This window comes from Chanodichthys erythropterus, chromosome 20 (genome assembly GCF_024489055.1).
Source record: "Chanodichthys erythropterus isolate Z2021 chromosome 20, ASM2448905v1, whole genome shotgun sequence".
NCBI classification, from domain to species: domain Eukaryota; kingdom Metazoa; phylum Chordata; class Actinopteri; order Cypriniformes; family Xenocyprididae; genus Chanodichthys; species Chanodichthys erythropterus.
The window spans coordinates 4,552,639-4,624,727 of record NC_090240.1 but is presented as its reverse complement, the minus strand read 5'-3'; the positions used below and the strand labels follow the sequence as shown (position 1 = coordinate 4,624,727).

At 37.4% G+C, this 72,089-nt stretch overlaps 2 protein-coding genes across 4 annotated transcripts in view; both read left to right on the top strand.

Moving 5' to 3' along the window:
• The window catches only part of bltp3a (bridge-like lipid transfer protein family member 3A), a 54,427-nt gene extending 43,669 nt beyond the window's left edge, over positions 1-10,758 (top strand). For all 3 annotated transcript variants that reach the window (XM_067371887.1, XM_067371886.1, XM_067371888.1), the window contains 4 exons: positions 1,290-1,564; positions 3,507-3,615; positions 3,714-3,799; positions 4,874-10,758. In XM_067371887.1, the coding sequence (XP_067227988.1) occupies positions 1,290-1,564; positions 3,507-3,615; positions 3,714-3,799; positions 4,874-4,984 (581 nt within the window). In that variant the 3' untranslated portion in view covers positions 4,985-10,758. The remainder of the gene's footprint in view (positions 1-1,289; positions 1,565-3,506; positions 3,616-3,713; positions 3,800-4,873) is intronic.
• Positions 10,759-43,288: 32,530 nt separating this feature from the next.
• On the top strand, positions 43,289-61,750 carry LOC137009565 (ribonuclease inhibitor-like). Its single transcript, XM_067371891.1, has 9 exons — positions 43,289-44,220; positions 51,313-51,486; positions 51,957-52,130; positions 53,438-53,608; positions 54,444-54,617; positions 56,922-57,095; positions 59,133-59,303; positions 61,101-61,274; positions 61,474-61,750. The coding sequence occupies exons 1-9, from the start codon at positions 43,304-43,306 to the stop codon at positions 61,484-61,486; spliced, it is 2,142 nt and encodes a 713-aa protein (XP_067227992.1). The 5' UTR covers positions 43,289-43,303; the 3' UTR covers positions 61,487-61,750.
• The last annotated feature ends 10,339 nt before the right edge of the window (positions 61,751-72,089 follow it).

Sequence of the window (72,089 nt, the reverse complement as noted above, 5' to 3'; positions counted from 1 at the left end):
TTAAACACTTGCAGTCTGTATAATTCATAAACACAACTTCATTCTTTATAAATCTCTCCAACAGTGTAGCATTAGCCCATTAACCATGGAGCATAGCCTCAAACTCATTCAGAATCAAATGTAAACATCCAAATAAATACGATATTTACATAATCGGGTATGCTGCATGATGAACACTTTGTAAAGATCCATTTTGAGGGTTATATTAGCTGTGTGAACTTTGTTTATGCAGTGTATAATAGAGTTGCGAGCTTGGGGGCGGGGAGCGTGAGCATTTAAAGGGGAAGCACATTGAATCAGCGCATATTTAATGACCCCCAAAATAGGCAATTAAAATAATGAATAAAAAAAAAATCAATGTGGTATTTTGAGCTGAAACTTCACAGACACATTCAGGGGACACCTTAGACTTATATTACATCTTGTGAAAAAGTGTTCTACGGCACCTTTAAAGCATATTAAAATCACCACATCGACATATAAACAACATTTAAAAAACGTGATTTTCCCCACAGGGGGACTTTACGACGACTCAGTGTTTCCCTTTAGCTCAAACGTTTCCAATATTCCTTTGGTAATCACTTTCACTACGAGCACCATGATTGACCCTCGGTTTTTTGAATGACCTTGTGCTAATTAAGCTTTTCAGAAGTCAACAAAAGTACATGAGATTGCAGTTACGAAATAAGTGAAATCGACGAACAAAATAAGCATTTTTGTTTACATTTGTATGGTGTGTTTTATTTTTTATTATTTTTTTTTTTTTTTAAAGAAACAATTTTTAGAATAAAAGCATGAAGGTCCACCCCTAAATCGAATCATCAGTGGGACGTAAGCAGATCGCAAGGAAACGTATTAATGAGTTTGTACAAATTTCTTACAAAATGAAGCCACTAATTTGCCAAAATGAAAAATAGTTTTGAATTGCCATTAGAGTATGTTGGACATTAAGAAAAGAAAAAGTTAAGTAAAGCTATCCCTGTTCGCAAATGTGTTGCTCAAGCTATTACGCACTGCTTAGGCACAGATCATGCTACTCTTTTCACTTTCTGGTTATGAAGTCAGTATTCCAAACCACTAATTATTCACAACTCGCAGGATACAATCTGCTTCTCCAACCATATATTTATCTTGGCAACAACTCCACATAATTGCCTCTCTTGCTTTTTATTTCTATGGTAACTGATTCTCAATCTGCTGTTAACATCATGTCTTTGCAGATATGCAGACTCATTCCAGATCTACCAAAACATTCTCTTTGAACATCTTTACTTTCTTTCTTGCCACAGCTGCTGCTTCCTCTCCAAGTGCTCCACTGTCTCCTGGCCCCCGCTCCCTCTCCAGTCCCCCAGCAGCGGCCCTCAGGTTGGAGATGGGGCCACGTGCGAGCAGACACTCTCCTCTGTCCGAGAGCGTGGGGTTCATGGAGATGTGCTTGACAGGGTGCAGAGCAGAGCTCCTGGCTTCTACCTTAAACACACTGGGACCCTTCCTAGAGGATGAGCTCAGTGCAGACCCCCAGCCAATGAGACTGTGGTTACGGGACACTGCTATTACACTAAAGGTGAGAATGAGGGTCAAATAATGGCCACATCTCTCATCTCTTCCAGCTAATGGAAGACTAGTCATTCCCTTGGAGAGAAATTTATGTGCTTAGTTATAGTGGCAGTGAAATGCTTTAAAGGTGCCCTAGAACTTTTTTTAAAAAGATGTAATATAAGTCTAAGGTGTCTCCTGAATGTGTCTGTGAAGTTTCACCTCAAAATACCCCATAGATTTTTTTTATTTCATTTTTTTTTTAACTGCATATTTTGGGGCATAATTAGAAATGAGCCGATTCAGGGTGTGTGCCCTTTAAATCTGGTGCTCCACGTTCCAAGAGCTCGCGCTTGCCTTAAACAATATAAAAAAAGTTCAAACAGCTAATATAACCCTCAAAATGGATCTTTACAAAGTGTTCGTTATGCAGCATGTCTAATCGCGTAAGTACAGTGTTTATTTTGATGTTTACATTGATTCTGAATGAGTTTGATGCTATGCTCCATGGCTAACGGCTAATGCTACACTGTTGGAGATGATTTATAAAGAATGAAGTTGTGTTTATGAATTATACAGACTGCAAGTGTTTAATAATGAACATAGCGACGGCTCTTGTCTCTGTGAATACAGTAAGAAAAGATGGTAACTTTAACCACATTTAACAGTACATTAGCAACACGCTAACAAAACATTTAGAAAGACAGTTTACAAGTTTTCTGTTCTCTTTTTATGAGTCCAGCGTCTCTTAAACATGTTCTACTAAATTGTGCTAGTTTAAAGACAGCATGTAACAGAAGTTCTTCCCTATTTTGACGTCTATCCAAGTGAAACAGCTTATAAAACAAGAACAAATGTAGGGCGGGACTTGATTTTGTTTATGGGGAATTTATTGGAAGGTTGTGGTTTGCTGTTGGTGGATCTCATGTGAGTGACAGGTTGTCCTGCCCTCGCATGGATTAAAAAAGAACATTTATAATAAATATTGCAATATTTAAACCTTAATAACCTTTAGTTTAGGTTTTTAATTTGCTCTTTTAAGGCCAGTTCACACTGCACAGACAGATGGCAACAAACAGACAATCAAGTTGGCTGTTGAATTTAGAATTTTTATAAAAAATGTCATGTTCACACTGCCCCAATAGACACCGACAAACTTCGAGTCAGAATGACTTTACGTGTCTTTTTTTTTTTTGCCTGAAAAGAGGGTGTACAAAGAGGTTGTGGGTGAAGCCTTGGTTGCTGCTACAGGAAAAACGGGGCACGTACTTGAATTTATGCAGAGGACTGAAGTTGATCTGGACAAACTCTTTCATTTGAAAAGTTAAACACTTCACCTTCGATATTTGTTCACTGTTTATGATAAAATTCGGTTGCAGTGACAGTAATTTCTTATGTCAGGAGTGCAAAATAATGAATTGGTAACTTACTGTATGATATTTTGAAACACATTCATATTCAGGCGCATCTGCTGTGGTTTATTTGTGTTCACACAGCTGCACTGAACAGCATCCATTAGGGTTTTTAGTCCAAAAGTGCGCATACTTGGAGAAATATTAATATATTTACACAAGCTACTTGAATATTTATTAGACATAATAATATTGTCTATTTATTATCCACTGATTTATGCAATCTGATGACCATTGGCGGCTTCCTGCACTAATTGTGTTTTCACTTCCAAGAGAATTGTTCCTATGCATGAAACATGAAGCTAATAAACACATGATTATGATAGTTTATGGTTTGTATGTGATTTTCATGAGGTTTGGGGTATTTTCATATCAATAAAGGATGTTTACATTAGTGTACGTCAAAATAAAGTGATCCAACAAACTCTAACAGATGTGTTTGTTGGCTTTTTTCTGTGAAGTGTGAATTGGCCTTTATAGTATATAAAGTATGTATATAATTTTACTCTAAAACACCAACCAACCAATTGTTCTTTGTTTTCTCTCTTTTTCTGCCAGGATGATGGTCCTCGTGTCTACCCAACTGCTCCTCAGCCAGTTCCTGTGTTCTTTTCTCTGGACGGCATTATGCTGGAGCGTTTGGATGATGGGATCCTCTGCTTGAGATGTGAGTCTTTTGGTTTTGGGTTACGGTAGCTGCTCAGATGTTGATGACGTACATGTTGAACTAATGTTTGCCTCCTCAACTTCACTCTCACGCAATAGCTGCACAGAGCCAATCAGGGATTGAGACAGAAGGGAACAGAGAGAGGGATGACCAATCCTGCATTAGAGTTGAGGAGAAGAACAAGGTATGATATATTAGGAAATTAATATGCACAGTGTAACATTGTATTATTTCCTGTATTTGGCCTGTTTGAATTCTGTTTAAGATGTTAAACTGAACATATGCTCATTCATTGTAGCTTTCAAATATCATTTATGGAAGAGGTGTTAGTGAGGCCAGCAGAGGGTGCTCACCCTGTGGTCTGTGTGGGTCCTAACGCCCCAATATAGTGACGGGGACACTATACTGTCAAAAAGCACCATCCTTCAGATGAGACGTTAAACCTAGGTCCTGATTCTATGTGGTCGTTAAAAATCCCAGGATGTCCTTTGAAAAGTGTAGGGGCATAACCCTGACACCCTGGCCAAATTTGCCCATTGGCCTCTGTCCATCATGGCCTTCTAATCACTCTGTCTCCTCTCCACCAATAAGCTGGTGTGTGGTGGGTGTTCTGGTATAAATATGTAAAGCGCTTTGAGTGCCCAGAAAAGCACTATATAAATGTAAGGAATTATTATTTGTGCTTAGATTCAATTCACATGTGGCATGTCAAGATGCATAAGGTTAGACATGGAAGAATGAAGGACATCAAGCCTAGTGTAATGCATCTTGATGCACCATATTTGAAATAAACAGTGCAAATGAAGTTTGTATGTAAGCCCATTTCTGCCACATAAGAAAAAAACATGCTTTAGTAAATCATAATTGTGAGAAAGTCAAAATTGAGATAAAACGTTGAAATTGAGATACTGAGTCATAAAGTGACAATTATGAAAAAATTATTAGTGGATGCAGTTTTTAGATGTTTTAGTGGATGCAGTTTCAGATATCCAGTGCTTGACTATAATTCCTTCCGAGAACGAAAAGACTCTCGAATGTCGACAGTGGCATTTGATATCTTAATTACATGTTTGAAGTCTAAACGTTATTTTTTATTCATGGATGAGGATGTATTGCTGAAACTGCTCTCTAAAATTGTCTTTTTCCCATTAGTATCTATGTGCTTCATTTGATCATGATTTATATAATTTGTTATTTAATATTTTAGTTCATGATAGATCTAAGAATACTATATGTATGTGTTTCTCTATTTGTGCAGTCTCTGGAGTCCAAACTCACAGATGTCCAGTCAGCTCTAGAGAAAGCTCTGTCTGACCGAGAGCGCCTGCTACAGGAAGTCAGGAAACACAACCCCTCCTTCACCTTATGATGTACAAAGGGAAAGAAACCAGACTTCAGTCCATATGAGGCACAAGATAACATGTCTTGTAGATAAACCAGAAGAACAAGACCTTTGCCTTTTCCGACTCAAAGTTCTCATCCATCCCTTTCTGTTCCTTTTAATCCCTTACATCTGAGTGTAAGATCAGACGCCGTTTCTTCAGTCTCTGTGAGCGTCCTCCACCGAGTCTTCCTATATAGTGACGTTTCTCTGTTTGTGACTGCACTACATTCGCTCACCAAGTTTCCAGTTGGAGGAGGACTGAAGTCAACAGTGAAATGGATAACACATGCAATCTTTCACTGCCGCAGACCCTCTTTACAGCACAATGGATCATCTCTTCACTTCTGGTCAGCATGCTTCTTGCACATTAGTAATTTTTGAATTCATGACTGGACTATGTAAAGCTTTTGGATTTTATAGACATGTCCAAGTGTTGTTTGGTACCAAGGCTATGTATTGCTGGTAGACATAAGCTCTGTTCCAAAACCTAGTGAGCAGCCTACATAGACAGTCGGGCTGAGCTGACATTATCGATTTTAATTGGTCTTCGTTTTGATGAACAGATATTGGCTACATTCACTTTGACCCTGTTTACACCTGGTATTAAGATACTTTTTGGTCGATCGGATCTAGGGCTGGGACAATAAATTGATTCTCTATACAATGATTCTGGATCGATTCTGATATTTTCCGAATTTATTGCGTTTCTCTCTCGAATTTTTTTTAATCGCATTCTCAAATGCTCATGAAGAAGAGTGCTGGAGAGCGCCCGTGCATTCGGCCAAAGAATATACACTAACAAGAAGCGACAGTCCAGCAGCGGCTCTGAGTTTCCGCCATTTTGTGGTGAAAGCGAGCCGGCAGTCTACTAATTTCTATGGCAATATCAACTGCTTTGTAAAAAAAAAAAAAAAAAAAACTTACATTAAAGCTGAAATCCAACTTTAATGATGACAACACAGAATAAAATACTATCAGTAGCGATCATCAAATCCTTTTAACAGTTTATTTTACAGACTTTGTGTTTAAGTCTTCCACTTTTTTCACAAAACCTTTGCTCTCTAGAAACCCAGTCAGTTTGGGTTAAAATTCTTTGAAGTTCAAGTATAAGCATTATAAACACTTAATTAATACCAACATGTGAAATTAAATTAAGGACATGCATCAGAAAAAATGGGAATGTTGGACAATAAATATATGAATATAACAGCTTGATTATCCAGTGTTGTCTAATGTCTGTTAAAGCAAAAGTGTCCAAAAGTGGGAATTATGCGATAACAGACACAGCAATGAATCATGTATTATAAGATCATTATGTTTGTAGCATGATCCATTAAAATGTACTATATATATATATATATATAATGTATATCAGTTTCAATATTAAATGTGTAAAGTTGCATAAAATTGAAAAACTCAAAGTATGCTAACTACTTTACCTCAGATGGTTGAATGGTTGGATTCCACAACTGGTAAAATAAAACATATATAAGACAGTACAACATTTACCGTAGGTGCCATAAAATTATGATTTCATTTGAAAAAAAAATGTTCTTTTGCACTTCTGATTTAGCAGTGAAATTCGCTGATTTTGGGTGCGTAAGATGTGAAGGACTCATTCTATGGTAGCGCCATCTAGTGGCTGTTACCCAAAAAGTATCAAAGTTTCGCCTTGGTGTGTGTAAAGGAATTGGAAGCAGCAGAGTATGGGTGTTTCTAAAGCATGTAGTGACATCTGCTGTTAAAAACTAAGCTCAGAATCAATTTAAATGCATTGAATACAAATCACGATACATGGGAAAATATCAGAATCGATCCAGAATCGTATCACAAATCGATTTGTCACAGCCCACATCGGATCACAAGTAGAATGGTGAGAGAACATTGTGCTTGATACATTTTTCATCTTCAAACCAAACTTGGGTGTTCAGCCGACAAAGTAGAAATCTAGCTAGCGCGCTTCCCATTATGTTTACTCATTAGGTCAGTAGGCGGTCTTTTATGTCTGTTCAAACACAATTGCCCATATGAGCATATACACTACAAAAGCAATCCAGTCGTTTTTACCTGTATTTAGCGTTGTCCACTTGTGATCCAATCGACCAAATCATCTTAATGCCAGGTGTAAACGGGGCCACTGTCAGTTTTTGGGATTGACAACCACATTTACTTACAGGTGTCTTGAAATGTCCTGTTCACAGAGCAACTTACAGTAGCATCTAATTAAAAAGTTGATCTAAAAATAAAATAAAATTATAAAATCAGCACTCAAATGAAATATATATATATATATATATATATATATATATATATATATATATATATGAATTGAGATAGAATTTAATTAAATTGATTCATGGAATCTGTCAATACCCAGCCCTAATAGACAAATATCAAGATATGGTAGACATTTTTTTAATACAAAATGTACTCCGCAAATTATGCTGCTATCTATTTTCATATGGACTGTTTTAGCCAATATTTATGTGCAATTTGTGTTTTTGTGCTTATTAGAGTATCAAGCTGTTAGCTTAACATTTCAAATCAGTCACTAACATCAGGTTCCATGATTGTTAGGATGCTATCTTTGAAGGTACAGTAACTAGTAAAAGTCTTCAACAAAGCAGCGTACTAGGTTTAGGAACAGAGCTGTGGATTTGACTAGTGTAAGTTTCTTATTGGCTGCTATTCAGCTGCATCAGTGCAGTGTGTAGAGTAGAGCTGATGTGTGTATTATTCATGAAAGGAGCTGAAACAAAAGCACTTTGACTTTAATGCACTGTGTCACTGCTATATATCACCCTTTGTCTGAGGTTTACTGTACAACAGATGGTACTTCTATTAACCAACACATCCTCAGAGTCATTGAATCAGTCACTGTATTGAGATTGTCCATTTCCTCTAGCGTAATATCTCACATCTCATACTGTACAGCTGAAATGTAACAAAAGTCACATTGGTGCCAATGCTAGTGTTCATTCAAGTTGCTCCACAGGTACTTTTGTGAAGTTGTCAAGTCACTTTTATTCAGTATTATGGTCACTTGTGTGTAAACTGGGTTATTTAAAGTGTGTTCACGCCATGTAGGAATTACCGTAATGACAAGATTCTGACTTGTAAAATGCGTTCACATCCTCATAGAACTCATAGTACTTACAACTTGTAGACTCATAATTTTCTAAGAGCTTCGACTTGTACCACGTGACTGCTGTACCACCTGAACGCTGTAGATTCATATTGCCTTTGATAGTGTTGATAATTCTGAGTCTGAGGACATGAACAGCTCTGAGTAGAATGTCACATGTCACGTCACGGTAATTGGCCCTTCGCAAAGACCCGCCCCCCTTAGTTACTGTTGCTTTGTCCGACAAGCCCAGGCACTCTCACGCCACACAGAGTGAAAAATACATCGTGGAGCAAATAGGACACTGACAACACGTCGACAGACAAGACAGAACAGGTTACTTATGATATTAAACAAAGTCCCAGCTTTCAAATTGTGTCATTTTTTTAGAAATTCAAACAATAAAAAACGTTTTGTGGCTCTTTGATGTGTTGTGACAGATTGCTGTAGTGCCTCAGCTCAAGCAGCTCATAAACCGATCATCTCTTCATACTAGTTAATTTAAAGCATCAAATAAACATGAATGAACATTAGAAGCAATGTTGTTTCAAACATGGAAAGATGTCAGTACGCACCATTTTTCAAGTTCAAGTCCACCGAGGTTAATCTTCTAACTCCTGACTGCTTTGTCGGACAAAATGGAGGATTCGGCGTTATGATTGGTTAGATCACCTGTCAATCAAACTCCAGGCGAAGGGTCAATTACGACATGGTGTGAACGCAGCATTAATTAAAAAAAAGTTTTTATGTTCATAGTCTGTTACACTTGAGACATTCAAGTTAATTTGAGACATTTCACTAATCTGTAGAGTTCAGAAAAAATATTAATGTGTTTATGCATTCTTACTTGAACTTTATTTGTATGAGGAGATGGTTTCTTGTGACTGAATAAGTACAAAGTACAGCAATGAAACTGGCAACTTTTTGTTGTATGTAAAAATAATGGAAAGAGTTTCTCTTTTTTAGTGTTAGCTTTAGTTTTAAACTACTTTTCAGTTGTTTAACTAGGAGTTGTGATGAAAGAATGATGTGAAAAGTGTTTGTTTGATGCCCTGTACAAAAATGTATTTACTTTATAACTACAGCTTTTTGACACATTTAAGTTGTGTACTGTAAAGTTTAGGACTATCAGAAGGCTTATTTTCTTGGTAAATCAGTATTATGAGGCTGATAAATCTTGCCTCTATGATGATTTGTAAGTAAAGAGTGGGTTTATAGGAAACAGCTGGATGAATGTGGCTCTTCCAGGCCTGTATATCCTATCAATGTCTATCTCTCCTCAAACGTGTGGATTGTTTAGCAAGTGTCTGGGTGTTTCAAATGTGACACAATTTTTGACTTGCATTTCTGTTTCTATAAGATGCTTATCAACCTGCGATGGTTCCAGTGTCTCTGTGCTTTAGCTTTCAGTGAAATGTGTAGCATTTATATACACTAAACATTCTGTTAGTGTATTAAGATATTTCTGTCTTCCAAAAACCTTTGAAAAACTAACGGTTACAATTGTCTAAACTGTAAAGACATTTCCTGTAGATGGTAGTAATGGAAATATTATTCTTACGAACAAAAAAAACTTTAAGTGCATGGAAGAAAAAAAAAAAAAGTTTGTTTTATGCATGACTTTACTTGAAATCTTTCACAAGTGCAACATCATCAAGGTCACAGACTGTTGAGTGAGGGTTTTAATTTATATATTTTATTTAAGGGTCATTGTTTTACTGTTGTAGATGAGTATTGCATATGTGATCAGAGCATATGAGGATATGTTAAATATTGACCTGATTTTACTAATTGTATTGATTGTTTTTAGTTGTGTAGTTGGTACTAAATTTCTATTTCTATGTGTGCAGTTAAATCAAATTATTTGTCCAGTAAGACAAATGTTTTGTTTTTATGTTCAAAGGTGTCAGACAGTAGATGATCTTTTCTCAAGAACATAATGATTAATCTCTTTGGTGAGCTGAGTGAAAGTCGTCAGTTAATGATTTCTGATATATTTGTAAGAAACAAAAATGCCCTTTCTATACAAACTAATTTTACGTTTCTCCTCCAGAGTTTTAGGAAAGATCTCAACAATGTCTCAGACTGTGCTCAGATTTGCCAAGATACCAAATTCTGTAAATCAAATGTTCAGAAAATAGAGATTTCAATATGAATTTAAACATTTCTCATCAAATTCACAAAATGATTTGAGCTGCTATCCATATATTGTAACTATTTCTCCAAAGCCAGTTTTAGAGAAACATCCAAGTTGTTTTTTTTTTTTTTTTTCTGTAACAGTAAATATATGTTCTTCTGTCCCAGAAGAAGGCATGATATGTGTTTTTTTCTCTAAGCAGAATGTTTTGGGCAGCAGATACAGTGTTAGATTGTAGGATTGGGAAGTTTTAAATGGTTGAATTGAGTCGTCAAACTGATCATCTTGTTTTGGTTAATTGAATGGCACGTGTTCATCCCAGTTCATGTCCTGCTGACCTGCTGTGGATAAAATGTTTAGTTTGACCTCTGATCTTTTCATTACAGTATGCTAATGTCATTTCACATTTTATATCACCACCATTAAAGTCCTGGAACAAAACATTAAAACAAAACTGATATTTTGTTGGTTCTGTGAACCATAACTGTGTGAAAATGTCACCAATGATGATCAATAAAATGTTTCTTAAAGTTGAACTTTTTGTATCTTCTGTCAGTTACTCTCTATAATGATATACTTATTCAACTGAGAACTGCATGACCAACATAGTAACATTGTATTAGATACTGTTGCTTTTGTTCAGAAGTGTGTGATATTGCTTTTATAAATAAATGAGACGTTAATGTTGAGTAACTTACATTTTTATATACACTATTGTTAAATATATTGCCACAATATTGCCAGTCACTTTGTCGATTTCTGCTCCGCCAACTAAACTTGGCGCAATGAACGCAAAACAGAATCCTGCATTCGCAATCGCATACCAGCATATTATTACGCCATTTACTATTTCTGCCATATAATAATTTATGTTAAAAAATAGTAAGAGTAGTATGCTAGTACACTGTTCCGAATTCAGAAATGGTTATATTCCTAAAATGAGTCAGTGTTGTTGAACAAATCAGTTCAACTCACTTGTCACGACCTACAGTGACTTTGTAAGAGTCACTTAAAAATCCATTAGTACAGTGCTGATACAGGACCGATAAGGGTGGTACTTCTTGAAAGACTGTCTGTGCATTGGTGTTGAATGGTGAAGATTTTTCACTGACTCTTTCAGCATGTTACATTGTTACAACTGATTGTTTGTATGAATGAATCATTGAATCATTCATTTAACCAATTCTTGATTAATTAAAGGGATAGTTCATCCAAAAATTAAAATTCTTCCATTAATTACCCTTATATCGTTCCAAACCTGCAAGACTTTCATTCATCTTCGGAACACATATGAAGATCTTTTTGATGAATTCTGAGAGGTTTCTGTCCCTCTATATACAGCTACGCAACTGACACTTTGACGCTTCAAAAAGTTCATAAAGAGATCATTAAAAATAATCTATATAAATCAAGAGGTTTAGTTTAATTTTTCTGAAGAGACACGATTGCTTTATATGAACAGATTGAATTTAGGCTTTTATTCACATATAAACACTGATCAGAGAACATAAACAAAAGCTCAACCGAACCTGACCAAACCTTACTGGTTCTTGTTGAAGCTCAAACATGCTGCGCAACAGGAGAATAAACCTCATTGGTTGTGGCGGAAACTAAAACGTGCTGTGCAACACACAAGAATGAACCTCATTGGTTCTTGCGGAAGCTCAAACCTGCTGCGTAACACCTCATTGGTTCTCGCACATCAAGCAAACATGTTTGAGCTTCTGTTTACCACATCTGATGTGTGCGCTAATGAATGTTTATATGTAAAAAAAGCCTAAATTCAATCTGTTCATCATATAAAGCGATCCAGTCTCTTCAGAAAATTTGGACTAAACTGAAAAAAAAACAAAGTGTCAGTTGCATAGCTGTATATGGAGGGACAAAAAGCTGTCAGATTTCATCAAAAGGATCTTAATTTGTGTTCTGAAGATGAATAAAAGTCTTACGGGTTTGGAATGAATGAATAATTAATGACAGAGTATTATGAGGTTTCTCTGTGTTTTGTGTTTGTTCTTTTTTTCCCTCTTGATTAGTCTCCCAGGTGTATCTTGTTAGTTCCCATGTTTACCCTCATGTGTTCCCTTGACTACTAACCACAACCCCTTTGTTCAGATTTCTTCGTGTTTGCATTTCTTCATGTTTCCCTATAATAAACAACTGTATGCACTTAGATCCAGCCTCATTCCATTCCTGTGTCACTCGTTAAAAAAAAACAGCTGACCAAAAACAAATGAAACACCAGGCCTATAAATACACTGGGTGAAACAAGCTTAACAAGTTAACAAGAGGGAGTGGTGAATAGGAAACACCTGGGGAGAGCTAATCAACAAGAAAGACTACAAACTGACAACAATTAAAACACAGGAAACATTTCAAAATAAAGTCAGAGGACAGACACAGAGCACATGTGACAATTACAAGAAAGTTTCTCATTACAAGATAAGCCATAATTAGTTCACTGTGAATTTAATTTTAACCACAGAAATGTTCATGACTTCCAGACAAAATGTCAAAACTGTCAATAATTTTCCTGTGATTCATTCATTCAGTATTGGACATTGTTAGTAGACAAGTTAAATAAACTAGTGATAAGTGTGTTGATTAAGAGTTTATTTTCTAAAGGTGCACTGTAAAATATTTCCAGGATTTAACAAAATGTCACAGTAACTTCTGTGCATTATGTATTTACTTTTTCAATCCTTTTCTGCCAGTCAGTGTAAGTTAGCGAACACAATATGTTGCACTGTGATATTGAGAAAACCTGATAAACTGGTGATTGACAAGTGATCTGAGTACATAGTGGTCTTAAATACAGCATGTTGTACTGTTTTTACAGAACAGTAATATATTCTGAACAGGGATGTTTGAGGTTATTTCCACTGGTGAACATTTAATATACGAGATGCTAAACAGCCGCACACTCAAAAAAAAAAAAAAAACACAGAAGCAACTTTAATTTTAAAAATTTATTTTGCATATTACTAATTATTTTTCATTTGTCAAAGGTATTAATTCACCCATTATTATTAATAAAATGTATAATTATTATTATATTTGCATTATTATTTATTATCATTTTTAGTTGTAATTTTTCTATTTCCTATATTATTTTGTATTCATTTTTCAACTTGTTCCTCTTATTCTTTGTCTCCTTTCTTTCACTGTATCAGGCAGCGGATCATCTTCTTTACTCCCACTAGTAATCTCTGCATCGCTTCTTTTCTTATTTGCATATATTATTAAAAATACTATTATTATTGTTGTTGTTGTCTCTCATTTGTCACTCATCACAGCACGGGCAGATGTTGGCCTCCTTCCAGCTCCACCAAGTGGCCTGGAAAGCCTTTGGTCCTCATCCTCTATGAGGTCGAACCCCAAGAGAACCAGAACCGAACACCAACCAGACAACCGGTTCACACTGGCTCTCAGCACAACAGCTCCCGAACACGAGTCAGCAATCCCGCGAGAAGCTGCACTGAACCCCATCCGTCACCCACCGAGCGAAGCTTTCACTATTGATCTTCACTGCTGTGAGAGATATAAAGCAGGGTTTCGCTATGGTAAGAGTGCTTCACTTGGGAGAAGAGCGAGTGCGAGTGTCGCACCACCTGACGCCGCGGGTCATTCCCATACATATGGTGTGGAGGGACAAACACAACACCCAACACCATCCAACACAGCCATCCCGCAAGAAGCTGAACACAGAGGCCCGTCCGTCACCTGCCGCTGAGGTGCTTCATCCAGCTCTGTGAAGAGTGAAGCTGCCATATATTATTATTATTAGTTTCTTTATTACTATTTGATAGATCTGAACTTATTATTATTATTATTTTTTAATTATAAATATTATATATTTATATTATCTATGTTACTGTTGTTTATTTTATATTATTTTTTATTATTTTTATTATTATTATTTTATATAATTTTAGTTGATTTTTTTTTGTCATTTTATATTATTATAAATATACTATTACATTTATTATTACTGTTGTTGTTGTTGTTTCACATCTTCCACTCACCACACACACCACGAGAGGAGCTGACCTCCTTCCAACAATCCCGTGAGAAGCTGAACACAGAGGCCCATCGATCACCCACTGCACTGAAAGCGATTAAATCGCAAATATCTGAGTTGATGCTTCTAGTAGTCGGTCCTATTTGGCCGCAGGATCCAATTGAATTAGGCAGCTGAATGCCTTCTTTAATCCCATTAGTAGTTGTTTCATCGCTTCTCTTCTTATCTGCATATATATTATAATCAGTATTACTGTTGTTGTTGTTGTTGTCTCTCATTTGTCACTCATCACAGCACGGGCAGATGTTGGCCTCCTTCCAGCTCCACCAAGTGGCCTGGGAAGCCTTTGGTCCTCATCCTCTATGAGGTCGAACCCCAAGAGAACCAGAACCGAACACCAACCAGACAACCGGTTCACACTGTATCTCAGCACAACAGCTCCCAAACGCGAGTCAGCAATCCCACGAGAAGCTGCACTGAACCCCATCAGTCACCCACCGAGCGAAGCTTTCACTATTGATCTTCACTGCTGTGAGAGATATAAAGCAGGGTTTCGCTATGGTAAGAGTGCTTCACTTGGGCGTAGAGCGAGTGCGAGTGTCGCACCACCTGACGCCGCGGGTCATTCCCATACGTATGGTGTGGAGGGACAAACACAACACCCAACACCATCCAACACAGCCATCCCGCAAGAAGCTGAACACAGAGGCCCGTCCGTCACCTGTCGCTGAGGTGCTTCATCCAGCTCTGTGAAGAGTGAAGCTGCCATATATTATTCTTAGTAGTAGTAAGAGTATTAGAGGCCCATACATAATCATCTATCTAGTATCTCCCAGCAATGTGCTAAATAATGTTAGAGACATGCTAACAATGTGCTAAATAATGTTAGAAACATGCTAGGAATGTGCTAAATCATGCTAGAAACATGTTAAAATGTGCTAAGGGCTGGTTCACACAGAACACATTTTGCAATTATAAAAAGATGCGGGTCAGTGGAGCGAAAAACAACAACAAAAGGTCTAAAGACCTTTCACTCATTAAGCTATAAATTGTTATATATTGTTATTTTATTTTTTGTTATTCAATATTATTAAATAATCTGTTTTTTAATTGGTACTCTGTATTAATTACTATTATTTATATATTATTATTTTATTATATTATTGTTTGATATTTTTATAATTTTACATATTTTTGTATATTTTGTATTATTATCTGTCACTCTGTATTATTGTTAATATCATATTTTATTGTTGTTTATATTTTAATTATTTTATATTATATCATTTTTATTATCATTTCTTTTCATTATCATTTTGTTTGTTTTTTTATTTTTATATTATATTATATAATGTATATAATTGTTGTTGTTATTACTGTAGCTATTATTTGCTAATCTATTTCAGAGGTCTTCAACCTTGCTCCTGGGGATCCACTGTCCTGCAAAGTTTTATTTCCAACCTGCTTCGGCACAACTGCTTTCAATTAAAAGTAGCTAAAACTGGTAGCTAAATGTCACTTTATGACATTATAATGGCAAATTCATTGATCTATATAAATATGAATAGAGATCAGTGGGCAAAATAATAATCTAGATCAGGTTTGTCCAAGAAGTTGCAAAATTGTCTCTAAAGTTTTAGGTGTGTTAATCAGATTTGATTAGGGTTGGGTAACAGTGGGTCCCCATGGGAGCATATTACTTTTTTTTTTTACTTTGTTTTTGTATACTTATTGTATTATATATATTTTATTATTATAAGCATGTTATATTAATGCAGATTTAATCATTTTCCACTCACCACACACATCACGAAAGGAGTTGACCTCCTCCAACAATACCGCGAGAATACGAAGAAATCACTGAACACCCCCGAATTTTTGAGTTTGTTGGCTTGTAATAGGCGGTCATACTCGCCCGCGAGATCGCTTTCCGTGCTCTCGTCGATAGTTGCCGCGGCGCTCGGTCATTAATCTTTCTTAATAATCCTCGTGGACTGTGTGGTTGAGAGGAAAAACTCACTAATAAGAGCGAGCGAGAATTACACGGATTATAAAGGAGTTCAGCGAGTGACGTCACAGTGGATTTTAGAACGCGTTACATCTCATTTAATATTCAAACGTACACCTCCCTCTCGCGATGCTGATTGGTTGATGAGAGTCGCGTCTTTTAAACAGTTGGCGCGAGCAGCAGAGAGAGCTGTGCTGATTGAAGATGAAAACCTGCTGATTCTTGCGAGTTAATCGGAAAAGCTTGAGACGTCGTGTTTTTTTTGTGTTTATGTGGTGGCTGTTGTTGTCACGGAAACTGTCTGAAATGTAAACACCGAATAATGATTCAGTTAAAATCGATTGGTTACAAGTAGGCCTACATCTCGGCATTTATTGTACAGGTAGGCCATATAGTTATCTGTATATATGCATAATGCTGTGAGCTTACAAAACTGACTGGATCAAAACGGTGTCACTCTCAATACACACATACTTTATTCACATTATCAAACCTGTGAACCTGCATATCATAACTAACACGTTTTAATTTCAAGTTAAATGCAAAAATATATGTAACCATATGTAAATATGAAAAATAGGAAATATGTTTCTAATATGTACAATGTAAACAGTAATCTGTAATATGAAATTTACATAAACACGAGGGTCATAGTGGATTATAAATGTTCTTATGTGTTTTCAATTAAGCTCATTAATACTTTGAATTTATCAAGAGTTCTGTAAGCCTTTTGACAAATTATATCCTTCAAAAGTGTAGCCTATAAAACATGGTAAGGGTGTCAGTCCTTCTGTCAAGGCAGTTCACAGACATTTATCTCTGACTAGAAGTTTTCCTTGTGCCTTATCAAGATCCATTGACTTATACATCATCCGATAATAAACATAATACACATTTATTTATTATGTCTATGATCCCGATGCTGTTCTGGATGGTAACAGGAGTCTTCTCATACACATCAGTCAAAGAGGACATCTGCTGGTCAGAACCTGGTAACGCAGGGCATTTCCAGTGACAAACCAACAGAACAAAAGTTGACATGAATGTGATAGGAGACAGATTGTTATGATTGAGAAAACATGTTGATGTTCAGTGTGATCATAGTCTCACCAGTGCAAACTAGAGCTTGACAGATCTTTCTGACACAGGCAGTGCAGCACAGCATCATGGATAAATGGGAAAAGCCGACCTTTTGAGACAGACTCTGAGAAGAATCCTCATCGCTTCAACTGCTGCTCTACACACACTGCAGCCACAGGTTTTAGTGCCAAGTAAGTTTCAGTTGATGAGGGGTAAATATATTATGCATAGTTTTAATTAGATTTCTGATTTAAAGGTGCCATTGAACATTTCTTCACAAGATGTAATATAAGTCTAAGGTGTCCCCTGAATGTGTCTGTGAAGTTTCAGCTCAAAATACCCCATAGATTTTTTTAACTGCCTATTTTGGGGCATCATTAACTATGCATCGATTCAGGGGCTGCTGGCCCTTTAAATCTAATGCTCCCTGCCCATCGAGCTCGTGACTAAAATACAGTGCATTTACAAAGTTCACACAGCTAATATAACCCTCAAATGGATCTTGATAAGATGTTCATCATGTATACTGCATGCATGCTTCGGGTCATTTATTTGGGTGTTTATATTTGATTCTGAACGAGTTTGATAGTACTCCCTGGCTAAAGCTAACATTACACACTGTTGGAGAGATTTATAAAGAATGAAGTTGTGTTTATGAATTATACAGACTGCAAGTGTTTAAAAATGAAAATAGCAACGGCTCTTGTCTCCGTGAATACAGTAATAAACAATAAAGTATAAATCATAAATTTAAATATTCTTTAGTGTGTGGACAGTACTGATATGAAAAGTTAATTATTTAAACATGATTGTATGATTTTTTTTTTTTCATAGTGTGATTTTTGGGTAATTGTATTAAATCCAATAAGGGTAAATTTGACCCGGACCATATGGCAGTCGCCAGAAATTGAACAGTGCATGAGGGTTAATCTGTCACAATCATTTTTACATCAGCAGGGCCTAAAATGAACACTCACCAAGTGCCAAATGTGAGTAAAAATCTTTGTTGGTGAGTATATGAAACTGTCAGTTTTCAGATGGCCAGTAACATTTTTATGAATTCTAACGATGCAGTGTTATGAGAATATGAATGTTAACAAACGTGAATGACGCTCTACAGCTGACGGTCAGTGCTGCATCATCATGAAAGTTTAACCCTTTCCAACATAAGTATTCAAGTGCTAGAACATGCGAAAGGGAGCGCTATGTGGGAAGTTCAATATTCAAAGCATCTGAATTCCAGGGTGCCCTCCTTGGAGGATTGTAGAATAGAGCAGGGGTCTCCAAACTTGTTCCTGGAGAGCCACTGTTTAGCTCCAACTTGCCTCAACACACCTGCCTGGAACTTTGTAGTTTGCCTAATTACACCTTGATTAGTAGGTTCAGGTGTGTTTAATTGGGGTTGGAGCTAAGCTCTGCAGGACAGTGGCCCTCCAGGATTGAGTTTGGAGACCTCTGGAAAACAGGATTTAGAATTTTCACTGGTATCTAAAATACTGGTGTCATAACTACCTGTTTTTGTTTCATGGCTGGTAAGTCTCTAGTTTTGGCAGGTACATTTTCTTAAGTCACCGGCCATCAGCGGGTGTGGAAAAAGTTAGTTTAAGGCCCTGGACATTAGGCTTGTTTGAGATGCACTGGCGCTGCACAGTCCGATCGGCATATGACATCCAAGTACCAAGAGAGCGATTCAAAAGCTCTCAGATGCTCTCCAAACACTCTTACGGTACTTTGATGTCATACGCCGATCGGTCTGCGCAGCGCCGATGCATCTTGAAAAAGCCTATTCAGGAGCTCTTTGTTAGACCACTGAACTTTAAGTAATTGGCCGTTGCATTCAAGTGACATGTCTGTGATTGGCTACAATGCTCAACACTGCAAAAGAATGTTGTAAGTAAATTTGATGCAAAGGGAGAAAATATAAATACGATGCTGTAATATGTACCTTTCATGATTGGGTAATCATGGCAGCTGCAATTTACAATTGTATTTCTGATTAATTGTTTAGCTCTATAAGAAAGACTAGGTAACAAAACATTCAGGGCTTTACTAGAAACATTCAGGGCTTAAAGGAGCACTCCACTTTTTTTGAAAATAAGCTCATTTTCCAACTCCCCTAGACTTAAACAGTTGAGTTTTACAGTTTTTGAATCCATTCAGCCAATCTCCTGGGGCCTCATGTATCAACTTTGCGTACGCACAAAAACTTTGCGTACGCCAGCTTTCACGCTCACGGTCGGATGTACTAACACTGAAATTAACGCGAGAATGTGCGTTTCTCCACGCCAATTTCATGTCTGGCGTACGTACATTTCTCATTGTTTTTGTCCGTTGGCGACTCTTACAGGCAATGAAGGGAAGTTGCAAACATTACACAATGAATTGTTCTACAAGTCTATCGCACCGACCACCTGTGGGAAGCATTGCTATTAATTTGCAATTTATAAAATAATTGACATATATTGTCACACAAGCCTTATGGGAATATTCTATCAATTATGCAATTAAGTAAGAACATATAAAAGCATGTGCAAATTGATACAACCCTTAGTCAATGGCAATGGCAGCTTTGGCCTTATTAGAGGATATTGCTAATGGCAGAATCCGAAGACCGAGTTTTTAGGGACCACAATGATTTTCAGGACAGGATGATGACTGGCTTATCAGCCGTTTCAGATTTCCAAGGGCTATCCTCTTGGAACTCTGTGCTGAGTTGGGTCCGAATCTAGAGAGAGAGACAGCGAGGAGCCACGCAATACCCGTTCCCTTACAGGTGCTGACAACACTTGGTTTCCTTGCAACTGGTTCTTTCCAAAGGGAACTGGCAGACCGCTCAGGAATAAACCAGTCGTCTTTGAGCAGCGCAATGCCAGCTGTATGGGACGGGATCATCGGCATGTCTACCAGGTATATAAGGTTCCCATATGATGCAGTTGACCAGCCAAACATTAAAACGCAATTTGCAGCGATAGCCGGTTTCCCTAATGTAATCGGAGCGATCGACTGCACACACATTGCTATAAAGGCGCCATCTGAAGATGAATTTGCATATGTGAATCGGAAACATTTCCATTCAATAAATGTGCAGATAATATGTGATGCACAAATGCGCCTAACAAATATTGTGGCAAGATGGCCTGGGTCAACCCATGATTCATACATCCTAACCAACAGCATGGTTGGGATGAGGCTCCAAGCTGGCAGGGTGCGCGATGGGTGGCTTCTTGGTGAGTGATGCATTTAAAGTTATGGTTCTATCTAATAGTACTTTTTTATTTTTATTTATTTGCATTTAATTATTCAACAACCCTTCAGGAGACCGCGGTTATCCACTAAAGACGTGGCTGTTAACGATGCCCATTCTCGCACTCGGTCAGTTGTAGAGCGGGCGATTGGGCAGCTGAAATGTCGGTGGCGCTGCCTTGACAGGACTGGGGGGATGCTGTTATACCGCCCTGACAAGGTATGCCACATTGTGCTGGCCTGTGGTGTGCTGCACAATGTTGCGCACAGGCATGGCATACCACTTGGTGAGGTGGCAGCACCGCCAGATGACCCTGACCCAGGACCAATGTATGTGCAGCCCAACCAACAAGCCATTCAGGCCCGTCAACATGTGATTGCGACAATATAAATGGTAACTGGAGACGAAGTTCATTTTTTGACCAATTCCTTTAATGAGTGGCTTATGTCTGTGAGTGCGTCAGTGATATTTTTCAGGTGACTGTTAATTTCTCCAATGGCCATAACGATTTGCTGTTGTGACTCCAGAACTGCATGCGTCAAGACGCGGCCAGACGGACGGGCCTCAGCACTGGGGGAGCACCGGAAACTCCAGAAACACTGGAGACGCTGGCCACAGTGGGCGCTGGCTGCTCAGGAGGGGCGGATTCCGAGTGCGTGCCAGTGGATGTTCCGGCTGTTGCACCATATGAGTCTAAATAAACACAGGCACATGTTAACGGTGATTTGAGTCTGTTCCTTATTAATGGGTACACGCATTTGCCATAAATGCAATGGATACGTAAAATCTCTGGTGTACTTTTGGTCCGCTACATTGCATGCATTTGAAAATTAAATTGTTAAGGTATTTGTACCAAAGTAAAAACAAATGGAAATTGGTTACCTTCGTGGCAGTCCTGCAGTAAATCCGAGTCTCCCACAGCAGCAGATACTACTCCAGAGAGTAAAGTGTCACCTATAATAGAGGCAACTCTCTGCTCAAAGGGTGTAAGTTCATCGACCCCTTTACCACCCCCTGTTCTGCCCACACTTTGTCGGTGCGCAGCAGTTCTCCGTTTAACGTCCACGTTTATATCAGACCATTTCTTTTTAAGATCATTTACAGTGCGACTTTCAGATCCCACCGCATTGACGGCATCAGCCAAACTCTCCCACTCATATTTTTTCCTTTTGTTATTAATTCCGGAGGACAAAGTTCCAAATAAAATATTTTTTCTCGTTTCTACCTCTGATAGTAGCACCTCCAATTCACTTTCTGTAAAGTTTCGTTTCTTGCCGCTTGCTTTAGCCATTTTCTTACTACTTTCTTTTGCCCAAGTGGACTCATTAACATATTTAAATAGATTTAATTAAGGGAGGAGACTGGGTGGGGTGTTGTGCTCGTGCATGTGCGCTCAATTTTACGTTAATTGGGATGTACAAAGAGAATATGCGTGGGATTTTTCGTACGCAGAGATTCATACATCTGGGTTTTTTTGTGCGTATGCACATTTTCAGCTTTGTCCGTACGCAATGTTTTAGAATGAATTCAACGCAAGTCTTTGTACATGAGGCCCCTGGTCTGGCAGTACCACTTTTAGCATAGCTTAGCATAGTTCATTGAATCTGATTGTACAATTAGCATCTCGCTCAAAAATAACCAAAGAGTTTGAATATTTTTCCTATTTAAAACTTGACTCTTCTGTAGTTACATCGTGTACTAAGACCGACAGAAAATTAAAAGTTGCGATTATCTAGGCTGATATGACTACAAACTATACTCTCATTCCGGGATAATAATCAAGGAACTTTGCTGCCGTACCATGGGTGCAGCAGGCGCAATGATATTCATCAATGATATTCATATCATTCATTGTCCAGCTCAGTTCAGTTTACATACAATGGTGTCAATGCAGGCAGATCAAAAACTGTTGAATATCAAGTGTCCCCAACTAAGCAAGCCAAAAGGTGACAGCAGCAACGAACCCAAAATCCAACAACGGACAGTGCATGATTATGGTTCAGGCAGCGTTACGGGTCAAAAATGCTGCCTGAATCATAATCATGCACTGTCCGGGAATATAATTGTATTTAAAACTTTATAGATTCAAATAACTTACTTCCAGCAGACAACTGTACGCAGAATGTGCAAGTCGACTTGCGCCAAAAGAGTAATCCTCTGACGCGATGTATTACGCAGGATGTAGGAGTATTGTAAGCTTAGATGCCTCTCACGGTTCAAACAAATAGGGCAGTGCAACAAATTTAAGCTACTCTTCTCTTATATTAAAATCATCTGACATTTCTCTTTAAAAATTATCGTTTTAGACCACAGACCGGTGATTTGTTTTGCTCTATCCTCTGCACCTCTGCACTCTTCATTACATTGAGCGTCAGGTCAGAGGATACTCTTGTGCAAATTTGTTCCCAATATCCTTATCCTGTTTTCTTTTACAAAGAACTACTGCTGTCCTCATGGAAATGTATAACTATTCCAAAAAAGTATTGTCTGGACCTCCGCTGGGAAGGAAATACAGAGACTGGAGCTCTTGGAAATTTAACTGAACACCCTTGGCTTATAGACTCCTCCTCCACAAGTGAAAGTAAAATTCACACATTGATCCACACATAGGCAGCAATGTCATTGCACCTTTGATGTCCAGAAAACTGTTGAATAAAGTTTTTGTTTTGTTTTTGCGTACAAAATGTATTCTCTTTGCTTCTTAAATTAAGGTTGAACCACTGCAGTCACGTTGACTATTTTAACGATGTCTTTAAATCCTTTCTGGACCTCAAAAGGTGCAACTACGTTGTTGCCTATTTGTGGTTCAGAAACCCTTGGATTTCATCAAAAATTTCTTAATTTGTGTTCCGAAGATGAAAGAAGGTTTTACGGGTTTGGGATGACATGAGGGTGAGTAATTAATGACAGATATTAAATGTTTGGGTGAACTAACCCTTTAAAGGTGCAGTAAGCGATTTTTGAAAAACACTGTTGAAACACTAATGGTGTGTCCACTCATGATGAGGAGGAGAGAGAGCTCAGTACATAAAACAGACAAACAGAATGACTATAGAGGGATGGCAGAGAGAATACAAAAGAGGAAAAGACCAGGGGAATATAATTTTAAAAAGAAAGGTTACGATCAGGCAAGAGGTAGGACCCACATCAAAATGGGAGAAGCTTTCCAGCGTTGGGGAGACCTTAAGGAGCAGGAAGACCTAAAAACCGACACAGAGATTGTTTTTTTTTCTTCTCAATGCGGTAGTAACATTGGTTTTGCTGTTTCTCAGAACTAAGGCATGTTGTCTTTTGCTTAAATATACTTGTGTGTCATCTTCGCTTGTTTACTCTTGCAATATTATTATTATAAGCCTGGAACTTCTAAACCTCCTCCACCGCCCATTTTAAGCATTGGCTCCCAGAGTGTCCGAAAATTTAGCACACATACTCCTATTATACGAATTTTATTATATGAACTTTTAGTGATCGCTATAACCCCTTAATAGGGTGATCCCGAAATTGGAAGCTTTGTCCCGCGTCCCGCAGACATAAATAGTGTCCCACATTTCATTTATGTCTGTAGATTTTTTTTCATCCCTTTAATTACAATACCACAATAAGAAATATAATAAAAACTGTGACTGGCATTTAAAAATCTGTTTGTACAGCCATCATATTCTAGCTGTGAAAATAACCAACGCAACCATAAAGAGAGGTTTTCCTGTTGATGACAACTGAGTGGACAGCGTAAAGGAATATCTAAGTGCGGGCCTCATCAAAGTCGGTAGACACAACTCCACCAGTAGGAATTTCATCTCACATACTGGATAAGAATATCAAGAGCTGCTCAAGGCTGCCCAAACTGATGATTTAAGCATGTAACCATCCATCCTGATGTTAAATATTTCCAACGAACATGCGCTGATTCTCGAGCGCCACCCACGGAAATGGTCAAGCACCTACAGAAAAACATTAGATATTTTCCATTCGTTTTAACCACTAAAAAAATTATTGTGACTTTCAGACACAACTTGCTTTTCATGTTAAAAGTTCATTTAATGTGGGTTCTTTGGCTTTATTATAATGAAAAATGTCGAGGGTGCATTATTGTAACAGGAGAACATAAAATGCGTGAGCAGGAATCTCTCAGCTCACAGGCGGATTCTGGACGTGCGCGTGCTCTCGCTAAGATATTTGTGCGTGCTCAAACTTTTTCCTCCATGAATCTAGCCAGAAGTGCAACATTATGTGGGAACCCACCGCCAGAAACATTAATTGGCACATATAAGTTTGCCAACAAATGTAAATCAATATTTACATAGCGTGGTAAATGTATCTGTCTCACACGTGTCCCGCATTGTCCCACAAAATCACACATCTACTGTCCTGCAACAGATCAATAGCCAGGTGGTCACCCTACCCCTTAATCTTGACACATTTTTAATATATAGTAGTTACTTGGAGCTGTTCAGGTTAGTTTTTTGGGCTGGAAGGGATTTTGAGTTTGCCATCGAATAGGCAGCTAAATAACAATTAGATGTTCAACCTGAATAAGTAACACAAATAGCTTTCCCTCATTGATGTCATCATACCTTCGGGTGGCAGGTACAGCAGATTTTGCTATAGTCATTGTTTGTGTTGCATAGTGTGCATGTGAATGTGGGGGCGGAGGCATTAAGATGCGATCCTTTGGGTATGGGCGTGTTTGTTTCGGTGGTTTCAAATATCAACAGCGTTTACCAGAAATCGCTTACTGCACCTTTATCCGACAGAAGAATCAAGGAAGCAGAAGAGGGGAATTACACAAGGAAAGACAAAGTGAGTATCACAGCTTGTGCTTCACACATTGAATATATAAACTAAAACAAAATCTTAGAAAATTAAGGATTGTTTGTAACATATTTTTAAGTCTTATTCTATGTAACATGTAAAACTGTAATGTAATATATATGAATGAAGAACTGAATGTCACCAAATTTCAACAGCTAAGTAATGAGCAAATAACAACACTTGACAAATTCAAAAACAAATTCTAAACCTCACAAAAGAATATTAACATTCAAAACTAACAGCTACAGTGAGACATCGCAGATTCCTTTGGATTGATTGGAACAGTAACTTAAGGCAGAATACTTAAGTTTTGACGTTTGATGTTTTGAAGTTTCTGAATTGCCAATATGTGCTCAATTTAGATATAAAATCAACATTTTGAATGGTGCCATGGCCTCCAGAAAGAGTCTCTCTGGAGAAACTGATGCAAAGGCAAAGGAATGTGAGTCAGTCCATTATCTCATTTAGGTCTGTTTTACTGTGCAGTGGCAAATTTCAGCATTTGATTTTTATTTTTTATATGTTATTTGATCACTCTGCTGTGCATAATAGAAAGAAACAGATTAATGAAAATAAAACAATGTTGAATTGCTGTTTTGTTTCAGTCAAAGTGAATCTCCTAAACTCCGCTGTCAGTCAATGGATTACCCTGTAAACATCAGTTCAGGAAACACTTCTTCTCATGTGAGGTAAGGACAGTCTGATGACAGCTAGAGGAACAGGTCTGACTGCGTCACAAGTCCCAGACACTGAAAAAATATAAAACTGTAAATACTTCCTTTAGCTTAAAATGATTTTAAAAGTTCCTTAAGCATAGTGGTTTTGAAACTTTGACTTCAAGGCAAAATGTGTGGCAAAATATAGAACTGAACTGAGCCATAATTAATTACAAAAATAAATTCCAGAGGTTTCAAGAACTGAATGTTCTTCATTTTCACACTTTTTGACCAATAAATTTACATAAATTGTCAGTTATTTGTGATTACAGGATATAACTTTTAAATTTCTACTCCCAAAAAATATTTTTTACACTTACAAAAACAAACCCAGACTCACTTCATAATATAAATGTCTCTATTCATATGAAATATGGACAAAAAGTTTAGAGCTCTTTCAAAAATTATTATTGTTTAATAAAAAAAAAAAAACAGCTTTATTGGGCATACATACAATAGCAGTGATACTAGTCACTGAAAAAGTAATTATAATTTAATTGTTGAAATCTGAAAGCAATAGAAAGAATACATTTATTAAAATCTTTATATTTTGTTTACCTTTATTAATTAAAAAGCGGTATATCATTATTAGGCATAAACAATCACATCATAAATCATTACAACTCAAGTCTAATTTATTTGTTGAAACCTGGAAGCCACAGATAGAACACAACATTAATTTATTTTTGCATTAAAAACAATATAATACAATATTTATATTGTATATTTATAAGTAAATTATTTGTATTTGTTTGTTCATTAAAATGTATTATATCAGCATCATAGTGAATGGGAGTCATAATCATTCAAGTCTTATTATAATTGGCAAAAACTGAAAGCCAAAGAACAAAAGCATCAATATTGTTTATTTTCTTCAGACAATATATTAATCAGTGTTACACAACGTCTATTATTAAATACTACACTTTTGTTGATGGTGGTAAATGCCGTAAATGAGTCCTACCTGTCTTGACATTTCCTACTCTGCCTTCTCTTAAAAAAAAAAACATTTTTATCAAGATAAAATCTACATATAGTTTCTAATGAAAATATTGTTTAGTGTAAAACATGATGAACATTAGTGAACAATGATAAGCTATTTCCTCACAAAAGTGGTTTATTCAGCGTAGTGAACTTTTTTGGCTAAAGGTTGCAGATTTGCCTTCCAGTGGCTTTGACTAGAAACTTCCTGGCAGGTGTGTTGAGGCAAGTTGGAGCTAAAATCTGGAGGACAGTGGGCCTCCCTCCCCAAACAGAAATATATTAGCCTATATCTCCATAATGATTAAATGAATCAATAGGCTTTTGGCATCTTATTACCTGGAATATCTTGGGAAGATGCATACCCAATTTTGTGCAAATCAGAAAGACAGCAATATGCAAGTACTGCTTGATGCAAGGATTCAAGGGAAGAGTTTTCATGGCAAGGATTTTGATGCTAGCATGCATAGATGCAGAGTTAGTTATTAGCAAAAATCCAAATTTGCTTTTTATAGCAACACGTTCTTACTCCCAACTCATCACATATGAATGCTTTGTCGGGGCCCCTTTGGCATCACTTTTTAAGGGTACCCCTTTAACATCATTTTCGACATGCAGGGTACTATCAGAGCCAGTAACCGAGAAAGAACCCAATGGCAGGTGAATAATAAAGGTTTATTTGCAAATGCAAAACTCAGCAAAATCTGGCCCAAGAGGTTCAGAACCAAAACAATCCTTAGCCAGGATTGTTTTGGGCTGAGTAGCAGGCAAAAACCCAGAAGGGGCAGGCTGACACTGATGTCAGGGCAGGCAAGGGTCTGAGCCAGCAAGGCAGGCAGAACCAGTGAAGGGACAGATTGGAGGGCAGGTTGCTCACAGCCCACAGAGAGACAAACTTTGACTACTGGAGAATCCAGGAAACAGGTAGGTGTGTGACAGGGTACAGGGCAGGCTAACAAAACCAGGTCAGGAGAGGAGAACCTCAGGATTCCAGGCAGTCCAAAGACTAAGCCAGGCAGAGGTAGACCCCAATAATAATAATAATAATAATAAAAATGAATGAATGAATGAATTATTTATTTATTAATAAAATGATGGGGATATTGGGATATAATTTTGCCATTATGACATATATGTTGGGGTATGATTTTCAATTTAAAATGAATGTGTAAAAAGATGGGAGAGAGAATCTGTTGATAATAATGGCATTATAGCAAAGTTAAAAACTGTTTTACCTCTTTGTCATGGGTCTCAAATCACGAGTGTTCACACAATAGCATATAGTCCCCAAACTGGCCATATTGATTGCATATATGATTATGAAAAGCATATTCATATTATGAATAATTGTCACTGTTGTGAATCTTCTTTGCATGGACAAAAGAGTTGAAACCTTCTTCCTTTTGAGTTCTTCAGAAGAAATACAGTTTGGAACAGCATGAGGGATTAATTTTTGTTGTTTTTCAGTTTGATTCAATGTGAATCTACCAAACCCCGCACTGTATCCCTGAATCGGTCAATGATTGAACCATATGACTTCAGTTCAGGAGACTCTTCTGCTGATGTGAGGTGGGAACAGTCTTATGGTTTACAGGTGTAGGAGTCTGTAGTTCTTGGGACAGAACAGTAATCTGAAGATTAAAGATGACAAATACTCACATTTATTTGTTCTTGAATTTGTGAATTAAATAAATATTTACAAGAAATCTTCCCACAACCACAGTATGAATCAGGATGAATCAAAGTCTTCCACGAGAAGGCATTTGGGCTCCAATTTTAAGGTACGTGTTTTTCCATATATAAATACAACTGAAAATGACATCACTCCAAAGACATGGCTATGGGCGGTCTTTCATACCTTTTTTCAAGGTTTCAAATATCTTTTGGTGTGAAAAAGTTGCTGCCCTCTCAAAATGTTGCAAACATATTAGAGTTAAAATTAACAAACATGCATTCTGTGGCCTCTCTCAAAAACTTCATCATCTTTGGTGAGCCACCAGACATCATCCTTTCAGTTTAGCTTAGCGTGAACTGAGAGAGGAGAGAATGCGCTCAAAGTTGAGTGTCTCTTAAAGGGGCAGTATGCGTCATTACGAATCATATACAGACTCCAAAAATATACATACCAGCATAATTAAATCAAAAGACAAAAGCTGATTTTACACTCATTACAATTGCTTCCATAACCAAATCTGAATGCAGCAAACATTGCTTGCGGATCAGTGTTTACATGTGAATAAGCCTAAATTAAATCTGTGATCATGTCTCTTCAGAAGACGTGGATGCTTGATTTGTGATTCTTAATGAATGTTTTTAAGCATCAGAGTTGTGGGTGAATAGACTTTTAAAGGAGGGACAGACTGGGACAGTCATTAAAATAGTCTATCTTCATGTTGTGTCCTGAAGATGCACTAAAGTCATATGGGTTTGGAAGGACATGAGGTTGAGTAAATGATGACATTTAGAGATGTGCTGGTCATAGGCTCAAATATATATATATATATATATATATATATATATATATATATATATATATATATATATATATATATATATATATATATATTGAGTGAAAATAATAATGCTGATTTTACACTTGTTACAATTGCTTCCATAACCAAATTTGAATGCAGAACACAAATTAAGATATTTTTGTTGAAATCTGATGGCTCAGTGAGGCCTGCATAGCCAGCAATGACATTTCCTTTCTCAAGATCCATTAATGTACTAAAAACATATTTAAAACAGTTCATGTGAGTTCAGTGGTTCAATATTAATATTGTAAAGTGATGAGAATATTTTTGGTGTGCCAAAAAAAATAAAAATAACGACTTATATAGTGATGGGCGATTTCATATTATATATATATATATATATATATATATATATATATATATATATATATATATATATATATATATATATATATATAATAGGACTGTCAAGAGATTAAAATGTTTAATCTAATTAATCACAATTTAATCACATGTCAAATTTGGCTGAGAAATTACCCCCAAAAGATCATCAAAGAGACCTTAAAAAAGTAGCTTTAGAGAGAAATATTTTATTTGATTCAACAGTAAAATGATGATGGAATTTTCATTTTTGGGTAAATTATCCCTTTTAATGTTATTATTATTATTATTGTGGAAATATGATTTTTTTTTTTTATGAAGTGATACTATAAAAAAGAATCTAAAACTGCCAGTAGGTGGCGTATAAATGTGAGTCATTGAATCATTCATTCAATTAATTCAAAGGGCTGATTCATTTCAGGAATGAAGTAAATGGCATTCTATTGCCCTGTCCAAATACAAACACATCCTGTCTTTGCCACTTGAGAGTACGTGCACGTGACAGGAAGTAAGCGCGCAAGACTGTCCCATGTCTTAAAACTGCCCAAGTGCAGTGCCCTTAATGCACAATAAACCCACACTATCTTGAATACCACTTCGGAGCGGTATTTGGGGCTAAGCATAAACTCACATGCACCAAAATCGGGAGATGCCAAGGAAAACATTCAACTGTACATTAAATTCATATAATTTGGTAGTAAAATATAAAGTGTTGCACATTTTATTGATGAGTAGGCTGTGTATTTTGTACATCATTTGCAACTGCTTTTTATCACAATTGTGTTTTCTTTTAGTTACATAGCAACCACTGAACAGACATTTAGAAGTGTATTTAAAATACAAAGTATAGAAAATTTATTATTTTTTTTAAAAAGCTGTAAACGCTTTTTTTTGCAAGACTATAAGTGTGTCCACTTGGGTAATCAAAAGTTCTATACACACTTGCAGTCTTCACGCCTACTTGAACACTTGAGCCAAATACAGGAAATACGTCATGTAAGTAGACAAGTGGTCAAGTGCAAAGACTGCAAATGTGGGTATTTGGACAGGGCATTTATCAATGGGCAGTTGAATCATTGATTCCCACAAATGATTCACTCAAAATGCAGATTCATTCAGATAAGAAGTGTGTCTCGGAGATGCACAACCGTTCTGCTTTGGCTTTATAGGTAATATTTTCATTGGCAAAACTGAGCAAAAGCAGACAATATGTCTAAAATATAATACAATATTAACTTCTGATTTATTGAACTGTTGTATAAAATCAATATTACATTGGCCTATGCACTCATGCTATTCGGGACAAAAACAGAATTTGTGTGATATTGCGCTCGTTGCTGGTGTGATATTGCTTAACCTATCATATGACATAAATATGAGACGACAACTCATACAGGGGCATTTTTGACCAGATATCTTGAATTTTAGGATCATTCTAACTGCGTTCTATAGGGTCCTCAAGCAGTGAGTTGTTGCCCTGCTTCATATTCGTCATCAATCAACTGTATGAAATTATTATTATATGTTATACAGCTTGTATAGCAGTGTAAATTTACTGTCCCCTCAAAATAACTCATCACACAGCCATTAATGTCTAAACCACTGGCCACAAAAGTGAGTACACCCCGTCCAAAATGTGGGCCCAATTGGGCCCAATTAGCCATTTTCTCTCCCCGGTGTCATGTGACTCGTTTGTGTTACAAGGTCTCAGGTGTGAATGGGAAGCAGGTGTGTTAAATTTGGTGTTATCACTCTCACTCTCTCATACTGGTCACTGGAAGTTCAACATGGCACCTCATGGCAAAGAACTCTCTGAGAATCTGAAAAAAAAGAATTGTTGCTCTACATAAAGATGGCATAGGCAATAAGAAGATTGCCAAGACCCTGAAACTGAGCTGCAGCACGGTGGCCTAGCCCATACAGTGGTTTAACAGGACAGGTTCCACTCAGAACAGGCCTCGCCATGGTCGACCAAAGAAGTTAAGTGCACATGCTCAGTGTCATATCCAGAGGTTGTGTTTGGGAAATGGACGTATGAGTGCTGCCAGCATTGCTGCAGAGGTTGTAGGGGTGGGGGGTTCAGCCTGTCAGTGCTCAGACCATACGCCGCACAATGCATCAAATTGGTCTGCTCTTCTGAAGATGATGCACAAGAAAGCCCGCAAACAGTTTGCTGAAGACAAGCAGACTAAGGACATGGATTACTGGAACCATGTCCTGTGGTCTGATGAGACCAAGATAAACTTATTCAGTTCAGTTGGTGTCAAGCGTGTGTGGCAGCAACCAGGTGAGGAGTACAAAGACAACTGTGTCTTGCCAACAGTCAAGCATAGTGGTGGGAGTGTCATGGTTTGGGGCTGCATGAGTGCTGCTGGTACTGGGGAGCTACAGTTCATTGAGGGAACCATGAATGCCAACATGTACTGTGACATACTGAAGAAGAGCATGATCCCCTCCCATCGGAGACTGGGCCGCAGGACAGTATTCCAACATAATAACAACCCCAAACACACCTCCAAGATGATCACTGCCTTGCTAAAGAATGTCTCCAGACCTAAACCCTATTGAGCATCTGTGGGGCATCCTCAAAAGGCAGGTGGAGGAGCACAAGTTCTCTAACATCCACCAGCTCCGTGGGCAGCTTGTATGGTGAATTTCCTGTGGGAGTTAAAAGAGAAAACGAAAGGGCTTCTGCAGGAACAGAGAGAGAAATCACTGCTGGGGCAGTGATGGGATACTTTTCTGTTGATTAGATGGAGAACTGCTTCGAGAGTGGAGGCTGAAATCACTGCTGCGGCAGTGAGAAATAAGTTTAGTCTGGAGCAGTGGGAGAGATATCATTGCTGTGGTACATAGAAATAAAATTTTAGTCTAAAAGCTGATGTGAGAGCAGTGGCCGAAATTGCTGCTGCAGTGGGGAATAAAGTTTTGGTCTGAAGGGTGTTGCGAGAGCAGTGGCCAAACTCACTGCTGTGGCAGTGGGGAATAAAGTTTAGTCTGAAGGCTGTTCCGAGAGCGATGGCCGAAATCACTGCTGCAGCAGTGGGGAATAAGATTTTGGTCTGAAACCTGATGCGGAAGTGGTGGCTAAAAGATCAAATTTAGGACAGTTTCTGTGCAATGTTTTAGTGCTGCTGGAGTTCGCTCGTCAGGTTGAGACATGGGGTTCAAAGGACGGGGTGGGGTCAAATGCTGGAAGAATTGTCACTGGGATGACATAGTGAATGCTGGTTATATACGCTCGTAATGATGATTGACAGGACTGAATGTTTAGGCTCCCCCCGGACCTACATTTGGAACTACATTTCATTCAATAGCAAACAATACAAGATACATGTTTCAAATCACCCTTGTTGCTGAAATAATTACAGTTAATAGGGCTACAGATGCCATATTAGAAAATACACTTGCATTACATAATTGGCATAAAATCCATAAAGTTTTGTAATAGTATCTATTCAGTGTGTTATCATACACACAAACAAACACACACACACACAGGTTTGTTTTGCTATCTTAGTGAGGACATTTCATAGGCGTATTGGTTTTTATACTGTACAAACTGTACATTCTATCCCCCTACACTACCCCTACTCCTATACCTACCTAAAATGCAGTCCGCAACTTTTTTTGGTTAAAAATGATCCAAAATTAACTTTTGAACAAGTACATAACCAGCCAGTGTTCAAAACTATCTCATTATCTTGTCTAGATTCACAACAGTAAGCTTGTAATTTAATGTTTTATAATAAGAGCGACATGGCGGATTTCTGCGGGAAATTCAAGCATGCAGCAGTTCGTCTGTGTGTCATTACATCACGTCCGTAAACAAAGGAAGGATTCTCATCGAGAGGCTAGTCATTTTATCACTTGAGGACGCTTCCGGTAGCGGCACATTTATAGCCGTTTCTCACAGCAGCTGAAATAATTAAACTAATAATTGTGATTTAATCATTATTGGCAGCACGATTTATTGTAGGCCTAGGTCAGAACAAAAGTGGCAGACATGTTACTTGCTTGTTCAGATGATATTTTCCAGTGAAAATATTCTTATATTGGTCATACTTTCAAGATGTAGAATCTGTGATTTCTGAAGTTCAGTATCCACACCGGTGGACTGACAAGCATTAGATTCATCCGTGCTGACGAGCTGTGCCGAGGCACAACACACATACAGATAACTGTTCCGCATATGACTGCAATCGCATGTTTCAAACAGAGAAGGCGACAAAGAGGAAAAGTTGTGGACAGCAGCTTTAATAAAACATTGTTTAGTATGTTTTCAAAGCTATTTTAAATATGAAGTGTCCTCATAAAACATTTTTACATCGTAATACCAGTGTAATACCTATGTCATTATACCTCATATTCCTTGTGTCCTCATAAATCATCAAAACAAGCACGCACACACACACACACACACACACACACATGTTCTGTTTCTGTGAATTGTGGGGACTTTCCATAGGTGTAATGCATTTTATACTATACAAACTGTACATTCTATCCCCCTACATTACCCCTAACCCTAAACCTAACCATCACAGGAAACTGTGCACACCTTTACTTTCTCACAAAAACATCATTTAGTATGTTTATTAATCCATTTACATTGTGGGGAACGCTGGTCCCCACAATGTAGTTGAACTCATGTTTATATTACATCGTGGGGACATTTGGTCACACACACACACACACACACACACACACACTGTAAAACCCGATAAGTTGCGGTAACTCAAACCATTTGAGGAAACTAATTGCTTCAAACCATTTAAGTTTTAAAACTAATATGTATAAGTACTCTAAACTCATATGCATTGAGTTAAGTTTACTTAAATTTTAGAGTTGGTTTAGTCAATCATAAGAGTAAAGTCAACTTAAAGATTTTAAGTTTATTCCACTCATTCAGTTTGAGTTCAGGTAACAAATCTAACAAAGTCTTAACAACTATCGTTACTTAAATGGTTTTAGGAAACAGATTGCGGCAAATGGTTTAAGTTAATCCAACTCAAAGTAATTAAGTTACGTAAGACTAAGCAAAACTTCACATTGGCACAAAATTATGACAGAACAAGAGGGTATTCTTAAATATTTATTAAAAAACAACAGTTACTTCACAAAATGTTCAAGCATAAAATAATTGGGCTGTCAAGTCAAAAATATAACTTTAAAACAATCTTAGATTTTTTTCCCTCCAAGTATAAGACCGCACAAACAAGGAAATATGTTTGTTTAAAAATTTTAATTTTAAAATTGTAAAAGTTTGTAAAATTAAAATAATAATATAAAATAACTATGTTCTAGCACCACCAGAAACAGAATAGATCATTTTTATGTAAGAAAGGTAATTCAACAGTACTTTCTGTATGAACTAAGTGTACTCCAAAGGCAGTGCACTGACTTGGCAGACATCACCTCATCTTCAAAGACAATCAAAATATCCAATGGGTTAAAAGGTAAAATGTTCCCTCTTCCTCCTCAACAGCAATGATGGAGAGTGTTGCCTTCTGCACCTGGTCAAGCTCCTTTTTCTAAAAAAAAATAAAAAAAATAAAAATAAAAATTGTGTTAGTGTATGTCACCACACATAAAAACATCCCTTGTCAGAGCAGACACCATATTTAAATTTTCATAAATGAAAATAACATTGTGAAGGTTTTGGAGTATTGTTTACTCAATAGGGTGTGCTTATTTAAAATCCTGTAGTACTTTAATTTTCACAACATGTCTTCCAGAGTTGTTTGAATGTTCATTTTTATTAATAAAAATTTAATTTGGCATCAACCTAAAGTTATTAATTTATTACACTAACTAAAGAAAAGTGGTGCTTAAAAGGTTAGTTCACCCAAAAATGAAATTTCTGTCATTTATTACTCACCCTCATGCCGTTCCACACCCGTAAGACCTTCTTCCATCTTCAGAACATAAATTAAGGTATTTTTCATAAAATCTGATGGCTCAGTGAGGCCTGCATCACCAGCAAGATATTGAACACTTTCAGATGTCTAAAAAGCTACTAAAAACATATTTAAAACAGTTCATGACTACAGTGGTTAAACCTTAATATTATAAAGCGATGAGAATACTTTTTGTAAGCCAAAAAACAAAATGACTTTCTTCAACAATATCTATTGATGGTCGATTTCAAAACACTGCTTAGTGAAGCTTTACGAATCTTGTTTCGTATCAGTGGTTTGGAGCGGCTATCAAACTGCCAAAGTCACATGAACCATTGACATTTCAAAACACTTGATGTAACAAAGCCTCGTTTACTGAAATCAGTGACTTCGGTGCTCTGAACCACTGATTCGAAACAAAAGATTCGTAAAACTTTGAAGATTCATGAAGCAGTGTTTTGAAATCGGCAATCATTAGATATTGTTGAAAAGTCGTTATTTAGTTTTTTTGGTGCACAAAGTATTCTAGCCACTTTATAATATTAAGGTTGAACCACTGTAGTCACATGAACTGTTTTAAATGTTTTTAGTAGCTTTCTGGGCATTAAAAGTGTTCAATATCTTGCTGGCGATGCAGGCCTTACTAACATCTGATTTCATCAAAAACATCTTAATTTGTGTTCTGAAGATGAACGAAGGTCTTACAGGTGTGGAACAACATGAGGGAGAGTAATTAATGGTAGAATTTTCATTTTTGGGTGAACTAACCCTTTAAAAGGATAGTTCAGCTTCAAGAGGAACATAAAAACACAGTTACCCACACCATGCATTTATGCTCATGTCAGCAAAAGCTTAAAATGTTGCTAAGTAAATATAATGTTGTTTTGACCTACCTTGTGTCTTAAAAACATTGGTAGACTCTTCTTTACAGATAGTATGACCCGCCAGATCATAGTTCGAATGACATCAAAGCCAAAAAATGCAGCCCTTAAAAACAAAACAAAAAATTAGTTTAACTCACAATTAAACAACATTTATGGTCAGTTTATTTTTATGATTCATGATAAGACAATTTTCAATCACTGCAACCTAGGATTAGCAATTGACACCTTTATACAAACCCAAGTCAACTTCAGGATAAGTGCCAGTGGAAAATAACACAGAAGATAATTTTTCTATCCATATTAATAAAGTCAGCTATAACCAGAACTTAAGACATAACCAGTATTCTTCTGAAGCAATACAACATGACAAGACAGACTGAAATTTAAGTTGTTATTCACTCTGCCAGTACAGAAAATGGTGACAATACATTATCAAACATCATTGGTCCTTGGAGGTCATGATGCCATTCATGTGGTGTGCAAGAACCAATATAGCTTGATGTTAGTTGAGGTTTGTATTATTTTTTGTGTGGGCTGTGTATGCATTGATCAATATGTTTAGATTTAAATTTCATTTTTAAGTTGCAAAAACAAATATTGTATTGCTTCAGTATACTTACCATTTGTGCTGCAATAAATTTCTGGTCATCATTACATACATTTGCAAAAATTGCAATTTAAAAAATTAAATTGAAGAAAGGTGTATTTAACATGTTCATAACGTGACAATTTGCATTTCGTACAATACTAAAGCCCATCGATTTGTTCAATGTGAATTATACTTACTCATATTATTGTAGCCATGTTGATATCACACCACCTTTCAACGTCTTTGCTCTGAAAAGATTAATTTCAAAAGCATGACAACAAATTGTTATTATGAGTTTCACATTAGAAAACGTGAAGAGCAAATAACAGTCTTAAATGTTAACTAACGTTAGCAAAACAGCCATCATAAACGACCCTCGAGCCTCTGTTCACAGGGGCTTCGGCTTGCTTTAGTAAACTGAATTAGCATTTCAAGGATATATTATATGAAACTTACGAAGCGGGTCATAAATAAATATTAACAATAAGTTTAAAGGTTGTAATATATGGAATGGGTGGGTTTACATTACCTGTTGCTGTAGTTTCTGTGGCGCCGCGCGCGCGAGGGATGTGGGAGAAGGTCTGCCAACCGTCTCAAAATATAAAAGTCGCGTTATCTGAGTCCGACTGTGAAAAAGCACAAAAAATATTTCTTAATTTACCACAGACAACCTGTGGGGTACAAAAACACAGCATTTCACCTGCGTTGATAACTTGGATAGCTTGTTGGCTGGCGGCCTGGCGCCTCGACTGTTAGCTAGCAAACGTTAAACAAATTGGTATTACTGAGCTGGTTAATCTTCAATTAAATAGGTACGATAATAAAACCGAAAACGTTCAAAAAGTGCCACAAATATGAATAAAGTAGTTAGAAATGCTTACCTGTTCTTTTTCTTGACCGTTGCGTCAGCCCGTCCTCCTGCTGCGACTGAAGGAGGGAAAATGGCGCGGGCGCGATTTTTGTTGCCTAGAAACGCACTTGGATAATACTTTGACATGAATAAATGTAATTACTTTAAGGCTTAATGTATGTGTGTAGGCTTAATATTAAACAGATCAATGTATTTATTATTGTTTGTGTGTTTATTTGATAGCTTTTAGTTATTTATTTATAGACGACGTAAGATACTAGATTAAATTAATTTCTGTAACTTAAACCATTAAAGTTAAAATAACATAGTGACTTATTTAGTTTGAGTTCTACTTAATATAATACGTTTTTGAGTTCACATCACAAAATTTGTTAAGTTGAATTAACTTTTTAAGTAAAATTAACTTATTTCATTTAGTGAATTCCACAGTTAGGTTTTACAGTGCACGCATGCAAAAACACTTTGAACACTTCATAATCTAAGATAAATTGCTTATAATAATGTAAAAAGAATTAATTACTTTTGGTTATCCATATTGGAAATTGCAAACAAAGTAGAAACTATATCTATAGAATCTGTATCTATAAAAATTTATAGGTGTACCAAATGATTCATTGATTAACCATTAAGATCATTTGGATTAAATAATAGACAAATGTAATAAACTGAACGAAAAGAGATGCAAATGAAAAGTTTGATAGTAATAGAATTGTGAAAGGTTGTCACTGTGAATGAAACATTTATATAGATGAAACACTTGTGTTGTGAAAATGATACTTTGTGATTTTGTGTATTGTACTAAAACAATTGAAAATATGCTTAAATATTTGAAAAAAGTGCACTTTTGATGATCTGTTGTGATATTAGTACTAAGAGTTTTGAAAAATGACCAATTACTTGTGAAAACTGCAAAGCAATTAAAAAAAACACACAAAACCAAAAAACTGTAAACAGATTAACAAAAATCTGCTTTCTAGCCCTAGACTGAGTCTAGTCTGGAATTTAAAAAGCTGATTTTTTGGAGAAAGACTAGAGCTACTCCAGAACTAAATTGTGGCTTAAATCAAACCTACCAGGAGGCAAGGTTTTTTTGTTTTGTTTTGTTTTTTTCTTTCTCCAATTTTAAACCATCAATCTTACTAATCATTTATGTAATCATTTATAGGTCATATGTAATTGCTGGTGAGGGTGGATGTGGCTTCTGACAGACTTCTTGTATTCAGATATGCCTAAGCATAATTATTAAGATTTTAACTACAGGTAAAATGGGCCAAAAGCAAAAGCTAACTGACCTTCCTGTCTTTAAAGGCAGGGTAAAAAATTATGTTCCATATTTGTTTAAACTTTCTATATATATATATCCATGCATAATTAAAATGTAAGAACTCTGATAAAAAGAGTACAAAAATCGAGTGACTCTAGACCGTTTAATCTGTATTAAACACAGCTCATTATTTCCATCCGGGACGAAACATAGAATTGGCTTAGGCGACTGTCACTCTCTCGCAACCATGGCAACCATCCTTTTGACACACATGACCTGCCCACTTGCGCGCGCACGTTTGATTTGGGGAATTCAAGAGGCATGGATCCTAGGAATACCAAAACAACGGCAGAGAAACAGCAAGCAAAATTCACAGTACCGGCCTATGCAGTTAGTGAAGGCAAACCAGGCAAAAAAAGGAAGACACAGTACACGAAAAGGCAATGAACAAAAAGTCTTTGGATAAACAAAGAAATAAAACGCGAGTTAATATCGGCGTGGCTTTCCAGCGATGGCGAGAACTGAGTGCAGGATTGTGCACAGTTTGCACGCATGCATCAATCAGCATTTATCATATATGCATCATATAACAGTGGCAGGTCCCAAGGCAGGCGCATATAACCACGGAAGGTCCAGTGGCAGCTCCCCCTGCCACGCAAAGAATTTACTCCCTCTCAACTGAGGGAACTCAAGGGGCTGAAAAGTGACTCCTTGATGGCTTTATTTCTGCTGGACAGGTAAATCTTTCTTTTTGTATTTTGATCATACATATTTTTTTGTTTATTTTTTCATGAAGCATGTGTCATTAGCACACGTAGCTGCGTAATATAGCTAACATAACATTACTTAGCGAGCCGTAGAAGAGACGATAAATAATCTATAGGCCTAGCTCAAGATGATAGCTATAGTGTTGAATTGTGCATAATTTTGCTTTAGATAACTAAATACATGTTTAACAGATAGTAGGCCTAACGTTACTCCGCATCTAGGAACTTTTCTTAGAACTATATTTACCCTCTGTCTAACTCTTTTACCATGTTCACCTGTAAGTTTACCTGCACGTTTTTTTTCGCCTTTGTTTTGTTTTTATATTCTCTACCTATGTTTACTGATGTCTTTATCTTGTATCTGTGTGTGTCGTACACACTTTGTTGTATGTGTGCGTTATTATTTTGTGTCTGCAATGCAGTTGTGAGTTGATATTTGAGTGTATGTTACTCTGTTTATCTGTAGAACAACGTATATGTTATGAATCTTACACGAAATTCATCTTCATCACAGTGTAAATGATGGTAATGGAAAAACGTGTATCATGCAACCTGTTTTTAGCTTTGCCTTATAGATAACTAGCTCGTTAGCAAATCAAAAAATATATATTTTAAACTTTACCAATATCAATATGCTAGCTTGATAGTGAGTACTAAAATACATCTTGTTTGTTTATCTTCATAATTATAAAGTTATTTTTATTACATGTGATTCTGACATGATGTCACTACATGCACTGTGCTCCTTCCTTTCCGCTCGTCTCAGGTAAATAATGCGTCTTCCAGCTCAGTGGTCGGAGTCGCGCGTTCATGCGTTTTGGGGGCGTGGCTTTGGAAGGAGCCCAGAAGGGAGGGGGTGGAGTGAATGGAAATAATGAGCTGTCTTTAAAACAGTCGTGAGAGGTCTACAGACACTCGATTTTTATACTTTCTTTTTCAGAGTACTTACATTTTAATTATGTATTGATATATAAATAAAGTTTAAACAAATTTTGAAAAAAAGTTTTTTTATATATTTTTTACCTACCCTGCCTTTAAGGATAAGCTAGTGGTTTTCAGGTTGCAGATTAACTAAAAATAAACACCAAAAACTACTGCCAGTATCTGAAAGATACTTTCTTTAATCAGATGTACAGTAGGAAGTCAGCAGCATTCTAGAAGACAATGATCTTTATATGCAGGGCAATAAACTACTCTACTACTTGGATAGATAGAAAAGGCTTCATGCTGTAGGTGACTGAATGATGATCTGATACCCTTCCTCACATGATTTACTAAGAAATTTTGGACTGTTCTCAAGTGTGAGATTTACATGGAAAACAATACACATCTAAACTGCATCTGGGGGGGCTTTGGTTGGCTGTTCTGAGTGGCTACTAAATACCAATAAAGGCCAAAAAAATTGTTGTTGTTTTTAAATTATTTATTTTATTTTTAGTTATTTGTTGAAACATACTATTTTAGTATTACATTGTGGTGGAATAGATGATTTATTGTAATTCCCCTGCAAAAGACAAATGTCCTTCACTGAACAATTTAAGAAAAAAAAATGGCACACAGTGTATTTTTGTATCTGTGTTGACATACTTGATATCAAGGAAAAATGCCTAATTTGTGAAAATCACCTTCTCTCTGAAGAAGAAAGAGCTGAAGAGGTCCAAGAGACTGCTGAGCCCAGATCTCCCAGAATTCTCAGAAAGAGAGGAGGAGGAGGAGGAGGATAACGAAGGGCAGAGCCTAGTCAGAGAGGGGCTTCTGAAGACACTGCAGGTCCTAAGGAACAGGATCCATACAGACCTCACTAACACATTACAGACCAGTAAGAGCTCTGGATCATGTGACTATTACATCACTTTAGAGGAATATAAATATTTATCCTTATGTTGTTACAAATCTGTATGACTGGCTTGTGTGAAATACTAAAGGAGTTACTAGAATGTCCAAACTGTAAAAAAGTATAAGCAGTTCACTATTTTTGTTTACTGTATCAGAAAAATTATAGCATGGAATGATAGTTAATAGTACAAAAAGTAGATAGATTTGTTTTGGAGTAAAACATTTATTTCATAATGTGATTTCCCCCCTACTTTAAATTCTTTTCCTTCAATGAAAGGTTAAATTTTTGCTAATTTTACGAATTAAAGATCAAAAAGATAAACAATGCAGATTTATTTTTATAGTCATCGTTGATCATATTTACCAAGGGTGCCAAAAATTCTGACCACCACTGTACCACTTTCTGTCTCCATAGTATCCACAGAAAAGGAAGATTTTCATATAATTAATGATGGAAAATCTAATAAAAAAAACACAATACCACTACATGAGAGCTATACAGAGCTGTACATCACAGTGGGAGGGAGTGGAGAGATCAATAATCAACATGAGGTGAAACAGATTGAGACAACATCATGGACACCAGTGACACATGAAACACCAATCAAATGTAATGACATCTTTAAAGCCTCACCTGGACAAGACAAACCAATCAGAACTGTACTGACTAAAGGAGTTGCTGGAATTGGAAAAACATTCTCAGTGCAAAAGTTCATTCTGGATTGGGCAGAAGGAAAAGCAAATCAGGATGTTCACATCATATTTCCACTTCCTTTCAGAGAGCTCAATTTAATGAAGGAAAATAATATGAGTCTGATGAAGCTTCTTCAGTATTTTTTTATAGATACAAAAGAACTGAGAACGACAGACTTTAATGAGCTCAAAGTCCTGTTCATATTTGATGGACTGGATGAGTGTCGACTTCCTCTAGATTTCCAGAACAATGATATTTTGTGTGATGTGATAGAATCAGCCTCAGTAGATGTTCTGCTGACCAATCTCATCTATGGGAATCTGCTTCCTTCTGCTCTCCTCTGGATCACCTCTCGACCAGCAGCAGCCAATCAGATCCCTCCTGAGTGTATTGACCAGGTCACAGAGGTACGAGGGTTCAATGACCTTCAGAAGGATGAGTATTTCAGCAAGAAAATAAAAGACCAGAGGCTAGCCAATAGAATCATCACACACATCAAATCATCAAGGAGCCTCCACATCATGTGTCACATCCCAGTGTTCTGTTGGATCTCATCCACTGTTCTAGAGAGGATGTTGAGTGAAGCAGAGAGCACAGAGATCCCCAAGACTCTTACTCAAATGTTCACACACTTCCTGATCTACCAAACCAAACTGAAGACCCAGAAGTATGATGGAAAATATGAAGTAGATCTTCAGCAGGCCAAGAGGAGCATCTTCTCACTGGGAAAACTAGCTTTTGAACAGCTGGAAAAGGGGAACCTGATCTTTTATGAGGAGGATCTGAAACAGTTTGGCATTGATGTCAGAGAAGCATCAGTGTATTCAGGAGTTTGTACCCAGATCCTCAGAGAGGAGTTTGGACTGTACTTGAGGAAGGTGTACAGCTTTGTTCATCTGAGCATTCAGGAGTTTCTTGCTGCTTTATTCAAGTTTCTTTTGTTTCTTTCAGATAAAGAAACAAAAAGTAGCATGACAGATTTTCTGAAGAGTGAAGTAGACAAGGCTTTACAGAGTGAAAATGGACACTGGGACCTTTACCTCCGCTTCCTTCTGGGTCTCTCACTGGAGTCCAATCAGACACACTTACGAGGCATCCTGACACAGACAGGAAGCAATTCTGACAGCAAACAGGGAATAGTAGAGTACATTAAGATGAAGATCAAGGATAGTCCCTCTACAGAGAAATCCATCAATCTGTTCCATTGTTTGAACGAACTGAATGATCATTCTCTAGTGCAGGAAATACAAAAATTCCTGAACAGAACAGACTTTAATTTCTCTAGAATCATTCTTTCTCCTGCTCAGTGGTCAGCTCTAGTGTTTTTGTTGCTGAACTCAGAAGAGAAGCTGGATGAGTTTCAGCTGAGGAAATATAAACCATCTGAAGAAGGTCTTCTGAAGCTGCTGCCAGTCATCAAAGTTTCTAGAAAATCTGAGTGAGCATTTTTCTAATTAAAACATTGTATATCATTGTTTATTTAATGCTTTAATGCTCAGCAAATATTATAAAATATTAAATATTAAAAATTATAAAAATGCACAACAAGGTGCAAAAATTACTATATATATATATATATATATATATATATATATATATATATATATATATACACACACACACACACACACAGTACTGTGCAAAAGTCTTAAGCCACCATTAGATGCTGTTTTAGCAATGATATAATAACCATATATGATTTTATTCTCAAGCTCTTTATATTAGAATATAAAAAATCTGATGAGAAGTTTCTCAGAGTTTCATTTCTGAGAAAATGGAAGAAGTCCAGGAGGTCACACTACATACAGATTTTTGCTTAAAGAAAAAATTTTGATCTGATTTTTTTTTTCTTTTTTTTTTTCTGTGTACGTTTCCTGTTTTTTTCTGTTTGTATTGTAATAATGAGACTGAAAAATACATATGGATGGTCATTAAAACATTGCTCAAACAACAAAGCTGGCCTAAGACTTTTGCATAGTAAGACTCCAGAGGAGTACACCCCTCACATTTTTGTAAATATTTTATTATATCTTTTCATGTGACAACACTGAAGAAATGACACTTTGCTACAATGTAAAGTAGTGAGTGTACATGCATGTATAACAGTGTAAATTTGCATCACAGTCACAGTCTGTGAAAAGGGTACCTTTCTTCTTCTGCTCTTGAGTCTATCTATGAAAGCCTATAGAACCCCTTGCAGGAAAATTGATATTTGAAATGTCTGAACATTAACATAACCACAACTCATTTAGAATGTCTAATTTAAACCCTCTAGCACCAACAACTGTCCAAATTTGCACTGTTTATGCTAATATCTTTTGAGCTTAAAGGGCAGATATAAAATTAGACAGCACTACCTGCTGGTCAGGAGACTGGTCTATTTAGATTCATTGCAGCCTACTGAGTCAAACAATACCTCTTTTTGTTTCAATGTTGGACATTTTTGGCATCATTGTTGGGAAATGTCACGTCAAGTCGGCTTCATTTTTTATAATGCTTTTTACAATACAGATTGTTTCAAAGCAGCTTCACAGTCATAAATGGACAGAGATTGTTTTGGCTTCACATCAGATCTAGGAAAGTAAGTTTTTGATTGAATGATCTTCCGTTGTAAAAATCTAATTATTAACTTAGGGGCCACTTAAATGACACCTTTTTCACCGAAAACAGAATACGTTTAATGCGTTCTTACCATTCATTTACGTTTTTAGTCTATACGTATGCACGTTTGAATGTGTATGTGCGCAGATGCTTAGTCTTTCTTTACAAAGTGACATCACCAAATTACTTGTCTGGCCTGCACAATACAGAATTATTTGTTGTTTCCACGGATCCATTCGAACTGGAATCATTTTGATAATGTTTTATCTATATATAGGGAAAGGAAAGGGAAGGAGGCCTTTGCAGGGGATAATTTAGTTGACAATTCGGGGCTGCGTTGTCGTCGTGTCTAGGCGCAGGTCCTTCATCTCATCTCGATACGGCCTGAATTTGGCAGACTATGGTAAACCTCGGGATAAACAGAGAGGTACTAATAATAGCATAGAAGTCATTCGTCTTATGATGTAGTGAGTACATCAGTTTGAATTTATGGAGCCTAACAATTTACATGATTTGAATTATAGAAGTAGATAATGTGTTATGTTGTATGATATGATATATCTCTTTGTTTACTACTACAAGCTGATAAGTATGATTTGCACCATGCCAAATGCAATTCCACTAACATAATTTTCGAGTCTATTTAAAAGAATGTTGTGGTCAATAGTGTCAAATGCAGCACTAAGAGTCAGTAACACTAATAGAGAAATAGAGCCACGACCTGATGATAAGAGCAAATAATTTGTAACTCTAAAGAGAGCTGTCTCAGTACTATGGTACGGTCTAAATCCTGACTGGAAAGTCTCATAGATACAATTTCTTTCTAAAAAGGAGCATAGTTGTGAGGATACTACCTTTAGTGTCTTTGACAGAAAAGGTTCAAGATTGGCCTGCAATTAACTAATTCTGTAGAATCAAGTTGCGTTTTTTTAACAAGAGGTTTAATAATAGCCAGCTTAAAATTTTCGGTACGTATCCTAATGACAAAGATGAATTAATGATATTAAGAAGTGGTTCTATGGAAGCATCTCTTTCAGTAGCTTAGTTGACATAGGGTCTAACATACATGTTGATATAGATGATTTAAAGAATTTAGACATTCCTTCCTCTCCTATAGCAATGAATGAATGGATTTTTTCCTTAGGGACACTAAAATGCACTACAATGCACTGTCTGATGTGATACTGTAGTAGACGGTTAGCATAGTTATAATTATAATATTATCAATATTGTAAGTAAAGAAGTTCATAAAGTCATTACTGCTGTGCTGCTTTTGATAAATTCTGTCTATTGTAGTGAAGCTTTATAGATTCTTGATAGATTCCTTAAGTAATACTGGGAACAATGATACCAATTATACCATAGTCAGTCGAACTTGCTGTCATTTTGAATTTTATTGAATACCTACTTTATTGAACTCCTTTTAAATGGTTGGTTTAATTTTCACCAAATTCAATTCAGATCATCTTTAGACACAGCAAAAAAATGTATGGGTTTCTTGCTTATAGGCTAAACTTTTATTGTTTAACACTTCATTACTACTAAAAGCTACAGGCAGGTTTTTTTTCTTTGCTAGTTTAAGGATGGGAAAAATGGTCGGTGCGCCTGGCGCATTGTTTAAAAATGTTTTCCATTTTCTCTTAATGAGTAATGGGAGTCCATCTTCATGGACTCATGAAGATCAGCTGTGATTTGACTTGACTCACGAAGATCAACTGTGACTTGACTTGGCTCAGGAAGATCAACTGTGACTTGACTTGGCTCATGAAGAATGAGAATTAAAAAAAAGGAGTGGGTGGATTTTTATCATTATAGGGTGGTTGTTTTCACACACTGTCATCACACATTGATGTTCAAACCATGTAAAAGTGAATTTTGCACAATAGGTGCCATTTAATAAAAAATGTTAACTTAAATGTTTTAAGTAATTTAAAAGCAAATACATAAAAATTGAGATATGTATTGAGTTTTGTCCCATGTTAATTTTGTCAATTTTGATTTAGTTTAAGGCCCCGTCCACGCAGAGATGCGTTTCTGTGAATAGGCACAAATGTTTTATCGGATAGGCATTTCGTTCGTTTTTGAAAGGTGAAACCGCTATTTTTTGAAAGCGGGTCCCAGAGTGGAAAAATTTGAAAACGCAGTCTTTGCGTTATTGTGTGGACGGGGCAATCCGTATATTTTCTGAAACGATGATGTCATCACCCCACGTGTCGACCCCAGTCAGACGCGCTAACTGTCATGATCACCAGTGAGAGTGCCCTATCGTCCACTAGAGGGCACTCCATCCCGGACTCTTATTTCCACCCATTACATGCACTACATATCCCATAACACACTGCCTGGACTCGTCATCACTTCATTGCACCCAGCTGGATTGTATTATGTTATTAGTGTCTGTCTATTTATACTGAGTTGTGTCTTTCTTTGGTGTTGGTTCGTTGTTTGATGTCACCCTCGTGTCTGATCCCTGGTTTTCATGTTCTCCCGTTTTGGTTTATAGTTTTCTTGTTTCGTGTTTTATGATTGGACTGCTGTTTATGGATTATGACCTTTGCCTGTACCCTGGATTACGCCTTTTGGATTTGCCCTTAATAAACACCTTTTGCTGCACTTGGATCTACCTTTTGTCTTCGTGTTTACCATGACAGAACAAACCAACCATGCAGAGATCCAGCAGCAGGAGACTCCGGTCATCAGTGGGGGCTGAGGAGGCTCAGGCCCTTTTGGCAACTCTTCGCCAGGGGAGAATGGGAGTGCGGACATTTTTCCAGAAGTTCTGGTCACGGGCGGAGGGGTATGGTCTCTCTGATGCGGTCCTCAAGGACACAATTAATAACTGTCTTAAGGATCCTCTGCCGCAGTGGGAGATGGAGCTGGTCGGAAAGTAAATTTTTTGGAATTTCGCCAGTTACCTGTATCTGCATAGGGATGGGCAGATTCAGAGACCTCCAACACCCACTCCAGTCCGTGAACCCGCTCCAGTCCGTGAGACCGCTCCAGCCCGTGACTCCGCTCCAGAGGCCACAGAGGAGGTGGGCACTGAGTGTCCGCTTCCCACATCTAAGAAGAGGAAGAGGAGGAGAAAAGCTTCCATCCCCCAAGACCCGGAGGCCTCTCCAGAGCTCGCTCCAGTCAGTGAATCCACTCCAGAGCCCGCTCCAGTCAGTGAGTCCACTCCAGAGCCCGCTCCAGTCAGTGAGTCCACTCCAGAGCCCGCTCCAGTTAGTGAGTCCACTCCAGTTAGTGAGTCCACTCCAGTTAGTGAGTCCACTCCAGTCAGTGAGTCCACTCCAGTTAGTGAGTCCACTCCAGTTAGTGAGTCCACTCCAGTTAGTGAGTCCACTCCAGTCAGTGAGTTCACTCCAGAGCCCGCTCCAGTCAGTGAGTCCGCTTCAGAGGCCGCTCCAGCCAGGGAGTCAGATCCAGTCCCACATGCTCTCCCTGTCAGTCCTGTGATGGCCAGGAGGGCTGTCTTCTCTTTTTATGTTTTGGCGGTCTTGTATGCCTGGAGGAGGCACTCAGGTGTTATTGACTCTGGATCAGTCTGCCAGCCTGAGCCCGATGCCGTCCCAGAGCAGCCCCAGCCTGAGCCCGCTACCGTCCCAGAGCAGCCCCAGCCTGAGCCCGCTGTCGTCCCAGAGCAGCCAGCAGTCATCCCAGAGCAGCCCGAGCAGCCCGCTGGCGTCCCAGAGCAGCCAGCGGTCATCCCAGAGCAGCCCGAGCAGCCAGCGGTCGTCCCAGAGCAGCCCGAGCCCGTTGCCGTCCCGGAGCAGCCCGAGCCCGCTGCAGTCCCGGAGCTGCCCGAGCCCGCTGCCGTCCCGCTCTTCCTGATACGGCCACGGAGGCCGTCACCGAGCTGCGCGCTCTCCATGATACGGCCACGGAGGCCGTCACCGAGCTGCCCGCTCTCCATGATACGGCCACGGAGGCCGTCAACGAGCTGCCCGCTCTCCATGATACGGCCACGGAGGCCGTCACCGAGCTGCCCTCTCTCCATGATACGGCCACGGAGGCCGTCACCGAGCTGCCCTCTCTCCATGATACGGCCACGGAGGCCGTCATCGAGCTGCCCGCTCTCCATGATACGGCCACGGAGGCCGTCACCGAGCTGCCCTCTCTCCATGATACGGCCACGGAGGCCGTCACCGAGCTGCGCGCTCTCCCAGATACGGCCACGGAGGCCGTCACCGAGCTGCCCGCTTTCCCTGATACGGCCACAGAGCACACTTGTTCTGCCCTGCCGCCGCCGTCCAAGCCTTCTGCCCTGCCGCCTCTGCCCAGGCTACCTGAACCGTTGAGACCCGCCTGGTCTGTTCCTCCAGCACCGCCCTGGCACTCAGCCAGGAATCCAGACCTGCCAGTTCCCGCCTGGTCAGTTCCTCCAGCACCACCCTGGCTTTCAGCCAGGACTCCAGAACCGCTAGAACCAGCCTGGTCAGTTCCTCCAGCACCGCCCTGGCTATCAGTTGGGCACCCTGGATCTGGCCCGCCATCCCTCCCCCTGATCCTCCTCCTGTCCACCTCCCTCCTGAGTTTTTGTGTTTTTGTTTTGTTTTGTCTGGTGGAGCATCTGGTAGCCGCTCCTTTGAGGGGGGGTAATGTCATGATCACCAGTGAGAGTGCCCTATCGGCCACTAGAGGGCACTCCATCCCGGACTCTTATTTCCACCCATTACATGCACTACATATCCCATAACACACTGCCTGGACTCGTCATCACTTCATTGCACCCGGCTGGATTGTATTATGTTATTAGTGTCTGTCTATTTATACTGAGTTGTGTCTTTCTTTGACACTAACACCACAAAACAGCACCAACAACAGCAATAGCAGACTCTACATGCTTGCGTTCATGCTGGAGAAGCTACTGAGCCAAAATAAAGCGTTATTTCTAAGCTTTGATATAGTTTGTATTCAGCGGGCAAGGTTTATGTGCATGCTCCAAGTCTTCACTTCTTTAAGTGCATTTCTGTGACAGAATTACAGCGCCACATAATGGTCTGGTATGTATACTACATCATTTTAAGTTGTTTCAGTGGTTTCGTGTGGACGCAGATATTTTTTGAGACGAGGAAAAAAAGATCAGTTTAGGGTAAGCTCAGGCTTTGTGTAGCCTTAGTCATAGTCTTTTGACTAAAAATGCCATTTAATTTTAGTCATATTTCAGTCATCTGAATTGTTTTAATTATATATTATAAGATTTTAGTTGACTAAATCTACAGTAGATTTAGTCTAATTGGCTCACAGCTGTAGACACAGCTGTAGACAATCATGGCTGATTTGTCCGGCAGTGGGTTATGGGTAATGAAGTCCGAGATGGTGTGGCAGTAGTCCGGGATGGAGTGCCCTCTGGTGGTAATCATGGGCACTCTGGCTGGTGACTGTGACAATGCAATACAAACAGATTTAACTGTGCTGAAATTTATGTATAAAAAAAAATTATCTTAAAATTAAATAAAACCACTTCTTCTAAAGAAGAACATATGGTTTTGGCATTATTCATGCTTTGAGTGTGTGCGCACGCTTTTTCAGATTTATCCATATTTCTGCTCTTCTCTTTCTCCCAGACATTTACATTTTTTAATGTTTTATGAGACATGCAACGAGCTAAGTTTATGCCAATTTATGTCCTGCCAGGTAGATCAGCATGTTACAATTCAAATGCATCTACCACACAAGACATCAGTTCTGACTATCTCTTCCCAAATCACCCTTCCCTTAAATTTTCGTCTATTGAATAAAAAGTCAATAGATTTTCATCATAGTTTTTGTCATTCAATGCCGGTTTTTATTTAGTTATCGCCTTGTTTTCATCTGTAAAAAAAAAATGTTGATATTAACACTGGTTTTGTCAAAAGGCTAAAAAATAATGAGATATCTTTTGAGTGTCTGTAGTTACATGGTTATTTAATAATTTCTCTTAAAGTCTACAGAGCTGTAATCTGACAGAGAAGAGCTGTTCAACACTGGCCTCAATTCTCAGCTCAAACTCTTCAAGTCTGAGAGAGCTGAACCTGAATTACAACAATCTGCAAGATTCAGGAGTGAAGCTGCTCTCTGATGGACTGAAGAATCCTCAATGTAAACTGCAGACACTTAAGTAAGACAATACTCAAAAGTTTTTTTTTTTTTTTTTTTATGTAATATGAAAGACATAAAAGTTACAAGAATAGAAGAAACATCTAGACCAGTAGTTCTCAAACCTGGAGGGCCAACATCTGGCTGATTGTAACTCCAGCCTGCTCCAACACACCTGCCTGGAGACACTCTAACACTCCTAAAGACTCTGTAGAATAGTAATCCTTTAGGCGTAGGATTGGGAACCCCTGCACTACATCTTCACTTTTTGTGTATATATAGCTCATATATTTGTTACAACCATAAAAAGTTTCTTTGTTTTAATGTTAATACATCAGTCAAACACTAACAATTCACATAATTTTGCCTACTGTATCTATTTGTGTGTTGATCTCTGAAGGACATTTCTGAAGCATATTTCTTTGTACAGGATTACTTTTGAGGATTGTTCAAAAGTTTAGCTGAATTACTGTTTATATATATTTTCTACAGGTTGTATAACTGCGGTATTGGAGAAGAAGGTTGTGTTGCTCTGGTTTCAGCTCTGAGATCAAACCCCTCACATCTAAGAGAACTGGATCTGAGCTGGAATAAACCAAGGCACTCAGGAGGGAAGTTGCTCTCTGATCTATTGAAGGATCCAGACTGTAAACTGGAGAAGTTACTGTGAGTGCTGCTGTATTGACAGATTTTTGAATGACAAATAATTTATTTAATTTATTTATTTAATTTATTTATTTGTAACAATGGGGTCTAAAAGTCTGAGACTTCAGGTAAAATGGCATGTTATATGTCTCTAACAATGTACAATATTAAAAAATAATAAATAGAAAAACATGGAGATAGATTGTGTGTGAGACTGTGGATGCAGTGTTTGTCCTCAAAACAAATAAGTGGCTGCCATGGCAAATAATCTTTGATAAGAAGCGTTATGCGTTTAAACATTATAACTTTCTCTCCATGTTAATAATTTTTAGCAGCATAAAATAGTGTATATTTAATGTCAACGTGGAATGACATCTTATCGGTAGTGATGATCTTCACATGATTTTCAGGTTTTCTTCATGCAGCTGAAGTGCAGCTGTCTTTACATTAAAAATGGTTCAGTACTTGCTTCATAACTGTTATTAGGAACAACTACTAAAGAACAACCAGTACAGCAAAGCTGCCACTTTAAACTGGTTCTATACAGTTTGTATAATAGTTTTAGATTGGTATGTTTAAGTGCTTGCTATATTCAGGGGAAAAGTACTCTACTACCAAAAGAAAGATCCAAATAAATAATATTATTTTAAGTACTTATAAACACTTCAACAGATTACCTTAAAGCAGCTTTTTTCATTAAATCAACATTTTAACTCTGAAGTACATGCATTATACTGCATGCATCAACATAAAATGCATTTCCAAGTCAAAATATATAATTTTGAAGCTGTGTATCACTTTTTGAGCAGCTTAGAACACTGTCAATCTCTGGTTCAAATCACTGTCAAATCTCTAGCCATTATCTTCATGTTCTATATGCTATGTGCGTCATCGGATTTAAGATTAACCATGGTGCACATGCAGGCTGACCTGTGATTGATAAACCTTTTTTTTTTAATAATAATTGTTAGAATTGTTTAAAATAATTATTACACATTACAATTACAAGTCACATTATTAATGTCTTAAATGTACTTATTTTATTAATGATCTTGAAATAAGTCTTAAATCTTATTCTTTTTTCTTTCTTTCTTTCTTTCTTTTTTTTTTTTTTTTTTTTTTTTTTACATTTTATAAGAGGCAAAGCCTTTGCTTATTTTCAGCCTGGATTTAATGTTTTCTGAGATTTTTGTACCCCACTGTATTTAAAACAATATCCTCACCGGACAGATCAGTCAGACACTTACATCTCAAAACTTAATTTCATCTTTTGGAATTTTAGTTGTATTGAGCTGTAAATGTGACAATGTTTCACTTTCTCTATACAGGCTATGTAACTGCAGTATTGAAGAGGAAGTTTGTACTGCTCTGGCATCATCTCTGAGTTCAAACCCCTCACACCTGAGAGAACTGAATCTGAACTATAATAAACCAGGAGACTCAGTTAAGCTGCTCTCTTATCTACTGAGGGATCCACACTGTAAACTGGATAAATTACAGTGAGTCTTATTAATTATTATAGTGTTGATTTGAAATTGTTACCTTGTTATTATCATGTTATCATTGAGAACCAATGGGCTGAATGTTTATTTAAATAATAATATTACTTTTATGATATTGATACTCCTTATCATTTATCTCTAAACATATTTTTCAATATTGTTTTGTTTTCTGTACAACCTTTTGTTGAGACTGTTGTGACAATGCTTTAAATGAGCTATTACTTCAATGGGTGAGGATCTAATGTTGTGATATCATCCATTTCAAAATGACATCAACTGAAATTTGTTATTTTAAATGTCAATCAGACAATCTCATTCTGTTTAAGTGAATGGTTCATGGCCAGAATCGGCTGCAACAGAATAGACTTACTGAGAGTCAAATATCTGGTTATACAAGACTATTGATAGAATAGTAAGTCTGTCACCTTTATTTATATAGCCCTTAAAACAATACAGATTGTTTTAAAGCAGCTTTAACAGTATAACAGGGAAATTATGCATTTCAGCAATACAGCAATTAATTATTAAATTAGTTCATTTATTCTATAAAGCAGTTCTACCAAAAAAATTATATCATCGTCCAGCTCAGTTCTGTTCTTATACAACAGTTGTCAGTACAGTCAGATCAATATTATAGTTGAAAATTAAGTGTCCCCAACTAAGCAAGTCAGAGGTGACAGTGGCAAGGAACCCAAACTCCATCAGGTGACAGAATGGAGAGAAAAAAAAACCCTGGGAATAAAATATAAACACAATAAATATAAACACATTAAATATAAACACATTTTGCCAATAGAAATAGCAAAATAAGAATGATATATATTCTCTACAGGTTGTGTAACTGCAGTATTGAAGAAGAAGGATGTGCTGCTCTGGCTTCAGCTCTGAGATCAAACCCCTCACACCTGAGAGAACTGAATCTGAACTATAATAAACCAGGACATTCAGGGGTGAAGCTGCTCTCTGATCTGCTGAAGGATCCACACTGTAAACTGGAGAAACTGAAGTAAGCTTTACTATCATTTCCATATTGTTAAATGGTTAATATTATATAGAATTATTCTATGATTAACAACTCCTGAGTTTATAAACTTTGTAATTTTCATATCCATGCACAAAACCTTTTTGTAATACAGACATATGGGAGGAATTTCAGTTTTTCTTTTACTTATCTAGAATTTACACCACAAAGGTCACATGCATCACTGCAGAACAGTGTTCAGACAGAGTTTGAAAAATGTTTGATTTTAACCATTTTGTTACACCAGGATCTGGTAGAAGATGAGGCAAGGAAAGGCAGATCTAATTGCAGCACTTTAATATACAAAAATGAGATGATAATTTACAAAAGCAAAAACACTTGTTAACACAAACAACAACAGGCAATGAACTGAGGGCAATATATACACGTTAATGCACTAAAAGAAAACAGGTGTAACTAATTAAAAACATGGTGTAACCAATTATGAGCGGGAAAAATAGGAACAAAGGAAAGTGGAAAAAAGAAAAAGAAAAAAAACAACAACTAAAAGTTCATGAAAACAAAACAAATGATAACAGAATGTGACACCATTATGTTTTCAAAGTTTGAAATGTGCTTGATAATTGCACTTACCAGCTCTCACTAGCCACCTTAAAGATATCCTGAAATATAGATTTTCAAAACTTGAAATCATTACTTTAAAATCTATATTTAGTCACATTTAAAGATTTAATATCATAATGGAAAGACAAGTGTAATATTGAATGCATTTCGATATTAAAAAAATACTCTCACTTATTTACTTTCAATAAATGTTTACCTTGTAAAATATGTAGTACTTATGGGGATGTAAACTAAAAAAATAAAAATAATTAAAATACTCTTTGCATTAAATTATTTTATATTAAATAAGAACAGTCAAGATTAAATAATATTGATAACTTTTGTTTTTCTGTAGTAAATGTACATACAGTTAATATTAGGATAATGTGTAAGATAATGTGATAAAAAAATTATGTGCAAGTGCTGGTTTAGTGAAATTATTAGTTTGGATTACACTTGATAATATGTATGTGCAAGTGACTTCACACCAGACAGATGCTGTTTTCTGCCACAGTTCTTTAATCATCCCACTTGAACAAAAACAGATGGAATATTCCTCTAAATGAATAAAAACAAACACTGAAATAAAAACAAAAAATATTCAGACCTGCAATGATTAAATAATACAGTTACACTTTATGCATTTAATGTCAGTGAATTTACCAATGTCATTGCTGCTAACCGATGAAATCACTTTTAATCAAATTTACCCATACAAAGCACCACAGATGACTTTAATTTAACTTCACATTTGTTTCTTTTTTTTTTTTTTTTTTTTTGTAATGGTAATGGTAATGGTAGCCAGTGCATAGAGATAAACAGAGATGTGACTTGTGCTTGTTGAAGACCAGTGGTGCTGCTACCTTCTGGTATAATTTGTAGAGTTATAATAATAGACTTTCAGAATCCATGTGAAATACTGAAACACTATTCAAGGCGATATGAGCATGTTCATATGGTTAGCAGAAGATATGACTAAAGGGACTAAAATACTAAATGATATTAAAAGTGGAACATTAAATAATGTGCATAGGATGGAAAATGTAACTGTAAAGTGACTGAGTTGGATCCAGAAGTAGAAGAGTAACAAAAATTATATTTAAAAAAATGCATCTTGTTGTGATATCCAGTGATCTGTTAATGTTGCTTATCTTAAATGAGCCTGTTGACTATCTACCACATTGTGACATCACAAAAAACAAGTAGAAAGTAGAAAACAAGTCTTTTGGCAGCTTGGTTTCAACAAAAACTGTTTTTGCAATGAGATGGAAGTTTTAAAATCTGAAACTTACAGTATTTTTTTAATAGTACAATTAATTTCAAAAGATCAAATATAATTAGATTTCTCATGTTGTCACCACTTTAAGGGAGTTACATTCCAAGCTTGTGCTGCAGTGAACTGGGTCTCCTCACATTTGTGAGATTTTACACACTGTGATGCAGATGCTTCAGTGCACTGAAATGATTTTCACAAAGGGACAGCCCTGCAAATGGTTGACTCCATGCTGGCCAGTGCACTGATTAGTGAACTAGAGAACTAATGGAAACACCCCCAAAGATTTCAGGCTGTTACTTACATTATTAGAGGATGTTCAAGGAATTGTAATTTTTGAGTCAATTATGTGTTTAACTTATGGTCAGTTTCATTTAAAATAATTGTAATACACATTTTTGCTTAATTTATGTGCATGTTGAAAAAGTGTGACTATCTTTGTTTCTCTATAGGTTGTGTGACTGCACTATTACTGAGGAGGGTTGTAAAGCTCTAGTTTCAGGTTTGATATCAAACCCCTCATATTTGAGAGAACTCAATCTCAGTGGCAATGAAACAGGAGACTCAGTGGTAAAGCTGATTTCTGATTTACTGCAGGATACTCGGTGTAAACTGGGGAAACTACAGTGAGTGTCCATATAGTTACTGAAAGACAACACCACAGTGAATTATCTTGTTTACATTTTTCTTTTCTGTAATACAGTATGAACTATTCAATATACAGAATCCTTTCAAACTTCTTTTAAATGTTAAAATGTAAATGTAACAATAAGATTTGGAAATACTGATGATACTTTTTTAAGCCAACCTGTGCTCCTGTGTCTCAATCAAAACACATTTTGTCAATAAAAAACAACAACAAAAAACATTGCATTAGGGTGTGTGACCGGAGACCTGCCACTGCTGGAACAAAGGTTACAAGGTTTTTAACATAGTCCTTCAAGCTATTGTAGACTGCTAGTGTGTTTTTCCCCACTAAAGAGCTCCTTTTGAAATATCTCATGGAACTTCTGAGTATACAGTGTTCCTCTGTTTTTTGAAAGCACAATATACCTTTAAGCCCAAAGTATACTACATTTTTTACATGTATGCAAGGGTCAGCGCACAGTGCACATGACATGAATTTCGTCATCAGAATAGTATGGACATACTGTACATGCACAGCCGGATTTTTGTAACCATGCGTACTTTGTACACAAAGGTCGCACATGCACATATAATTAATTTAATATAAACTTTCCTGGCCACAAGATGGCAACCGTGCTCTGGGGTTGTCGATTCACAAGGTAGTCGAAGAAAAACTGCATAAACAGAACAGACTGGAATGCATATAAGCTACAGCGACAATGGAGGCCCACATAGATGTGCGAAGAGGTTAGAAAGTACCCTCATTTGTATAACTCTAGCACAAAATACAAACATGAATACAAACATATTTTCATGGGTTGTAACTTGTGGCGAGAGAAAAACTGTGCATACGCCAAATATCTGTGTACGCGTATGGGTCAATAAGTATACTTTGCAAGGCTGTGTGTTTGACTGTGTGCTTACATGTAAAAAGAAAAAAAAAAAAGTATACTTTGGGTTTTAGTATGATCCAAGGTCATTTGACACCCAATATAGTGCATCTGTTAAGGCTCAGCCAAGTATGAATATTATAAGTTAAGAAATGAGCAATCGACAGAGCTATTTTAACAAACCATCATTTAATTTAAATAGGAAAATTTGGCAGCAGTTCATCCTTTCTATCAGGAAGTTTACACTCATTAGTCTGTTTAGCTCCTTCATGCTGAAGTAAATTCTACTTCTCACCTTCTGTCACTACCCAGTGTTTTAAAAAGCAAAACAGAATGAACTGATTTGCTATGCAGTTTGGGCTTGTGTTTGATCCAGTGTTTGATCCAGCAGACTCTCATTCCCCTCTAAAAATAGGAAAGGTCCAGGTCCCAATCTGAGTGTTCAAGAACCTGCATCTGTTTGCCTATGTCCACCATATAGTTAGATTGCCTCAATGACTTAATATGATATCTCCTTTATAGCCTGTTTTGATATGCTGGCTATTTACCTCTCCTGGTACGACTCTATCCAGTTTCCAAAGTAGATTATATTGGTCAAGCTCAATGTCAACCTTTAGTTCTTGCCATAGACCAGGGGATACCAAACACATTCATGGAGCTTCCCCAGCACTGTGCATTCCTTCTCCTTTGTCTGGCACACCCATTTCAGGTCTTGGAGTCTCGACTAATGAGCTGATGGTCTGATAGACCCATAGACCCTGCTTATATCATGCCAAATTCAGGGATTCTGTCTCAAACCACAAACATTTATTTATACATTTGGAAGACATTTGTATCCACATACATTTGCATTGTATTCAAGTTATACAAGTTATCAGTTCTGATCCCATGACCTTAACCTGGCATCAACAACAGTTCAAAATTTGTTTTCAAAGTTGTTTTAAAATGCATCCAAAATCATGTTATATTTATCATCTCATTCTGCAGTTTGCTCACAATTCTTAATCCATAGACAGTGGATCAAGTTTTTCTTCAGTTTTTTTTTTTCTTTAGAATGCTATCATTCAAAGTGCACATTCAACTGATTCCACAAATGCATATGTATTTTTATGATTTGAGTTATATTTTCTCTCCTTTCATCTGCAGGCTAAAATCATGCAAATTTCAAGAAGGTTGTGCTGCTCTAGTTTCAGCTCTGAAATCAAACCCCTCACACATGAGAGAACTGGATTTGAGCAATAATAAACTAGAAGACTCAGGAGTAAAGCTGCTCTCTGATCTTATGAAGGACCCATGCTGTAAACTAGAGACATTACAGTGAGTAGTCACAGCTACGAGTGTGAAATTATGTTCATACAACAGTTTGATGGCACAAGTGTGTAAATAAATAAGAAACAACAACAGAGTGTCTTTAAAAATGCTCTTTTGTCCGGAACTACTTCCTTCAGCCATGGATACAAATCTCAAGTTGACAGTTTAACAGTTGAGACCAAGCCTCCATTACTAATTCTAAAATGTCACTTTAGAACAAGAAATGAAGGAACGCTGAGTTGGTTCATTGAAACTTTTTATTTGAATTTGAATATACTTTATTGTCCCATTGCTGGGAAATTCACCTTGGACAACCATGACATAGCCAGTACAACATTAAACTCACATAAACAATAAAAACATAATAAATTACTAATAACCACAAGCCAGATAAAACAACAGTAAACTACCTGTTCTTTCATTTAAACAATTCCCTATTAAATAGTTTAACTGCAGTTGGCACAAAATAATTTTTGTAGCGATTTGATTTGCACATCAAAATCCTCAATCGTCTCCCTGAGGGTAACATCTTAAAATCCTCATGTAAAATGTGTGTCTCATCAGCAACAATTTTCTTAGCTTGTCTTAAAATAAATGTCTCATACAGCTCCTGTATAGGTTGATTTCTCATCACACCCAACAATTTTTAGAGCAGTGTGTACAAGTCGTACAAGTTTTAATTTTGATTGGACAGTCAGGTTTCCATACCATGCTGTTATTCCATATCTTATCAAACTCTCACACACAGACTGATAAAAAAAAAAAAAACTGATAAAACATATTGTATTATGTAGAGTATTATGAGACAGAGATCGACTAGGCAAGTGCATTATCTGCATCTAGCTGATATTCTTGAGGTCAATCTTATATTCATAATCACAAAATCATTTTGAATGTCCGCTGAGGAAAGCGATATCTTTGTCTTTTTAGCAGTTAATGTGCAACATTTCCACCGTAAATAAATTATAAATGTTGGATAGGTTATGTTCATTACCTGTCTAGCGAGGTATTTTTTATGTTAAAATATAATAATTGTTTGTATTTAAAAAAAAACAAAAAAAAAAACATCTATGTCGTGTCATTATGTGTGGTGAGACTGCTCACATGATTTACATTTCACATTTCAAAACTTTCAATAAGGCAATATGGTGAACATTGATGCTCCCTGGTTTTCACGGTGCATTGTGGGACTTTTTAGAGAGTGAACATCTCAGTCCCCTGGTACGTTTTTGCGATTGAGACAGCCCTTAAAATGTCTGACTCCCAGATGCCTTGACTGCTGAACTTGGGAGCTGATTGAGACGCATGCCCAAAATGTGCAGTGTTGGTGTGCCTCCAGGAATAGGTTTGGGAAACACTGCATTAACCAACCCTTTCTCAATACCAAATACGGCATGTTATTCATATAAAATATTATTTATTGAAAAATAATATTTAAATAAACAATATTAGCCATGATAAAAGTATAATAAGTTTGTACAATAGGAAATAAACACAAGCAAACAATTTGTCTTAACAAATTGTCAAAGTGGCATATTTCAGGTCTAAATAACTACATTCTTTTCTTTTTTCACCTAAAAAAAAAAAAAAAAAAAAAAAAAAAATCTTAAAACTGCATTCCGTGACTCAACAACAGTAGTGTTTGTAAAAATCTAAAAATTAATTTACAAAACTGGGCTGATAAATCATTGTAGGCAGATCACACACAAAATAGAAATCTCTCAAAATACATACATTCCAGATATACATAAATATACAACATTGAAGGAAAAATTAAGAATTATTTGTACTGTTTCTCTATAGGCTGTGTAACTGCAGTATTGGAGAAGAAGGTTGTGCTGCTCTAGTTTCAGCACTAAGATCAAACCCCTCACACCTGAGAGAACTAAATCTGAAACTGAATAAACTAGGGGAATCAGGATTGAAGTTGCTCTCAGATCTACAGAAGGATCCACACTGTAAATTAGAGAAACTAAAGTGAGTGATGAATTTTAAATGTGTAATTTAATTTTATTAGGAAAGTGTCTGTCATTCTCCGCATTCAAACTTCATTGAAATGAAAGAGAATGATTTCAACATTAAATAAATTATTAAAAAAAATATTTTCATCTTTATAAATAATTCCCATGACAAGTGTATATTGTTGTCTGAATTTTCTCTCTATTTTTTATTACAGAATTATTACCTAAAACAATCACCTACAAAGGCTGCAAATGGCAATCTCAATAACTTATTTCTGTCATAATCAACAGAACCTACTAAATGCTCTCTACTGGACATTTAGATTTAGTTATTTAGTCATATGCTGTAGTGACTTAAAATGAGGAACTTGACAAGCAATTTATCACAAATGTCAAAAATATTTGCAGCTCACAATGCCAATAGAAAATATGTATACAATTTAGAGCAGATGTTAAATGCAGAAGCAGAGAAAAGAATGTTTATGATATTACCCATTGATGGTGCTTATATGAAGAAGAGGAGGGGATTAAGCACTAAACTGGTAGGTGTGACTTGGATACCCCTCCTCTCCAAGAAAACCATAAGTATTCTATTCCCATGAGGTAAGGATCAAACCATTCAAGTGCAGTTCTGCTCTTCTGTTGATCAATACCTACAGCTGTTTACACATTTCTGATAACCAGGATAGCAGCATCAAAAAAGGAGAGGGATCACCACCCACAGCCAAATAGTGGGTTGGGTGGTGAAAATATATATTTTTTAAAAGAACAGTATAAAAATAAATATTACAAAAAGAAAGTAAAATGGATGTGTAAACTGACCCTTTGTGAAATGTCAAAATTGTAAATTGTTGTATATTTTCATTTTAACTATGAATTAAGTGTATGTATGTATGTAGAGTCTGCTCCGAGTGAGACGCACACACTTTTTGAAAAATGAAACTTGGGTCCAAAGTTTCCAAACTTTAGACAGAACTTTAGATCCTTCTGTCATGGAATGTAGTATATACAGTATGTTTCTGTCAAAATTTGCAGAGAAAGTCTTGAAATACAGATGGTAGCATTTATAACTCTCAGTTAATCACTCAAAATGATTTTGTTTCACTTTGCTCTAAATGCTTATTGAGAAAAGTACTGTTAGACGTTCTGGTTAGACGTCCTACTGGTTAGACATTCGGATGCTTGATTTTGGCACAAAACCAAAAAAAAAAAAAAAAAAAAAGGAAGGAAGGAAGAAAATGTTATGTACAAAATATGTCCTAGCCCTCACTTATGAAGTCTAACTCCAGCTTTTAATTAATGATTCATTCATGAAAAAAAAAAAAAAAACTTTATAATATGTAATTTTACATTTATGGAACAAGTACTTTAATACTTGTTATAGTAAAATGTATTAAACCCTACAACAGGATTGTTTGGGGCTTTTGTGAGTTGATGAAAAACTAATAATTAAATAATTAAGATACCAAAGTCTGTATGTAACAGACACGTCAGGTTCCACCTCACTTCCGTACCCACGCACCCAATCACCGGAGTACTGATCACCACCACCTGCCACTCATCAGCACTGCAATCAACACCACTATAAAGACTCTTCACTCACACACACTCACTGTCCGGTCTCGTTTGCTATACTTCACATGTATGCTTACCTTAAGGACTCCCAAGGCCATATCTACCTGCTTCAGACGTCTCCTTCAGCTCCCCTGTCTCCTACTCCTCGTGTATACCAACCTGCTTGTGTGTGTGAGTGTCTCCGCCAGCTCCTTCTGCCATCTGCATCTACAATACATATTCAGGACAGTATTAGTTTCTCTTCACCTCTCAACTTCCAATAATCTGATCAACATCACCCTGTGCTTTGCTGTTTTCAATAAACTTACCTGGATCAGAATGTTTTGGGCAGCAGATATGGTGTTAGATTGTGGGATTATCAGGTCTATGGGAAGTTTTTAATGGTTAAATTAGTTGTCTTTGGTTATCTGGTGTATAACTGATCATCTTCTTTTGGTTAATTGAATAGCACGTGTTGATCACGGTTCATGTTCTGCTGACCTGCTGTGGATGAAATATTTAGTTTTACCTCTGATCTCTTCATTATAGTATTCTAATGTAATCTCATATTTTATATCACCACCATTAAAGTCCTGGAACAAAACATTAAAACAAAACAAAACAAAAAATATTTTGTTGGTTCTGTGAACCATAACTGTGTGGAAAATATGTAAAGACCAATGATGATCAATAAAATATTTCTTAAAGTTAAACTCTGAGTATCTTCTGTAAAATCATTCAAGAAAGCTGTAGTCCATATGCTTCACTGACCGTGCTGGTTAAAAAGAAAGACTGTATGCGTATGTGCGTTGACTACTGTCAACTTAATGCCAGAACTAGGAAAGACACATTTCCTCTGCCCCAAATTGATGAGTCCCTGGATTCCCTGAGTGGTGCCTGTTGGTTTTCAACCATTGATTTGGCCAGTGGGTATTTAGCAGGTTCCAGTCACAAAGAAAGAACGATTTGAGACCGCTTTTTGTACACCTTTCATACTCTTTGAGTGGAACCATATGCCCTTTGGCCCATGTAATGCCCCAGGCACCTTTCAGAGGTTAACACTCTGAGGTCTAAAAACGCGCCGGCGCGTTTTGCAGTTTTTTTTTCACATTGCAGCAAAACAGACTTAAAATACTCCGTCATTTTTTATCATAGAGACATAAGTAATATATCAATTGAAACTATAGAATGTCTTCTTTTTTTTGTGTACACTCACAATCAAAATAAAACTTTGTGCTTTTTAAAAATAAATAAAATATACAGGGTGTGCTGTCCTGCCATCTCCGTCTCTGCAAACATCATTCTAAAAGGTCACTAAAAGTAACTAAAATAGACGGCTTATACATGCTACATGGACATGAGAGATATGTCTTTGCAAAGCTTTAAGTGTCTACTTTTAAACGAAACAAATAAATTCTAAAAAAAATATTCTCCCTTTATGTAATCAGTATTAAAGTAAAGAGAGGTACTGTTTCTCCTGTCTTACCTAATTATCTTTAATGTGTGCCCGCCCACGCGCAGAGCGCTCTATTCATAAGATAATGTGCTGAGGCGATCTATGCAAACTGTAAACGCCCCTAACAGCGTCTTAAAAAGCATCAAGTTTCATCAGATTCATTCGCTTTCCTGCGCGTTTGGAAGATGGCACGCTACTCAGGTGAGCAGGCTCTTCAGATGGTCCTGGACAGTGAGGAAGAGTTCACTTTTTCCTCGGAAGAAGAACACGACTCTGACGATGAACGTCTGTATTTTGAAGAGCGACTTGATCCAGCTGAAGATACAGTTTCTGATGAGTAAGTGATTTAGTTTTACTTAAATTATTTGACGTGTTTTTTCTATATAAGCGTACATATATATTTGCCTTATATTTACATCTAGGCCTATCTATATAACTCTATATAACTTTATCTCATAAAAATGCTTATAAATACCTGTTACTTTCCTGTCCGTTATGCATAGGTAATGGGATGAGAGTAGTATCTTATATGCTAATAATAACAGTTTTTTTTTTACAATTTGTTTTTTTTAGGAATGTGGATCCATCACTCTCACATTCACCTGCAATTCCCACTAGGAGGGCACCCAGCAACACAGGCGGAAATGAGAAAGAGTAAGTACATGTTCACCCACTATATGGTAGGCCTATGTACACTACCGTTCAATAGTTTGAAATCGGTATGATTTTTCATGTTTTTAAAATAAGTTTCATCTGCTCACCAAGGCTACATTTATTCAATTAAAAATACAGTAAAAACAGTAATATTGTGAAATATTATTCCAATTTAAAATAACTGTGTACTATTTAGTCTACAGTGTCACATGATCCTTCAGAAATCATTCTAATATGAGGATTTGCTACTCAAGAGACATTTATTGTTTACAATTGTTCAGAAATGTTTCTTGAGCTGCAAATCATCATATTAGAATGATTTCTGAAGGATCATGTGACACTGAAGACTGGAGTAATGATGGTGAATATTCAGCTTTGACATCACAAGAATAAATGACTTTGTGAAATATATTTAAATAGTACACAGTTATTTTAAATTGAAATAATATTTCACAATATTCCTGTTTTTACTGTAGTTTTAATTAAATAAATGTAGCCTTGGTGAGCAGACGAAACGTATTTTAAAAACATTAAAAATCTTAGTGATCCCAAACTTTTGAACGGTAGTGTATGTATATATGTGTCTGTATGGCTTTCTTTCTTATGCGTGCACAATATATTAGCATTAGTGCTTGGTAATGTTAATATATACAATAATAAACATTATATTAGTATTAGTTATTGATGATGCAAATAGTATAGCTCCTTGTGTAATAACCATCTCACTGTTTTTTTTCTCTCCAGCTATAGCCCTAATGAGAGTGCTCCAAAACCCCTTGCAAAAAAGGCCAAGAAAAACATTCAGACAAGCAACAGGCATTCAGCTCTGTCATGGAAAACCGATAATGACACTGACATGGTTCCACAGACTCTGAGATTCCTACCTGCACGGGAACCTGGACCACAGCTGCGTCCTGCTGATGAACACACTCCTAAGAGTCTCTTCAAAATGTTTTTTTCTGAGGATGCAGTTTCAACTCTATGCCAGAACACCAATGCTCAGGCTGCCAGGGCAGTTTCAAAGGGATGTAGATATAAATGGACAGATATCAGCATCGGTGAGATGTACCGCTACATTGGGCTGCTGTTTTACATGGCTATGGTGAAGATGAGCTCCATCAGTGACTACTGGCGACAGGACAGTCTTTTCTCTGTGCCTTTTCCTGCTACAATCATGTCAAGAGACAGATACCGTACCATTTCATGGAACGTGCACATGAGTCACCCAGATGAAGACAAGGAGAATGACAGAAAGAGGGGAACAGCTGATCATGACAGTCTTTTCAGGGTCAAACCTCTCATGGACACAATTCCGCCTTGCTTGTAAAGCAATCTACCATCCTAAACGGAACTTGGCTGTGGATGAAAGAATGGTGGCATGTAAAGCAAACACTGGAATGAGACAATACATGAAAGCCAAGCCAACCAAGTGGGGCTTCAAGTTGTTTGTCCTTGCTGATTCATCAAATGGATACACTGTGGACTTTTCTGTGTACACAGGAAAGAACAACTTTCCCACAGGCCATGGACTATCATATGATGCGGTGACATCTCTTCTGGACTGTAAAGTTTTAGGCTCTGGGTACCATCTGTACATGGACAATTTCTACACAAGTCCTAAGCTCCTGAGAGACTTGTTTGCCATGAAGTTTGGTGGCTGTGGGACATACAGAGACAACAGGAAGGACTGCCCTCGTAATGCAGCTAATTCACTCTCCAAGAAATCTGCCAGAGGATCCATCAGGTGGATTCGGGATGGAGCTCTTGTATTTGTCAAGTGGATGGACACACGAGAGGTATCTGTCTGTTCTACCATACATGCTGCTTATAGTGGAGACACTGTGCAGAGGAGGGTGAAATCACAAGGAACATGGAGGACAAAGACAATTCCATGTCCTGCACCTGTGACTGCATACAACCAACACATGGGGGTGTCGACCTGTCTGATCAGCTGATACAGTACTACACAACACAGCACAAAACAATGAAGTGGTACAGAAAGATCTTTCTACACTTCCTGGACATTGCTGCCACAAACGCTTTCATCATACACAAAGACCTTTACGGTAACATGACCCATAAAGAGTTCATAGAACAGCTGATTGCAGAGCTCTTTGGTATGTCGTCACAGAAAGCAGCTCCAAAACGGACCAAAAGTGACCATGTACCGGTTCCAGCAGCAGAGCTGACATCAGATGCAAGGAATAATGCCACCGCTGGTCGTCGGAACTGCATGCTTTGCAAAGTACAGCTTGGTAAAAGGCAAGACACACCTTGGAAATGCCAGGCATGTGACATTTACTTGTGTCTTCAGCTGAAAAGGAACTGTTTTCAAAAATGGCACACAGATGTGTGACTGTTCAGATTCTCTGTTCACCACCTCTCACTGACCATTGGGCTGCAAAGATTATCTATATGTGATCAAGCAGGTTATGTATAGGGTGTAAAAGTGGGCTTTTTTTTATAAACCTTACCTTTATTTGCCTGTATACACTAAATGTGCCTTTGACCCTAGTTTATATGTGGATTATATTGTTAACTTTATTTTAAATAAAAAAGAAAAAAAACAATGATATGTCTTGTCTTTGCATTTTCTTAGTTGACTCAGTCACATTCCTGACTGAATGGCTCATTATGCGGCTCATTAGGGGCAGGGTCTTAATCTCCCCAGGTGTAAATCACTTCATTATTCATGAAGAGTCACACCTCTTCGCATATGGCCTACCTAAACAAAAAGTGTCTTAGAAATTTAAAATCAATACAATGTTTTATGTGTCAGAGTAGGGAGGATCATTTCCACATCATTTTGAAGCAAAAACTCTACACTAAAATATACAATTCTCAAAAGTCTTGTGAAAAAACATTTAGTATGCATTTTGAGGTATTGTTTCAGTTACTTTTTTTTTGTTTTTTCAATAACCACGCATAAACATTATTCCTTTAAAAACACAAACATGTACATACATGTTCCTCACATATTATGGTAGCCTAGATTGTGCTGAATACAGTGTAATGACACTTTTGTCATTAATATGTTTATAACCAACTGATAAAAGCACAAATGTCAGGGCATGTCAAAACTTCTCCAGGGCCCAAAATCAGCCTCAGACTCCAGAGGGTTAATGGAGTGGCTGTTCGGGGATCAACAATCCTTGCTTTTATACCCAGATGATGTGGTAGTATCTTCTTCTTCTCTAGATCAACATTTGGAGCATCTGGAGGTAGTCCTGAGTCAGTTAGAATGTGAAGGACTTCAGGTGAAGTTAAGCAAGTGCGAGTTTTTCCAAACAGAAGTAAAGTATTTGGGCCACGTCATATCAGCTGAAGAGGTATCAACCAACCAACCCTGCAAAGATCAAGGCCGTGGCTAATTGGCGGCACCCATTCTAATGTGGCAGAGTTGCGTTAATTTCTGGATTTCGCCAGTTATTATCACCGCTCTGTGCAGGGGTTTGCCAAATTAGATGTGCTGGTTCGAGACCCAGAAAGCAAGCCGATCAGGGGCTTTCTGAGGTTTGGACAGAGCAGTGTCAGGTAAGCTTTGAGGGATTGAAGAATAGGCTCTCTTCTGCCCCAGTGTTGGCTTCTCCTGGTCCTTTATCCTAGAGGTGGTTGCTAGCCATGGGGGGCTGGGTGCTGTCCTCTCACAGGAGCAAGGAGGTAAGATGCGCCCTATTGCTTATGTTAGCCGCGGTCTTAGGCCCACTGAGCGCAACATGATAAACTATAGTTCTATGAAATTGGAATTTGGTTTGCTCAAGTGGGCCATGACTGAGAAGTTCAGGGAGTACCTCCTGGGTCAGAAGTGCATTGTCTATACCGATAACAATCCCCTTAGCCACCTGACATCTGCTAAACTGGGAGATACTGAACAACGTTTGGCTGCCCAGTTGGTCTCCTTCGATTTTGAGGTCCGGTATCATTCTGGGAGGTGCAACTGGAATGCTGATGGCCTCTGTAGACAGAATCAGTTTGGTCAGGAAATGCGGGAGAGTTTCTTACCGGGGACTGTTATTCCAGCAGTGATGAGGCAGGCAGTGGTGGCAGAACTGGTAGTGCAGGTGAACCAAGCAGTGGTTACAGCATTGCCCATTTTCTCCTTGGAGGATTTGAGTTTGCTACAGGAAGCAGATCCTGATATTGGGAGGGTTTTGGCATTTTGGGAGCAGGGGTTACTTCCCAGATTTGCCTTCTTGTTCTGGACACAAGAATGTTTTAGTTTTAACAGATGTGTTCAGTAAATATACACTGGCTGTCCCAACTTGAGACCAGTGGGCTGAGACTGTGGACACAGAGTGGTTTTTCAGGTTTGGGGTCCCAGGTCAAGGGCTGACCCTAGGGCCAGAATTTTGAGTCAGTTTCTTGTTGGGTAGGGTCCAGGAACCTGGTGAGGGCAGGTTCATGAGTGGATTGTGGAGCATCGAGCCAGGATGCATGTGGCATTTGAGGGGGCACAGGAGTGCTTGAAGGCTGCTACTGAACGCCGTAAGAAACGACCAACATGTTTGTGATGCACCCCTGAGGGAGGGTCAACTGGTTTATCTCTGGGACCATAGCATGAGAGGCCATCATAAAATCCAGGACCTGTGGAGCTTAGTAGTGTATCAGGTTGTACGGGCACCAAAAGATGAAGGGTCTGTGTATGCTGTTGCACCCGTGGATGATCTGCTAGGGATGGTGTAGTAGGAGCTGTGCAAAGAACGAGACAAGCCACAGCAGGGCAACATTCTAATGTCCACCATCTTCAACGAGCGGTGGAGAATGTAAGGGATGTGGCATGTATTCTAGGGTCTATATCTAGCATCACTTCTGGGTTGTTTAGGCCATGGGACTAATGCCAAGGGATTTTGTACTCTATCTTCGGGGCGACGACACAAAAAAATTGATAAAATGTAGTGATGTTTTTGACATGTCTGAAACGTCACCATCATTAAATACATGGCCAATGAGATATTGCTCCGCTATCATATATAAACCTGTTGTTTCTACTTCCTGGAGTGTGTCATTGTCGAAAGCCTGCCCCTTTCTTTCATTGCTGTGGATTGCGGAGGTACATGTTTTTAGAGGTGTAGCTTTGTTGTTAAATCTCAGTATTATGCTGTGATATCATTCGATCTTTACTTGTTTAGTGTGACGTTGGTCCACCAAGGCTGTGTGTGTGGTGTGCTGCTTACCTCCAGGTAAGTTTTAATGTGGTGCATTTGCAGTGATGTGGGAAGTTTGGTTTGAGTTAACTACAGTTATGCGTTTCAGTGTGGTGTGCCTTCAGGGCTCCCCCCTATGCGGCATGGTAGCCAGTTTGGAGCACCAGCTGTTAATATACTAACTAAAGGAGCTACTATATGACTTTGTTGTGCATGGTTGTGAGTGTTACATCATCTAATTAAAGAGTGAGTAAATTGTTTACTTTCTTTTTTTCTCTCTCCTCAACCCTCGCTCTTTGAGCCATGCTGCTGCTTTGGGTCATCACATCCCAGATAGCAGACCAACCTTGAATCAACGATGAATCAATGTTAATGCATTAACCAAATTATCATTGAATCAATGTTGAAATTTAAGTTGATTTTTCATCAGGTTTGTTTTTTCAACCGTAATTAAATCACCTATTTAACATTGAATTAAGGTGGAAACAATATAAAATCAATCTTGCTTTATGTACAGCAAGATTCTAGGACAGTTAAATGTCTACTTCTACTCATTTCAATCAGAGACAAAGTAAGGGCTGCAGTTAATATGGTTTTAATGAAAAATTCACAACTTCCTTCAGTTTACATACAGTGGTGGTCAGAATTATTGGTAAATATGATCAAAGATGGCTGTAAAAATAAATCTGCATTGTTTATCCTTTTGATATTTAATTCATAAACTTAGCAAAAATCGAACCTTTCATTGAATAAAAAGAATTGAAAGTGGGGGTAAAGTCACATTATGAAATAAATGTTTATATCCAAAACACGTTGGCCACAATTATTGGCACCCTTTTATTTAGTAGTTTTTGCAACCTCCTTTTGACAAGAAAACAATTCTGAGTCGTCTTCTTTAATGCCTGATGAGTTTGGAGAACACCTGACAAGAGATCAGAGACCATTCCTTCATGCAGAATCTCTCCAGAACCTCCAGATTCCCAGCTCCATGTTGGTGCTTCTTCTCTTCAGTTCACTTCACTCATTTTCTTTAGGGCTCAGGTAAGGGAACTGGGAAGACCATGGCAGAAGCTTCATTTTGTGCTCAGTGACACATTTTTGTGTTGGTTTTGATGTTTGTTTTGGATCATTGTCCTGATGGAAGATCCAACCATGGCTCATTATAGGATTTCTAGCAGAAGCGGTCAGGTTTTGATTTTTTATCTGCTGATATTTGGTAGAATCCATGATACCATATATCTGAACAAGATGTCCAGGACTTCCAGCAGAAAAATAGGCCCACAACACTAAAGATCCAGCAGTATATTTAACCGTGGGCGTGGGCTTTTTATCCATGTGTGCACCAAACCCATCTGGTGGGTTTGCTGCCAAAAAGCTCTTTTTTTTAGTTTCATCTGACCATAGAAGCCGGTCCCATTTTAAGTTCCAGTCATGTCTGACAACTTAATATACTGGAGATTTTTTCTGGATAAGAGCAGAGGATTTTTCATGAAAACCTCCTGAACAACTTGTGGGGATGTAGGTGCTGTTTGATATATATATATATATATATATATATATATATATATATATTTATTTTATTTTTTTTTTTACACTTTCTGAGACTCAAGACTCAACTAATCTCTGCAATTCTCCAATTGTGATCCTTGGAGAGTCTTTGGCCACTCAAACTCTCCTCCACACCGCGCACTAGGACGATTTAGACACATGTCCTCTTCCAGGCAGATTTGTAACATCTTGGGCCCTATTTTAACGATCTGAAACGCAAGTGTCAAAGCGTGAAGCGCAAGTAACTTTGTGGGCGGGTCTCGGCCACAAAGTCTCTCTGAAGTAGCTTCATTATTCATAGGTGTGGTTTGGGTGTAACGTGAAATAAACCAATCAGAGCGTCATCCAACATTCCCTTTAAAAGCAGGTGCGCAAGTTCCATTATGGATTGCTATTATTATGGCGTATTTACCAGGCGCACGCCAGGAGCAGTTCACAGCCGAGGAGACTGATGTTCTTGTAAGAGCAGTGAAAG

What these genes read in the sequence shown, in the direction of transcription:
- LOC137009565 (XM_067371891.1), top strand. Translation starts at nt 43,304, where the DNA reads ATGTGTCACATCCCAGTGTTCTGTTGGATCTCATCCACTGTTCTAGAG. An exon ending in TGTAAACTGGATAAATTACA is followed by an intron (nt 53,609 to 54,443) that starts GTGAGTCTTATT and finishes TATTCTCTACAG; the next exon opens with GTTGTGTAACTGCAGTATTG. An exon ending in TGTAAACTGGAGAAACTGAA is followed by an intron (nt 54,618 to 56,921) that starts GTAAGCTTTACT and finishes GTTTCTCTATAG; the next exon opens with GTTGTGTGACTGCACTATTA.